The sequence below is a fragment of the Castor canadensis genome, chromosome 13, assembly GCF_047511655.1.
Source record: "Castor canadensis chromosome 13, mCasCan1.hap1v2, whole genome shotgun sequence".
In the NCBI taxonomy this organism is placed as follows: domain Eukaryota; kingdom Metazoa; phylum Chordata; class Mammalia; order Rodentia; family Castoridae; genus Castor; species Castor canadensis.
This window is the reverse complement of record NC_133398.1, coordinates 47,519,106-47,591,194: the sequence shown is the minus strand read 5'-3', so window position 1 is coordinate 47,591,194 and position 72,089 is coordinate 47,519,106. Positions and strand designations below refer to the sequence as shown.

Sequence of the window (72,089 nt, the reverse complement as noted above, 5' to 3'; positions counted from 1 at the left end):
CCCTGATAGTATTTATTGTTGAAGTATTTTTACATGGATTTGCATGCCTCATCATCTCAAATATCCACTATATTTATTTTACCCTTTCTTCTTGAATTTAGTTTTTCTCTTGATTTGTGCACTTCCGAACCTTTTCTAATTTGTCTCCCTTCTCTGTTATCATCTTCTAAATGTAGGGTTTCCCCAGATTTCTGTCCTTAATTTCCTTTATTTTCTATTTGTTCACAGCTGGATAATTTCTACTTCTGCTTGACATACGCTCCTTAACGCAGCTATCAAATTGCCTTCCAGACATCTTCCCTTAGATATATCTGCAAATTGTAGTCAACATATAAAATATCATATTTTCCTTAAGTACCAGAATTTGTGTTTGATAATCTGGTCCTTGCCAATGGTACCATATAATCCCAAGTACTAAAAAAGACATTTTATTGCTACATGTAATAACTACGATTTAATCCCACATTGAATCTGATCCTTTGACCTATGGGATTCATCTATGATCTCCAACTTTATATTTCCCTGCCATCACTCTAAGTCAGACCATGATACTTACAACCCAAATTAGCACAATGGCTTTCAAATTGGACTCTATCTGTAGCTTCTTTTCATCCTAACTACTGTGACTTTAGATTAAGATATTGGTCATAATCTCTTCAGGTTGCCTTGTGATTAATTCCTTAATGGATACTCATGAATTTTTCAGTTATGACACTTATTTATTTGATCTACACATACCCTATGTTGGAATCTGGGATTTGGTAAATTTTCTATGACCAAATTTATGCTGCCATCCATTTTTTTATAACGTTGGGAAAAATTAAGTCTGTAATTTTAAGAGAATAGCAAATAGGCTATATATTCAAAACAATATATTCACTAATGATTTATATTTTTCAGTTCTGTTGAATTATAATTGACAAATAAAATTTGTATGTGTACTGTGTATAACTTAATGTTTTGATATACATGTATACTGCAATCATCACAATCAAGCAAATTAACATATCCATAACTTCACAGTTATTTTCTTTTTTGTGTGTGGTGAGAACACTTAACATCTAGGAAATCTTTATACTATATAAGTAAATAATAAAAAGCAAAATGAAGATATATGTCCACATTTATGATAAGTACAAAAAAGGCACATGCAAAAACTAGAGAGAAATGTAGTGTAATGTTAATCAGGAATATATAATGAGAAATATATATCATTTAAAGAATCCTTAAAACTTTCCTTTCATTTCATTTAAATTTTAGCATCTTTCATGCCATCCATTTTTTATTAATAAAATTTTATTGATACCAAGCCAGGTCAGTTCACTTACACATTGACTGTAGTCGATCCAATAAAATGGCAGAGTTGGATAATTGTGACAGAAACTAATCTATGAAGCCACAAATTTATATATGACCCTCTTTAGAAAAACTTATGGACTCTGGCTCTAGACCGGTGCTTTTTGTATGTCTTGTTTTTTCTCACTTTCAGGTTTTTGTACATTTCTTACTTGGAATACTCTTCCCTTTGCTTAAATTATCTTATTTCTTTCCTCAACCATTTGCTTTTATCCTTGATAGTGTTTTTCTTGAGAAAAGTTGTTTGTTTATAATTTTATTCTTGTACTGGGGGTAAATTGTGACATTTACAAAAGGTCTTGCCATATTTCATAGTTGAACTCACCCTTTCCATCATTCTCCTTTCTCTGACAACTTAGTTTAGAATTCTTCTTCCTATCTGTACCCAAAATCATGTATGATCAACCCTATTATGGAAAATGCCTGGTATATTGAGAATTCCCTTATGTATCTGTTTCCTTCAGGAGGCTAGAATTGAGCCACGAATGACAACTGCCTTACTCACCATGTGTTCTGAGGTTTTAGCAAAGCACACAGCATAGGCTAGATATTTAATAATCATTTGCTTAGTGGACTGAATTCTTTGGAGTTAAAGTGAATTTGGTAGAGATAGTTTATTCTAACCCAAGTTTCGTTCTCTAGGTTTAGTTGTATTTTAGGACCTGGATCCTGGTAATGGTGGTAATGGTAATGGTTGTATCTGGATCTAGATCTGGGGCTCCTAAATGTGATAAATAATGTTCTGCATTAGAAGTGACCTGTGAGGTATATTCTCTCAATATCCAGACATCAAGACAGGCTACTATAGTTTCTGGATCCTTATGATTGCTAAACATTGGAATTCAGAGAAGAGGCCAGGGATAGCTCTTGTTCTCCAGATTGGCATTCACTTGACATGTAGAAAAATGCAATTAATTGTTATAAACCTATCTTTGGGTAAACAGTTGAGGGTATGGAGACTTTATACAATGAAAAGAAAATGGTGGCTACCAAACTCTATCTTGGATGTCCTTATCATTAGCATCACATAATCATTTAAGGGTTATCGAGGATTACAAAGTTATCTGTTTCCACTTTTTGCCAATAAATACAGTAAAAACCTACATTAGTGTATCTGTGTCTATCACAGGCATGCTATTTATTTCCTGTTGTGTCAATTCTACCCATTTTGATTACTAATCATACTGTTCTTTTTATTCTTATACACCTCACACATTTCAACAGCTCCTCCTATACACACATCATCACTAAACATAGAGGGTATTTGTTATCTGTAGTCAGAAACATTTTTCTGATGTAGACATACTAGGTAACTGAGCCATCTTTCCCTTTTTGTTTCTTGTACTAATTCTATAGAGGAGATTAAGTAGTCAACATTTCTTTTATTGCACAGATTTGGATCCCACATATCATTGTGGTGGATATAACCATTTGTCTTTGCAATAAAATCCCTACAAATATTTTATGGTCTGAATTCAATAGTGTTAAGAGCTTTCAATTTCTGAATTCTTGCTTTGTGCTTTCTGAAACACAATAATCAATAGACTTTGTGTCATAAAGTCATCTTTTTTTTTAAAAAAATAGAATTCGTCGATGACTGTTGCCAAAGTCTTCCTTTAAAACCTAAAATTCTGTAAAAAACTTATTGGTGACAGTAATAGTCACATTCTTTTCTTGGCTGTTTACATTACATTGCCACCTTTGAAATTTATTTTATCTAGAGTTTCAAAGGTAAAACTTTTATATCTTTTTAAAAATTCTTACTTAACTATTTCATTTTGTTTCCCAACAAATCAGAGGAAATTTTTTTATTTACATTTGTTTTTGAGACTCAGTCCTGTTCCCCTCCCAAAAAATATTTGATGAAAAAGTTCCCCTTTGTGCTCCTCTTCCTCTTAATCCTCTTTTCTCCCTTTCTTTTGTTTTGCAAACATTTAAATAGTTATGCATGCTTAACTAAATAAATGCTCCCCTAATGTTCTTTTACATAACATTTATATGCAACTCTCTGATTTCTACTTCTTGGTTGTTTATTTGAGTAGATTAACACATTGTCATCATATTAGGATGTTTCTCTGTGACAATTTTGAAATATAGACTAGTTGTGGGAGAGAGGTTTTAAATATAATACAAATTCAAATAATACCTATAATTTCCTGAGTGCTTATCATATTCTGGCAACTGTGTTAAATGCCTTTTCTATATTGTCTATTTTAATCCTCACATCTAATTTTTTCTTCTCCACTTTATAGATGAGGAACTAGTGTTCAGAGGACTTAAATTGACTGCTTTAGTCAACAATAAGAAAACAGATTAACTCTATATTTGGGATCCTGAGGAATCCCAAATTCTCTCTTCTTTATTATGCTCCAACATTTATCTATATTCTTTTGTCCTTGTCCTTTCTTGCCTTTCTTTTGGCCTCAAACTGAAATACTCTCCTTTCCTTGTTCTTGTGTATCTGGTAAGCTCTTACTGAGGTCTTAACTCAAAAGTGGAGTTTTGTTAGGCAGGACTCTTTTTATCTTCCTGTGTAGTCCCTACTCATCTCTAACCTCTTTATTCTTATCTCATCATCTTAGATACTTATGTTTCTACTTGTCAAGGTTTGAATGTTTTGATAATCATTTGTATATATGCTTTCTTGAATTAAACTTTCATGAAGGCAGAGAGGTTTCTCCACTGTATCCTCAGTTAAAAGCAGACTGCTTAGGAAAGTAGTCAGAAGGAAAATAGTCAACGAATGAACGAAATCTATTGTGATGTTTGCAAAGATGTGGTAGGCAGGGAGCTGCCATTCTATGATAATGAGATAGTTCAGGCTATTTTGATAAGCTGTTTTAGGTTTTTGTTTTGTTTTGACTGGTGTATACTCTGAGAAATTTCTGAAGTGAGACTTAAAGGATTCTTGACACTATTTCTACATTGTTTTTGTCTCTTACTAAAAAGAATGCTAAACATTTATTGCTTAATCCCACTCTCTTTTCTACATTTTTTCATTAATTTCTCCTTTTATTGTTTGGCTCAGGAAAGTCTATTTTCCTTATAGTCTATGGTATTTGTTACTTTTTTATGAATTCAAAGTGTATACGTTGTTCTGATCTCCTTTTGTCACAAACTAACCGCCACCCTAGTTTATATAAGAAAACTTATTATTGCAGCTCTTTAGTCATAATGGATAGCAGGTGGTAGAAGTACTTTCTACCTAAGACAGTAGTAACACTCTACTGAATAATTTACATTCTTACATATTTACAAAGAAGAAAAATGGAGATTACATTGCTTGAAAGGAAAAAACTGGAACTCAAGCACACAGGAACAAAATGATGTCAGTATTATAACCTAATCACTTCCTTTCTGTGTCTCCTCTCCACAAGTACCTCACACATGACATTGCAGTGGGAAGTGGAAGAATGATGTGAAAACACTTCCTTCTTTATAATTGTGATCGAATACTCCCATGATTCCTCAACATAGCAATCTGATCCTATAGACTATTATTTGCTTTATCTACAAATTGAAACTCCATGTTAGCAAGACCAAAACTTGGAATTCAATTCATTCTTAAGCCATTTTATTTGGCTTAGTTATAATTTTGGTACAGTTTGTAAGATGGTGAAGAGGAACACCAAAATATTTTCCCCCCGCTTTTAGGCAGTTTTAAAAGTTAGTCCTCAGAGCTCCCTGCTTGCAGAACAAATTCTCACACTGCTTTGCATCCCAACTGCAGCAAAATTTCTCATCTAATTAATTGTGACTGCCAATGCCTTCAACCTACCAATTCGGAATTTCTTCTTTTTTTTTTCCAGTACTGGGGTTTGAACTCATGGCTTTGCTTTTGCAAGGCAGATGCAATACTGCTTGAGCCCAGTATTCCTTTCTTAATAAGTGAAAGAATGCTTTTATTTTGAATTATTTATTAAGATGATGAGAGAATTTATTGAAAATAAGGGATCCCATACCAAGGAACAATTACATTACTTTAATATTGTCTGTGTAAACTATGCATGAGGGAACTAGAAATTATTTGGATTTAATATTAGCCCCCAGGTTATGATGAAAACAATTTGGAGAAAGCTTGCTATATTGGTACTATAAAATACTTTATGTTTTTGGATTTGCATGATCCCTTCTTTAATCCCTAGTGGTCTACACAAATATCTATTGAATTGGTATTTAATTTGTTCATTCATTCACATATAAAATACTTGGTCTAGTCCTTCGCTGGGTTGGGTGCTAGTCATTTTTTTGTTAGTCATTTTGTTTTGGATCAGAGATGATGTGCTGATTATACAGTCACTTTATTTGCAGTTGCCAGGTATTCTATTTTTGATGCCAAGCTTTTTGATCAATTGCATCTCCTGAGTTTGTTTTTCTCTGGCTATTTCTCTTTCAATTTGCTATTGTGTAAATTTGTGTCCGCATTAGAACTACTAAAGTCATGACTTCTCAAAAGCAAAGAATTTTTTTTCAATTTGCATTTTGAAAATGTTTGCAACTAATTTTCCAAAGAATACTTCCATATCCACTGCCAGCTATAACTGTTATAAGGAATTTTATAGCAATATCTGATTTTTACATGAAAGAAATATTATATTCAAAGTTGTGTAATTATTTGAAGATAACTACTCATTTTATAGAGTAGTTAGAGTCTTACTTTTGTGCTTTTCTTCTTCTTATCAAAATAATGGTGAGTTCTTCTAAAATGTTTTTGTTAATGTTTCAATCCCCAAGGGTTTAACACAGAGTAGGTACTACTCTGTAGTTATATGATTGAATATGCAAATAAAACATTCCACAATCTGTAGCAAGACTACCTTTTATAACATAATTTTGCCTCTCCAAAGCATTATTAATTATTGCATGTGTATTGCCAAAGAAATGTACTAGATAAAATATTCTATGCTTCTTGATATAGTTTTTACAACTGAGCTTCTTTTGTTATTTAAAAGAAGAGAAAATATCATTGAAATTATCAGGTGGAACTCTTCCAAATATAGACCTTTGGCATACTGTCAAATCTCCTCTTGCTAGCTGTTTAGATTCTAGAATAAAAAATATCTTTTGACATTTCTCAAAAATTGAATGGATACTTCTCTAACCTTTGGACTTAAACGTAGTTAGGATTGATTGTTCTTAATCTTTATTGATGTTGTCTTTAGTTTTGTTTGTTTTTATGGTTTTTTTCCCTAGAATTCCAGTGCCCTTCCATAAGTATTCTTATAAACAATTTCTGTTCCTGAATCCTTCTTTTCTATTATTTTTCAGAATTTTCTTTGGTCAGATCATATGCTTCCTCTGCACCTGGATTATCCCTTGTTCTTGAACCTGGGGCTAAAGAGAACACTGTAAATGCTAATGCATTCAGAGTTGTTTCCCTGTCTTTCCTTGAATCTTTCACCTTGCTTTCTCCCTGCTGGCACTCTGCCTCTGTCTGAGTAGTTTACATTACTGGAGGTCAAACTTCTTTGACTTTGGCTGCTCCTTCCTCTGAGGTAGGACAACAGTGATCATTTTCATAGATTTCCCCCCTCTGCTCTGGTCTATACACACTACTCAAGCTTTTCTTACATATAAAGTTCTCTTATGTATGAGATTTAGAACTTAGTGTCTGAAAGATTTTAGCTAAATCTTTCTTCATTTTATAGTTGAAAAAAGAGTTGAAGTTTCTGGTTAAATTTGGTGCATTGAAAACGTGCCATTCCTCCTAAAACCCAACTAAAAGAAAAGGAATAAGAGAGGTAAAAGTTTACAGGGGCAACAGGAGTGAAGACAAGAGAAGCTGAGAGCTGAAGCAGATGGGTGTGTAATGAGTGAGTTGGCAGAGCAGAAGTGGAACCCTAGGTGCCTACAGAGAATACCTGAGAGGAGAAGGTCACTTTGTCCCCACTGGGCCTTGGAAATTCCCTTAGGCTATAAAGGATTCAAAATATAAGTTTCTGTGAAAGGCAAAATTTAGTAGAGAAAAATAATGAGGGAAGGTTGGTTTATTTTTGCAAAAAAGGAGCAGTTAGCACTGTCAGATACCATCTTCCACCTCTCAGTAACTTTTTTCATAATCATGAGAGAAATTAAACTCATTTTCCATGGAAATTGACCTGAAGTAATGGATTCTAGGTAAAGCTTCCTTTCTGAAAGTAGGGGGATTATTTGATAGTCTGCGTATCCGATCATGAGATTGACCTATCTCTTTACCTAATCTAACTTCTATAAAGGTAGATTATCATTGCCAGAATCACACATTTGAGGGATTCCTTATAACAACCTGCCTGAGGACTCCATTAACTTACATAGCAGCCCATGAATTCATGAGCCCAGCCTGTGCACAAAGTTTTAGACTGGTTCATAATCTCTCATTCTTTAATATGAGTGAACACAGACCACTAGGAATTTTGGTAAAAATATCAACATGAAAGAAAGAAACAAAAGAAAATAAATAAACTCAGCGAAAACATAGTTCATGAAGTAAATGGAAGAAAACATCATAAACGTATAGTTAATATTCTCAGAGAGATAAGAGTAAACGTATTAATGAAACAGAAATAGTATGCTTTTACTCAAAGAAACAGAATGAGGAAAATTTCTTTGAAATTAAAAATATAATAGTTTCAAAATCGGTGATTCTACATTCTAAAATGTAGAATAAAATGATAAAGAGATGAGGTTCAATAACCAACTAATAGGAGTTTCAGAATGAGAAGAAATAAGGAAAGAATCATGTGATTGTAATATCTAATAAATGAGAAAACATTTTAGGAAAGTGGGGGTTATGGGTTCTTAAAATGAAAGGCTCCACCACACACATAACAAACTGATTAAGAGAAGACTCTCCTCAAGTTAATACCTCTCCAGATGTTGAAAACAGAGAGAACCTAGATGTTTTTAGAGAGAAAGATGAGTTACACACGAGATGCCATGATCAGACTGGCATGGAACTTTCCCATAGCAATACTGGAAACTAGAAGATGGCTCATTCATCACAATTAGGAATAAAACATCTACCATAAATCTTCTATGTGTAGTGAAAGTTTCAGTCAATGAGGATAGAATAAGACACTTGTAAACATAAATGTTTATAAGTTTTTATAAACTTATTTTCTATCTACCCTTTCTTAGCTGCTGTGAATAGGCTTTACCACAATTGGAGAGTTAATAAGAACAGATTAGACTGAGAAAACAGTAGTTACAGTACATACCTGAGGAAGCTAAAAGGAAAACTCAGAGAGGAATTAGCAAGCATAAGGACAGAAGACTTTGGCAAGGAGGACTGCCAGAAAAGAAAAGAATTGACACATTTCCTAGGGAATGTACCCTTGTCAAATATATTATACCTTGCTTTACAGTTCTACAGAGTTGTTGGGGCATTAATAATAGGTTCCTAGAAAAATTAAAGACTAAGGAAGTGGGCATAGTACACGCCTGCAATCTCAGCTACTTGGGAGACAGAGGTAAGTGGATCATGGTCTAACTCTGGTCCAGGGAAAAGTATGAGACCCTAACTAACTAACTAAAAGCAAAAAGGACTGGGGCATGTCTCAAGTGGTAGAGCACATGCCTAGTAAGTATAAAGCCCTGAGTTAGTCTCAGTATTGGGGGAAAAAGGACTATACTGACATTGTGCAACCTCACTTATTCTCACACTCTCTGTTCATCCCTGCACTGACAAGTGTAATAATTCTCAGTTCATTGTTAAACCAAGTTTTGATTCATCTATTACATTACTGTGCTTAGTTCCTTATTCCTGAAGACTTCTTTTCTGTTTGGTATTTAGACCCAATCTTTGTACCTACTAATTTTTTTTTTATTATATAGAGAATTCATTCATTTTACTCAGTAGTCATTTGATTCAGAATACCACAAAACACTAAAATGTTCTAACACCATTTTAGCCCCATGTATTTGAAAGAATGCTTGCTCATTGAATGCAGTGACTTGGTCTCTAGATTTTAAACATGTAGGATACCTCATATTTAATAAATATTTAGTGTTCAGTGCTGAGTTGTTTGCCAGTTTTGCAAATATAAAGTGTGTTAATTATCTAGCAAGATCTTGAGAATTCAGCCTCTTACTTACTGCTGGCAGGATTGCACTTAAATGTTCTAGACAAATTAAAGCCTGCTTTTTACAAGAAAAATCATTCTTCCCTATGTGACCCATTCTAACACTTAACAATTCCCCACTGCTAAAGAATTTCTTCTTTATGTCTCAGTTAAATCTCTCAAATTGCTATTTAAGTTCATTTATTTTTTTCCTTTTTGGTGCTTTGTGATGGATACCAGCTGGCCATAACAGAGCATGCAGCACCCCTGTATGCTCTTTTTCTTTTTCTTTCCTCTCTATCTAGTATAACTTGTTTTGCATTGAGGGTGAAACTAAACTTTTGTTTTAACATAGGGACGTGTCTTTAGAGGAAAGTAAAGGACACTGTGGTTTGATGCAGACTTAATTTAAGGTAACTCATGGCTTCCCACAATTGTAGTCTTCTGAGGTAGAAATTCTGCAGTATAATATTCCCTTCTTTGAATCTTATAAAGGTAAAGAGAATTTGACCACTTACTGACTTTTGTATCTTACTAATTTAGGCTCCTGCCATTTGCAATACAGTACCTTTCTGGAAATTACTATTACAGTTCATTGCCATGTCTATAAGACTATTTTGCTAGCTATCCAATTAAACTGTAAGTTTAATGCTAAATACTTTTTAAACAAGTGGTATCCACTATTGATTTCTTTCCTGTCATATAAATATAGGCAGCATATATTGGGATACCTGTAAGGCCTGATTTATGGAAAACAAAATGGTTACATCTTGACAGGTTCTTTTAGAAGGTACAATTAATATGAATTTAGATATATAGTAATCTGCATACTTCTATTACACAAATATTAAATAGCTTTAGGAATACAAGCAATTTATGAAGCATAGCTAATTGTATGTATGTACCCTTTATATTAAATAATATCATGCTTTTTTTAAGGTGTTAGCATCAGGGATAATGTCCCTGCTCCCAGGAGCTGATACAAATAATGAGGCTGATGAGATGTTTTCCGAGAGAGATATATACTCCAAGAAGATCACAGACAAGCCAACACATAAAATGTAAATAGGCTTTATGTTGTATTATTGATGGTTTCTGCTTTTCCATAGACCACTTAGGTGACTACCCTCAAGTCCTTGGCAGTGTGTCGGTAGTCAAAGAATTTCTGAGCTACTCCCTTTGCCTTCAAATTATCGAACCAATTTAACTCTAGTTAATAACTCTATTAACTGGATAATGGTTACTGTCCTTTTATCAGCTCAGTAACATGACATCTCCATTATAAACAACTGGTCAGTGAAATAAATCTCTTTATACAGTAATGCACAAAATACTCTATCTCTTAAGGGCAGTCTCACAGAAATTGTAACTAGTGCTGCATTTTTCATTGGGAAAAGCTGCCTGAGGCCCTTATGGGATTACAACTGGGTAGCATCTTCTAAATCTCTTCTCTAGAGTTGAGCAGATGGCAGCTTTCTGATTGGAAACTTGATTCAATGCTGCATTTAGTGTGATTAAAACAAATGATGAGTCTGGAGCTGGGTCTATACAACTCCACAGACCAGGTGGCAAAATGGAAAATGAAGGTAACCAGTTTGTCTAAGTAACACTAAAGAAATGGCTTGATGAATTTTCCCCCTACTGGCATGACTTTTTTTCTCCTCATCCTCATCAAATGAATTGAATTGACCAGCTGTATTGACGTCCTGTAGACAGAGTCTGAAAAGTCTCCTGCTCTAACAGGCTTCAGACTAGTAGGGGTCTGTAGTGACACAGCAGGTGCAGAGAGATCTAAGTCCTTAAATGCAGTGTGTACACAGAGCTCTGCAGACAGCCCCGTGGAGTTACCACATAAGATGGTTTTTCATGTGTAAATGAGAAGGTCTTTCATTTTTCAAGCTGTTGCATTATATCCCCTTCTGTTGAAAGACAAACACAGGAAATCAACCAGCACTGAGTTAATTACAGAAGGGTGACCAGGACCATAGTCAGGACTTCAGGTTCAGTTAAGAAGCTTAAGTACACCTACCTGTTTTGCACTTTGGTGCTCAGAGTTCTCCCACACTGGAGATGCATGGTTTCCTGAGATTGCTTCTTGGGAAATCAGTGCAAATGGAAGCACATTAGTTTTGAATGCAATGCTTACCACTATGAGGATTGAGAGGGGAAAATGTCTTTAAGGTAAAGAATTATGAAAAGCTCAATGAACGATTTAGAAGTGAAAAACTATCTGGCATGGTGGTTTAGTAGAAACTTTCCCATCAAAACTTGTTGTTAGAAGGCAATTTTTAACTGTCCCAGAATTATTAGAAGAAAAGAAATGTAGCTAAAATACATACTTAATGATTTCTAATGTTTTTTTCTTAATTGTGGAAAACCAAATTTATTTCAAATTACTGTAAAAGCATTTAATTCTTAAATTTTCTATTTAGATTTTGAAAGACCAAATTAGATTTCTATACATATTTATGATTTTCTCATATTTGATATTCCAAGTCATCCATAAATGGAAACTTTACATATTTCAAAAATTGGTTTCTCAAACTACATGATTATGTATGTAAATGTTCAGGTGTACACACATACACACATATTTGTGTTGTGACTGTATTGTGAAAAAACTATGTACTAGTTTCTCTAAACACTCAGAAATTTATTCAATTGTAATGCCTTTAATAGAGACTAAATAATAATAAAGACTAAATAGAGACTAATAATTGTAATGCCTCTTCTGTGACAGGCATTAAAACATGAAATTTTAATATACTATTATCTTTATTTTACAAGTGTCAATGGTGACTCAGAGAGGTTAAGTAATTTTCTAAGGTCACAAAGCTTATAAATTACAGACCCAAGAATTTAAACCTACGTCTTAAAATATCTTTTATATTGCTACATACATTCTCTTATTGAATATTTATTTTAAGATAATTGCTTGAAATATATTTCAACTCTGCTACAAAATGAATATTACATATACATATGCTCAAAGTTTGGATGTTTAATATTTCTCAAATGAACAAGTTTTTTCTGATAGAACTGTATTTAAGGATTGTGAGTTAAACCCAGTTTTCCTATACAAGGTAGAGATCTTTGTTTTTATATATCTTTATTTTCTTTAGTGGTATACATGTCCTAGACTTGCTCTCTTATACGTAGTTCACATCCAAGTTTTAATTTCTTGTATACTTCTCAAAAGATTGATATTAGAAACATAATTTCAAGGTCATGTTTTGTTTTCTTTACTATTGTTCTTAGCTACTGAAAACAGGATTTAATTTTTTTTTTCATGTAGCACCTTCACACAAGGTAGCCCTCCTGAATGACAGGTGGCATTTTTGTTATTGTTGATGTTTATTTGAAAACAACTGAGACAAATTCTGCAATATAAATCTTTAACTTTTATAAAAGTGAAGAGTGCATCAAGGATAAGCCTGGGTCTTAGAGACTCCTTTGAAAAAGCCCACTACAAGCTCATTGCAGCTGAATGATCATATGATTTGAGAATGTACTGTTTGTAGAAGTACTAACAGAGATCTGTCAGATGTTCTCAGAATCACCAGAGCGGGAAGATGGGCTCAGACCCCAATGTTAGTTGCAAGAAAACTATTACAGATATTTACTCTCTGAACACAAATGGTAACAGCAAGAGCATGTCAGTCATGCTGCAGAGGACCCCTTTGGTACAATCCTCTCAGCTGATCAACAAATGTGTGCTGTTGGGGCTACTCTGCCATTGACAGCCATGGGATTGATGTGTCTACAGCCATTAATGCTAATGGAACTACACAGGTGAAATACTACTATACCAGCAAAGGACAAATTGCAGCATTGAGTGTCAAACTTTTCTGAAAAGCAGGTTGGGATGATCTCATTAAAATAACTTTTCCCTCTTATAAATTCATAGTCTTTCACAAGAAAAATTGTCCCTTTTCCCTTATTGTGTTTTTTTGGAAAGAAAAAATATAGGTGTTCTTGTTGGTAGTTTAGTAGTGTGACTAATTTTAGAAAAATGATTTTTTCAAAATCCAAAATATTATTGGGATGGTCCTAGATGTTATTGTCTCTGTATGATTTTATTTATTCTGGAAAAAAATGAAAGATTCCATAAGCTCCAGATGTTTCTAATGTCTCTTTGTGTGGTATAGTCTATAAGAATGCAAACAGAATGAACAGATTTTTTTCAATCTTTTATCTTGAAATTTTAAGTTCATTTCATCCATGGATAACTTGAGTGAAGGTTCTGGTAAGAAGCCATGCATTTGAGTTTTGAATTTTTGATTATTTAAAAATTTTCCTAAGTATTCTTATTACTCTTGGTCTTATTTTATTTTCTATTATGACAATTCCTCAGTAGAATTTTCTAGCTTTACACAAAACAGTGAGACAATATAAAGAGTATTTCTTTACAGAGACAAAGATTGGGGATATTTTCTCCCATTTCATGAAAGTGCTAATTTACCTACTTTTCCTGTACCAGATACATTTTCTGGAATTGGGAGGAAAAGAGTGAACAAAACAAACCAACTTATACTGTTTATGAGACCTAATATTTAATGTGAAAAGACAGAAAATAAATGTGACCAAATTAATATTGCAATAGTACCAATGATGAGAAGTGCCACAAGGAACGTCAAGAAGGGTAATAAGGATAGGGTTGTGCGTAAGAGCGGTGCTATTTTGTATGTACTGTTGAGAGCTCAGGTGACATCAGAAATAAAGGATTTGATGATAAATATTTACTATGGCTTCTGTGAAGAAACAAACCTTGAAGAACACAAAATAGGTATCTTCTACTATTTTTAAAGAACAGAATGATATTGTACAAAGTGACATAATTTGACATCTTTTCTCTAACCTCACCATTATGATGTGACTTTGAGAGATGGGTCCTTGAACAGGGAAATCTGTCACCAGTTCTTTGTTGTATTATACAAAGACAACAACTGGGAAGATTGAGGTTCAGAATAATTCACAGTAGTAAAGACAGGCTGGAAGGATTCTGCTACCACACCATTAGCTCAGTAACAATATTATCTCAGCATTGTTTGAGAAATCTTAATTTCTGCTCGTTTGCCCACGTCCCACACTTTCTTCTTTACCTCTTTCTTACCAAGGTGTATTCAGTGATCCTTACCTGTAGAGTACAGTATGGCAGGCCTCTCCTCAGTTAAGTCTACCCTAACCATGCCTACGCCTCCCTGGTCTTCTCTGGCTCTACCCTCTTCCCTCTCTTCATACTTGAAGGGGAGGAAGAAGAAAAGGATATCATTTGTATGTGGAAGTTTCAAGAAAATGCATCAAAACTAAACCGAAGATACCTTCAACTTATAGCCAAGTTAATATTAGTATATACTACATTATAAATCACAGCCTAGCTAGCCAAGATTATCAGAAAGTTGGTAGCAATCATAACTGGATGGCTAATACAGACACTTATCACAACATTCTTCTCATTGTTTACTGAGCCATAAAAATGAATTATTGCCATTTAGATGTTTCAAATTTGATCTAATAATATCTAATATTTATTGAGAACAAATAATTGCCAATCATAATGCTAAAAGGATCACACACTTTACTTCTTTTATGTTAATGGTGCTGCGAAAAGGAGATGTCTATCTATGAATATTGTACATATCCATGTTATTCAGGTAGTCTGTGTTCTTCAAAATGATTTGATTTCACAAAAGGGTTGCCAAGAGCCTAGTGATTGATCTGCCAGGCACAGGTACACACTCTGTCACCTTAGTGGGATAGATGCATTCATGCTATGACCAGAGAATATGACCTTGAACTGTCATTTGCCTGATGTTTATCACAGGCAAAAGATATTTCTGGACAGTAATTAGAAGAATCTGCTGTTGTCTGATCACCCAGTTTTTGTCCCTTGCCCTCGCTGCACTCTAAGGAGCTGTGCACTTACACTGGGTGGAATTTCTTTTAGAGATGTGTCCTTGTCATCTTTTGAAGGATACTGGTGCTATATGGAACAGTGCTGCAACAGGGCACTGTCCTCTTATGTGGCTTCCCCTCTGGAAAACTCTCAGAGGAAATTAAGTAATATACTTCATATGTAAGAACAAGAAAGAATTTCATTCTTCTTTATGTCCAAATAATACTCCATTGTGTATATATACCACCACACTTTCTGTAACCATTCAGTGTTCTTTTTAAATGGAAGTTTTACTTTTACATCTCTTTAAAATCCTAGACCTACATATTTTGAAGCCTTTCTCAGAATACTTTATCAAATAAATTTATCTGGATTTAAAACAAAAAGAAATAAGGTGTTGTTACTATGCTCATTTTAGAGTTAAGAGAACTAACACTGAAAAATATTAAGTAATGCGCCTAAAGTTGAAAGGCTAGCAAGTGGCAGATCTAGGATGAAGACTGAGGCTGCCCAAATATGAGTCTCACATGAAGGCACATAAATAAACTTCCACTGCCAGAGATCAGAGAAGTCAAAAACAGCATCCCAAGTCCAAGGCCTATAATCAGCAATGGAGTGAAACCACTAGACCCAGAGCTTAGCGGCTTTAAGTATGTGTACCCTTATGAATATTTTTAGAAAGAATAAAAAGTTATTGAAAAGCCAATTTGGTGCTAAACCAGTACACTGTGGAAGTTCCAACAGTGCATCTTGCAGACAACACTCAGAAGTAGATTAGTTGGGGAACTCTTACCCTAAATTCAAGATTTGCCTAGAAAAAGAGGGCTGGACAAAATTACCCTTCAAGAGTAAAAGGGAGCCTGGTGACAGTGGGTCATACCTATAATCCCAGCTACTTGAGAGGTTGAGATCCTGAGGATCACAGTTTGAAACTAGCACAGTCAAATAGTTCCTGAGACTCCCATCTCCAAAATAACCTGAGCAAAATGGATCGGAGATGTGGCTCAAGAAGTAGAATACCTGCTTTGCAATCTTGAAGCCCTGAGTTCAAACCCCAGTTCCACCCTGCAAAAAAAAATCTTTAAGTAGGACAAAATGGCTCAGAAACTCAAAATGGCATATGGGTAAGTGGAATGAATGAGCAATGTTATAAGGGAGGGAAGGAGGAATTGGAAACACTGTTACAAGTTAGTTGCACTATACATAAAGTGGTATTATATCATTTGAAGTGAATTTATATTAGTTAGAAATGTATTCCTCTGTACTACCTCTCAAACTTTTTTGTAAATCTAAAATTGCTCTAAAATAAAGTCTACTGATTGAAAAATTAAAAAAAAAAGAAAAAGAGGGCTGGAGTGAGGATTAATATGCATGGTTCTCAATCTAGGAGCAAGTGAATATTTCTCTTGGCACTATCATGCAAAAGACTAGCTTTGTTCAGAGTGTCAGAACTTCATGTTTCTTCTTAAATGAGAAGCTAGACACATTGTTCCTCCTTCAGTTCCCATCAGCTTCACCTTAGGTATCATGATTCATCACTGCCTTCAAAGACACTTAGTAGCTTTCACTTATCACACATTGTTGTAGGTAGTAGGAAAACAACAGAGAAAAAAGCATGAAGATCCATGCTTCGGTAAGGTCACCTTTTGGTAGGGGTAGATAGAAAATGACCTAAATGAGTAAAATCAATAATGATAAGGATGTACATGTGTCGGGGAGGAAGAGAAGTGTAATTTCAGGTAGGGTGTCAGAGATAGCCTCATTGAGAAGGTGTCTTCTAAGATGATTTTTGTGTTAGGAAGTGTTAACCTGAGAGAGTAAAATGAGACAGAGGTTTTGCCCTCACTCAGTCATCACTTCCACTCTCAGAGTCTTCTGATTAACTCACCCACAATCTCAGCAAGATCCGTCAGCCAGGGGTGATACATGTACCTGTAATCCCACTTACTCTGGAGGTAGAGGCAGAAGGGTCATGAGTTCAAGGCAGACTGGTCAAAGTTAGTTTAGCGAGACCCTATCTCAAAAACAAAGTCAAGGCAAAAGGGCTAGGGGTGTGGTTCCAGTGGTGGCATACTTGCAAAGCAAACATGAGGCTCTGGGTTCAATCTTCCTGTAGTTATGAAAAAAAAAAAACCTGTCATCAGATGTGGCTTATTGTTTTGAATTGTATGACCAGCTGTAGAGTTACCAGATTAATTTTCTGCACAATTTTTCTTCTAAGAGTTTTGTTTACTTACCTTATCATCAAACTTTAGGACACTTTCTTTACTCACTTGCATAAGAACCATATAATCAGCACAAATGGTTACATGTATTGTAGGATTTAGATCTTTAGTCAGCAATATGCTAGGCAGTTGTACCACTTGCTCTCACTTGCCCAGCAGGCAGAAATGGGGCTGGAGTTTTTAATCAGGTGGGGATGAGGACTCTAGGGACAAGTGCTATGTGCTAACAAAAACCATTTTCTAAATATGACACAAAACCCGGAAGGAGGTAATATTTTCCTTATTTCTGTGGTGAAGCAATTGAAGTTGATTTGTCCAGTCTGCTTCCCAATGCAGCATTCTGAAGGATTATCAAGTTATTCAATTTGAAACATCAAGCACATAAGTTGGCTTTCATTTACTTTCAATGATTTCATTGTGTATGAAGGGGGAAGTGTATCTGTATGTCTGTATGTCATAATTATATGAGAGATTGCACAGGCTTTCAGGGCCACAATGATAGCCTCTCTTATTCTACTAAAATATCCTCCAACTTTTATTTCTAAATTTCTCATTGAAATGGTGGAATTTTGCTATTCAAATGATGTATTCTGTTATCAGTGGAATGCTGAATAACTTATCAAAGAAAATAACAAGCTTTGTGTGACATAAAATAAAATTCTATTTCATACTATTAATCTTTATCCTGTGGCAAATTTATTGTACTTTCAAATTATCCAATTTGATCACCAGAAAAAAATACACCATAATCATAACCAGACAGCTAATGAATGCATTTATCTTGCATTCCTCTTATCTTTTACTCAGGACTTACAAAATAATTATTACCATCTATACATTTAAAAAATGATAGTAAAGTATCTGATAATTACTCAGCACACACCATGTTCCAGACTTTAAGCTATGAGCCAATGTGCATAACCTCATTTTATCTTCATGACACTCCTATGAGGAAGACAATATTATAAGGTCTATTTTGGAGTTGGTAAAATATGGCTTGATAAGGTTAGAAAATGTGCCAAAAGTTATGTAGCCAGATGAGGTTTAAGATTAGGCAGTCAGCCAGGTGCCAATGGCACCTACCTATAATCCTAGCTACTTGGGAGACTGATATTGGAAGGATCATGATTGGAGGCCAGCCCAAGTAAATAAAAAACTTTGGGACACCCCTGCTGAAACAAATCGTTGGACATGGTGGCATATGCCTGTCACCCCTGCTTCATGGCAGGAGTGCAAAATAGGAAGATTGTGGTCCAAGTCATTCTGGGTAAAAAGTAAGACCATATCTCCAAAATAACCAGAACAGAAAGGGTTGGAGGTGAGGTTCAACTGGTAGAGTGCCTGCCTAGCAAGAGTAAAGCTCTGAGTTCAAACCCCAGCATCACTGCCCCCTCAAAAAAAAAAAAAAAAACAAAAGTTCAGGCAGCCAAACTCCAGGGCATACGTCATAGTACTGCTACCATTCCAAGAGATCAGCAGAGAGAACAGTAACTTCAGAATTAGACAATTAGATGTTGTCACCTTTGACTCACTGAACAAGGATATTATATACAAATATTAGATATTGTGTGAAAATTCTTTGGAAATTTTGATACTAGCTAAAGAAAAATAGTTTATTATTTCCTCATAAACAATCTCTAACAGAACTTTTTGTTTGTCAAAGTGACTATAATTTAAAAAATGAAAAATGAAAAAATTATTTTTTGTTTTAAGCTTCTGTTAAGAACCAAAATTAAAAAAAACATTCCTTCTTAAAAATAGCATTGCAAATTTCACAACTTTTTTGTAAGGGAGACATTTATGTTATAATTTTCATGTAGCACACAGGTACATATAGGGAAACAAGAGACTTGGTCATATATAAAAAACAGAGCAGAAGAGAACAATATTTCTCACATGGGAAAAATACATTTCCTTCTTACAGCTTTTCTATAAGAATGTAAATATGATGTTAAGACAGCAAAGGATATTTCACTGGACCTTGGCAGCAAAGCAATGACTGGAACATCCCTTTCCATCTTTCAGTGAGAATACAAATCAAGCTATATTAGAAGGTAAAAATTTCAAAAGATTATCCTGAAAATCAACTGAACAGCTGACAAATGTAGGCAATGTTTCATCAAAATGGCAAATTTCAAAATAATTCCAAAATTTTAATGGTATTTATATACCATGCATAAATCAGGTAAAAAAATTTTAAGAAAAATATAGTCAGATTAACAAAACATATATAAAAATACTTAGAAATAAGCTGAATAAGAAATAAGTCCAACCTTTTATGCAATATGAAGCTTGAATGTCTGGATTCATGGAGAAACAGAACAAGTTCCTGATATTAAATGTAAATATAAAAATTATATGCCAACCTGAGAATATGCCAACAAAAGCACAGTAGTATTTTGGTATCTTGTAGTGGGTGCCTCACTCTTTCATGTTGTTATTGTTTAAAATTACTTATGGTACTCAGAGTTTTAACTCAGGGCCTTGCCATTTACAACAACAGGTGTTGGCGAGGATGCGGGGAAAAAGGAACCCTCTTACACTGTTGGTGGGAATGTAGACTAGTACAACCACTCTGGAAAAAAATTTGGAGGCTACTTAAAAAGCTGGACATCGATCTACCATTTGATCCAGCAATACCACTCTTGGGGATATACCCAAAAGACTGTTACTCCAGAGGCACCTGCACATCCATGTTTATTGCGGCACTATTCACAATAGCCAAGTTATGGAAACAGCCAAGATGCCCCAGCACTGACGAATGGATTAAGAAACTGTGGTATCTATACACAGTGGAATTTTATGCAGCCATGAAGAAGAACGAAATGTTATCATTCGCTGGTAAATGGATGGAATTGGAGAACATCATTCTGAGTGAGGTTAGCCTGGCTCAAAAAACCAAAAATCGTATGTTCTCCCTCATATGTGGACATTAGATCAAGGGCAAACACAACAAGGGGATTGGACTATGAGCACATGATAAAAGCGAGAGCACACAAGGGAGGGGTGAGGATAGGTAAGACACCTAAAAAACTAGCTAGCATTTGTTGCCCTTAACGCAGAGAAACTAAAGCAGATACCTTAAAGCAACTGAGGCCAATAGGAAAAGGGGAATAGGTACTAGAGAAAAGGTTAGATCAAAAAGAATTAACCTAGAAGGTATCACCCACGCACAGGAAATCAATGTGAGTCAATGCCCTGTATACCTATCCTTATCTCAATCAGCAAAACCCCTTGTTCCTTCCTATTATTGTTTATACTCTCTCTACAACAAAATTAGAAATAAGGGCAAAATAGTTTCTGCTGGGTATTGAGGTGGGGGGAGAGGGAGGGGGCGGAGTGGGTGGTAAGGGAGGGGGTGGGGGCAGGGGGGAGAAATGAACCAAGCCTTGTATGCACATATGAATAATAAAAGAAAAATGAAAAAAAAATTATTTTTTGGATAACATCTTGTGTTTTTGCCTGCACCAGTGTGGACCATGATCCTTTATTTGCATCCCTTGCAAAATTGGGATGAGAGGTATGCACCACTATGCCCAGCTTTATTGGTTAAGATGGGGATCTCACTAACTTTTTGCCTGGGTTGGCCTTGAACTGTGATCCTCCCAATCTATGCCTCCAAAGTAATTTTTTGAACTTTTAAAAAAACAGCCTAATTCTAATTGAAATGTTACTGACATGAAGTCCACCGAACACTTAAAATGTACAATTTTATTTTCTAATATGTACGCATACACCAATAAAACCTTCCTCACAGTGAAGATAAACACATTTGTCCTCCTCATGTCTCCCTGTGTCTTTTGTGTCACTTTGTACTGTACCTTTTCTCCCAAGCAGCTTCCCATTTTCCAGTCAGCTAACCATATTTTCTCTCATCACAGATTAGTTTGCATCTACCAGAATTTTATGTAAGTGACATCATATACTATGAACTCTTTTAAATTATTTTGCGGCCTCATCTATTTTATTACATATATTAGTATTGACTTTTTATTGCCAAATAGTATTCTATTGTAAGAATGTGCCATAACTTGGTAGTATTTGAATATTTTTTCAGTTTGTGAGTATTACAAATAAGGCTTTCTATGCATTCACATGTAGGTGAGCAGTTAAGACTTAGTGCATAGGCTATATTATTCCCTAGATGTTATGCATTTTGTTGGTGTTATTGGCAGCTGACATTAAGTAACTACATGCTATGTGTCAGACACTGTATAGCATCCTATAGTTCAGATGTATTTTACATGTGTAATTGTAACAAGATAATTTTTCAACTCAGGCATGAAGACAACAAAACTGTTAGCTCCTTAAGTGAGTGTGAGACTGTATTAGAGAAATTATCCAGTTAGATACCTGGGAATTGTTTCCTGGGCTCTTGTGTAGAGATTTCTTCTTTGAACAAGGGGTGGAGAACATACCATCTCTACAACTTATAAGAAAGTTTCAGCTGGACTTCTTAGAGAGCTTGATATACATTCCCTGCAGAAGATGAACTACTTAATGATGCTTGACTGTAAGTAGGAAAGCTAAGGCTCGATTTGGCTGGCAAAGGTTGAAAGTAGGAGGCTGCGCTCAAGAAGTGACCACACATATGCTGACCACAATAGAAAGCGATCTTAACAGGAGTTCTTTTTTGCCCAGGGGGCTCTTCCAGAAGCAGCAGAGGACTCCAACAAAAAGTAGAAGTTGCAGATATCTGGAGAGCCAGAACCAAAGACGGGGGAATGGACAAGAGGCTGCAGTGAGAGAGGCTGGAAGAGATCATCATGGAGCTCCCTGAAAGCAGATCCATGCTGTAACACCTGCTTAGCCCAAAGGACAAGGAAAGGCTTCCTTGTACAGCCTTCTCTCTCTTCCTCACCCTCTGTGTCCTTATTGAGGTTTTATTTGTTTATTTATTTGCAGTACTAGAGTTTGAATTCAAGGTCTTGCACTTGTTAGGTAGGAGTTCCCCCACCTGAGCCATACCTCCAGGCCCTTTTTACTTTATTTTTCAAATAGGGTCTCATGTTTATTGCCGGGGGCCAGTCTAGGATCTTGACCATCTTATCTATGCTTCCCACAAAGCTAGTATTGGAGACATGAAGCAACATGTTCCATTCTTATTGAGAATTTTGAAACAGGAAAACTAAGGAGAAAAGAGATCAGGAGTCAAACTGTACCTTCTCTTTGAAGACCAATAGGTTACCAGGTACAGATGTTAATTCTAGAGAAAGTAAACAGTTGAAAAAAAAAGATTGAAATGTTTATTGACTATATCTAATTACTGAATCAGGAAGGGGTTTGTAATATAAAATTATTGTAGAACTATTATCAAAACATAAAAGGAATTGGTTTCCCCACTGGATAAATTTTAAATGGGCATTAGGAGACAAGTTGGGAGTTGATTTCTTCCCAAACATTATTCCTATGCAATATTCTAATTATACATGAGTTATTAGCTCATATAATGCATTGATTTTGAAATTTTATGTGCTAAGAATAAAATTCTTAAGAGTGAGTGTTCACGTTCTGCTATTAGGTGAGAAATTCAGAAGGGAATAATTGTTGCCCACTCATATTGTCTTTTAAACCAGTATCACAAATAGCTTAGTGTCAACCTGCCTTGGGAGATAAAAACTAGTTCATGTCTCAAAGAACAAGATATTTTAGAAAGCTCTTTGCAGATAAAAATTTAAGATGTTAATCCTTGGAGGATTGTTGATTTCATTTCTGAAAATGCCACTGTTCTAGTCCAGGTTCATATCAGCTAACTGCAAGTCTTTCTCTGGAACTTGCTGTTTGTTTTTAAGCAGGAGACATGAAAAATGAGCGTTCTGTATTGAGATGTAACTTGGTCACAGCAGAATGATCTCCATCTAGTTATATCACAGAGCCAGCAGAGCCTTAAGAAACTAGAGACAGGGCTTTGAAATGACAATTGCAAGTATAATGAAATAGCCGCTCTCTTTACCCAAAGCTTATGAGTAAAGACATTCTCTGGCAGATTTATCTTTTCTTTTATCAACCAGAAGTCAGACAACCTCCCCCAACGCATACACACACATAGAGACATACACACACGCACACAAATACTCCCCCCACAAATACATACACACATATCCACATGCACATACATACACATGTACACAAACACACCCACAACTACACACACACGTGCACACACACATGCACACACATATACATGTGTATATATATACATGCACTTACATACACAAGTACACACATAATCACACATACACAACACACACATATACACGCATGCACATGTACACATGCACTCACATATACAAGTTCACTCATAGTCACACATATGCAATACATACATACACACCTAAGCATATATAGAAATGCATGCACATACACACACACTTATGCACATGTGCTCCTACTCACAATTTTGTCCTGTATGTGTGCATTTGACTGGTAGTTTTAGTAGTGTGCAGGGGTGTGGTTTAAATAGAAGTCGGTACTGTCAGATATATTCTTAGCTTTGCACTAGGATTTGTATTCATCTTTTCTAAAAAGGAATTGTGAGCGCTAAAAGAGAAATTCTAGCATGTCTTTTATCTAAATTGTAGTAAATTTAGACTTTTTTTGTCAAATTAGAAATGAAAATGTTTTTCTTTTTTTTTCATTATTGTGCTGGGTGGGGGTACATTCAGCCTTTTTAATCTTGCATATGTTCTACTCAGAAGATTCCCTTTTCCCTTCTATCTACCAGTGTCAGGGAATCATGAAGTGAATTTCATACTAAGCAATTACAATTATAACCTTTTAAAAATATTCTATTACACTTGGATAGGAAATATCTCAACATATTTAAATTAAGTATTTTACTGGAAAAATATTATGTTGCCTTGGATCCCAGTTTTAATTGTTCTCTTTGTATTTTTAATGAGGTTTCATTAATTTTATAATAAAACTTGATATGTGATTATTCTTACAAAAAAACATTTTCTATTTCAAAACATTACCACCAGTCAACATATTTGATTGAGATATTCTAATATTTAGCTAAGAAAGAGCTATCAAATTTGCATTTTAATTGGAGAAATAGTTGAAAATTAGGGAAAAACAATTAAATTTATCCATAAAAATGAGAATATAAATTGAATATTCCAGCATCATTTTCCAAACGATGAACAACAGTATAAAAATGCTAACAATAGTATAAAATGATAGATCCTAGAACTTTTTTGTGTCAAGATTGTTTTCAGTCCCCTCAACCAAATTGATTATTCTATTTATTGCTTCTTTATTGAAGCAATGCATGGAGATCTATATGGAGGGGCTTATGTCATGAATTTTGATAAACTTTTCTTCATATGTGTAACCTTTTAATATTAATGATGTGAAAAAGAAGCATGAGGATGTAAAATGTTTGAAGCAGGGAATTTGTAGTGGGGAGTGTTTTTTAAGTTTTTCTCCATTCTTCAGCATTTTGTAATGTCACAAGTAATGTTAATTTCAAATTTATATGTATTGAATCAAATTGAATTGAATTTCAGATAAATTTTTGGATGGTAGAAGATGGATGAAATCAGTATTATGAATGTGTAGGTTGAAGATAAGGAACCAAACTTGACCAAATTTTCTACTGCATATAGTGTTTAGTGACAAGGAATGGATGCAGTAATTTTTTTCAGCCCACTCTTTGACTTAAGTTTAATGATTTAGGATTTTGTTAAATAAATTCATTTGGAATTTGTGGGCGTAAGAATATTTTATGTGATGTTTATCAAGGACATACACCCAAGGGAAGTAGTTTAATGTATATTTTAGTTCCCACTGATTACATGATAAAATATTTTATGTATTAGAAAGGTAATATACAATACTTATCAAGTATTAAACACTTTACGTACATTGTCTCTCTTAGCTAGCCATAATACTGTGAGGGAGAGCATATTATCTGTGTGTTACCATAGAGGAAACTGAGGCCGAATCATTAAGACTAAGCAATTTGCATGATTTCATACAATTATTAGGATCTAGGATTTTAACTGAAGTCTACACATATCCAAAGCTCCATGCTGTTTTTTCATCGACTCTCTGCTTAAGAAATCAAGCAGTATAGAGGAGTTCTAGGACATTAACAACCATCGGAAAATTTTGAGAGTTTCAAGATATAAATGAGCTTAATCTCTTGATTTAGAAAATCCTGGTCAGCCTTGGTCCATGTTAGAACTTGAGCTATAAACAAGAACCAGTTTGTGTACAGTAGCAAGTTGACAGGAAGAAGGTATCATAAATGATAATCTGCTTAAAAGAATTATCAGAGTATGGTGAGTTTTGATAAGGGTTTTTATAGCTGCTAATTGTCATATTCAAATCAATAGTTCCTGCTTGGTAACTATGAAATACACGAAAATTACAACATTCTGTGTATTAATTTTGGTTAGCAAATGGCCAAGGACACATTTTCTTAGGATACAATGTTTTCCTGTACACAAACAATATCCTCCTCTATTTGAATGGGAACAGATGGATGAATCCTCAGTATAAATACTTATTGCCCATAGTAATGGAGGCTTTTATGAGACATACAAATTAGGCTTAAACAAGGGTTATGAGTTGGTAGATCTGCTTAACTTGATATTTTTATTCTGACAAATAATGTCCAAAGAAAGGACGAAGCTGAAAGGGCAACTGAAACCCCTTTGAGTGAATTAGTATTCTTCTTACATTACTTGTGTGGATAATATTCTTTACCTCTGATGTGACCCTTACAAATTTAATTAAGTATGATAGCTGGCCAGCATGTAGATTTTTCCTGCTATAGGCAAAAATTTGAATGCTTTCTGACTACAGACAAAATATTTGTTAAGTTCCTGCAAATTTATGTCAATCACCCAACTTTTCTAACTTTGTTAGAGTTGGAGAATAAATTATGTTTGTTGCTTTGCTAGTATGTGGTTCATATCTATTAACAGCAAATCAGAAAGGCATAGTAATACTACCCGGTCAAGCTTACTGGAGAGTTTGTATAAAATGAACTATTACAGGTGTTTCATTTGAAGAAAATCTGCCATATAAAAAGTAGAGGAGGGGTTTATTTATTTTTTGATTGAATTTCTATTTTTTCTTTCTATTTGTGTGTCTCTGTGTGTATACAATTAGTAATTATATTCCCCAACATAAATTTAAGAGTCATATCTAAGCCATATTATGAGGTAGATTTTTTGTTAAGATATTAACACCTGAATATTTTCTATTGAAAGCCCAGCTTTAGAAAAGTTGTTTTCTTCTCTGAGAAAATCTTCTTACTTTCAGTATCATGATATATAGTGCTTCACATATTATTTTTAACTGTGTTTGGTGACCTTGGGAAGTGACATCTGTGTGAACCTAGCCTACTCTCTGTCACAGAAGATTCTAAGTAGAGCTTTTATTTGATGAGTATATTGAGTAGGAGGCTGGTGGAGTAGAGGCTACAGAGTGAAATGGGATTGAATTTCAGAATGAACTGTGTGCTTTCTGATATCGCTATGCTGGATAAACCAGCCAGGCCTTCAGTATCTCCATTTCTTTGTCTAAGACATGTTATTGGTAACACCCTTGCTGTGATAATGGATAAGTAAAATATCATTGACTTCAGATTTTACATCATTATTTTTGGAGCACTGATTGAGCCTGCTAACTAATGGTAGGGTGGAAAAGAATATTAGAGAAGAGTCTCTGTAACATTAGGTAAAAACTACATTGACTCTCTGAGTAGTATGTCAGCTATGTAAGAATAAGGCACTAGGAGACACTTCAGGATCTGATCCTCAACCTCTCCTCCATCCTGATCTCATCTTCCTACTTCCCTGTAACCAGACCCCTCGCCTTTGTGCTGTCTCTAGAATACACCAAAAATGCTTGATATGAAATTGCAGATACCAGCATGCCTTACTCCTTACTTCCTTAAGATCTGTCCTCAAATATGACTTCATAATAGTTCCTCTGGTTCTACATAAAATACCCCCTACTCTCATCCACATAATTGTCACAGTTTAGCCTGCTTTATTTTGATTTATTACCATATGGTGTATTGGATTGCTTATTTTCTTAACATTAAAACAATCCACATGAGACAAAAACTTCGACTCTTTTGTCTATTACTACTTCCCCAGAAGTTAGAGCAATGGATAGATATATTGGGCTAGGAGCAGGATATGTAGATTCCAGTCTTTTTCACTATACTAACAAGGACAAGTCTGTCAATTATTTGTGCATTTTACTTTTCCCAGTAGGAGATGATGACAATTTTATTTTTCTCTCATTAATTATGAAGATTAACAGTACAAGGATAGAACCATTATTTATGAACCACCTACTACTGGGGATGCATTGATGAAAATAATTTGCATGCATTATCTCAGCACCATATCAACCTAACAAATGGATATTAGTACTCCCATTTTACAGATTAGGAAGCTGGGGTTAAAAGTTTGTGACTCTTGTAAAATACATCTTTATGAAAGTGTGTGAAATAAATGTTTAAGATATAGTATTTTTGTAATAATCATTAATTAATGAATAGCTATTTTTATTAAAACATTATTTGCCACATGGATATTATATATAGCTAGGTCAAGTTCTTTATTTTATGGTAACATTAGGTTTTGAAAAGGAATTAGAAAAAATAATTGATGTAGACGTATTACAATTGTTGCTACCTGATTGCTGAAAGTTTGTTTTCCATTTTCATAGAGATCTGTTTTAACTTGAGAGTAATAATTCTCTAAATATTTCACACCTTTTACAACAGAAATTATTGAAGATTCATTCTTTTTTTTTTTTTTTTTGGGCAAGAGAGAAATTAGGAAGAATTACCACTATTTTGACTCTGCTTTCAAATGAATTTCTGCTTTCTGCACTTGGTAAGCATATTGACTCGTAAGACTGTTGCAATAACTTAAAGGGCTAATGTTTGTAGTCTAAAGTTTAACAAATGTTCACAAAACTAGATAGAGTTTGCTTCTTATTCCTGAGTCTTTCATCAATTAAGGAACATAAATAAGATGTATCAAAATTCTTTTGGCTAAGGGAGAGGTCACTGAAAATCCTTTTGAAGAGAATTTTCAAGTGTTAAGTGGGAGAGAAAATATGTAAAAATATTATCCACAGAAATCTATTTAAAAGACGAGATGCCCATTCACATTCTCAACAGGGACAGGGGAAATTGTAGTGGTATTGTACAGAGCAAAAATGGGACTATTTTTCATTGTAAGTGCAATATGCCTCATATTGTTTTATACAATTTGGGAGAAATAATCTTAACTGGGCCTAAAGCCATTTAGAAAAACCAAATAATTAATTACTATTGATACTTGCTTTTCTACAAGGCCAAAATATTTTATTTACCTAAATGATTTTAGGCCAAACACGCAATATGCCAAATGAAAAGTTTGTCATATGGAAAGATCTTTAAAAATTAAGCAATTTTTATATTTCTTAATAATTAATTTTAAAATACTCAGAAAATTTCATTTTAGGTACATTTATTAAATCCCTTTTTAGTTTTGATTATTCAGTCTCACAATGTGTGAAAAACTTCGTAGGAAATGTATGTGTGATTTCCTTTGGTCAAATACAGGAAGCTATTGAGATGCTTTTCAGTTTCTGTGTTACTGATAGTAGGTCTGTTGTCCTGGACAAGCTGTTTCAAATCCTCCTGGGGCAATTTAAATGAAGTTGGCCAAGTGAAAATGACAAGAAGAAATGCTTTTTATTCTCCTCTAAAGTTAAAAAAAAAAGTGGTGGAGACACAAGACAAATGAGGAAGATGAGTATCAGATATCAGCCAAAAGGTTGGTACAAATAGGTTGTTTGATTATTCTGAGGGAGCTAATCAGTCATACAAGGAACTTTTGACACCAGTCTATTATTTTACTTAATTATTCACTTGATAAATGTAGCATGAAATAATATTTAATGAAAAAAATTTTGAAAATTATTTTATTGTATGAAATGAAAAGTTAGGATTTGCCATATTACCTTGTATTTTTTTTTTTGATGTTCTTTAGAAATACCCAGTTTCAGGTATTACTGACGTTAAAGAGGAGAAATGAAGTATAGAATGATGGCAAGATGGGGTGCTGTGTGTGCGTGTGTGTGTGTGTGTGTGTGTGTGTGTGTGTCTGTGTGTGTGTGTGTCTGTGTGTGTGTGGAGGAATGAGTTTTAAACAGGAAATGTAGAAGGTAGAAGAAGGGAGCAATGTCCAGGTTTGTGTGTACTGTACCTGTTTCCTTTATAATAATAATATGTTAGATGCCTAAATGGATGAAACGCATATTATGGGAAGAATAGGTTAATGTAAACCCATCAGTTGAACCTAGTCTGTGCAATAATTAAGATGTTACCATTTTGATTTAAAAAAATATTCATGTTCAGCAAGGGTCCTTTAGAGAAACAAACCAAAACAAAAATGTAAGGAGCATTCAGAATTCTTTTCTTGTCATGCATTGCTTTCTTCCATCAGCAGCAGTAGCCTAGCAGTTTTTATCTGAAACATTAGCCTGGCCCAGTAGGTGTCAGATTAGATATACATTACTCCATTATCTTGGTATACTACTCTGCATCAAAGGATCTATGGACTTGAGAACTGAAAGGGAAAGAGAATAAATAAAGGATATCTCTTTTCAGTTTTAGAGTAGCACTTTTAACATTAAGAAAAATCAATAACTGGATTGACTGCATTCAGTAGGGAGCATTATTGTTTCCCATACGTATCTAATGCATATCATTACCAGAGTAATCACATTATCTGCCTCTGCCTTGCTGCTTGCTTGACTAGATATGAAGCCAGGGCTATTTGTAAAATAAGGGTTTTTTTTTTTCTCCTTTGCAAAATTGCTGCAAATTATGTTCTTCCCATTTTCTTTATTAGTTGTTTGAACTAGGCAGAACCTCTGAATTCAGATTAAGTGGCTTGGTTTGTTGTGGTGGTTATTATTTTTTCCCCTTTAGGATTCCTCTTTTCCCTACTCAAGCTAATCTCACCTGTAGGAAAAAGGACAAATCATTTGTTTTTCCTTGTGTTATCTGACATAGCAGATGGGGAAGCATTAACTGTGTGCATGGTGGGTTTTTGGGTTTTGTGAGTCTGAGGTGTCTTTTGAAGTCACCAATTGCAGAGTAACTCTGAAATATGTCTCAAATAGTGTGTCATTCCAATACTCCCATGGAGAGGCTCAGTCTCAAAGGACGAAGAGTATCAAGAGGCTGGAACATTCAATTCCTTTTCTGTCCCTGATTATGAAGAGTAGATGATGTACCACTATTAACATTCAGTGGCACATCAAACTTGAGTGTAACTCATTCGCATATGTGCTTCATGATGTTCAACTAGTTAAACTATGAGCTTTACTTCTCCCTTGAATATTGGAACCATAATAAATCCCACAGTACAAATTTTTGGTGGAGATTCAAGACAATGTATGTAAGGTATCTAACCAAAAGCATCACACAGGTTCTCTCCCACTCATAGTGCAATAAAAAGCCATGGCTATTCCAAGCAGCAGTAGAATAAAAGAGGGTCAGTGGAGCAGAAAAACTTCCCAGAACATGGCTCAAATGAGTCTATATTAAATATGTTTCTCCAAAGTTTTCTTTACAGTTCAACATACTAAGAAGTAGCTGATGATGTCTGCTTAAAGGATGAAGTTGTGAAGAAGAAAGGAATGTACAGGAAACAATTAGGGTTTCTCAAGTGCTTAGCAATGCAGTCAAACAGAGATCACCTTGCCTTAATAGGAAATAAAGGGCTTATGCTGCTGGACTTATTCATGGGCCTGACTGAAAGACTTCTAAGAAGGAGAAGATGACATTTTTGTGAAAAAATAGTTATGCTCAGGAAGCATTGGTGTTCTCCTGGGCTTTCCATCCTTCATCTTTCATTTCTCTTACATACTAAAGACATCATTATTTATGGAGAGAGCTCTGATTTTCCATTCAGAAATAGAAATCATGCAGGTCTCTCTTGTTCTTTCTTTTTATTTTACAGGCCTAATCAAGAGAATGAGTAATACGGACTGAGGGTGTAGCTCAGTGGTAAAATGCTTACCTAGCATGCAGAATCACCACCAAAATAGAAAAAAAAAAGTGTGAGGGATAATTGTTATAAGAGCTCATTTGACAGAAATTTGAACTTGGCAAGCAAGTCATTTCATGCTCCCAACAACTTGTCCATTCTACTTCTGAGCAGATAATGCCAGAGAACTGCTAATATGCTTCCACAGTTAATTCTCACTCTACATTATGGAAAAGAAACCAAAGTTCTTGAGAACAAAAACTTCTTTGAATACAGAATTCAAGTGCCCTGCTCAGTTTGGAATTGGCAAGGGATATAGGAAAGAGAAAGCAGGAAATGGATGTGGAAAATTGATGTTTAGATTTTCCTTCTGTTCTAGATGAAGACAGTTAAAAGAATCATGCTTTTAGGATCCCTAGAATATACCAGTGGAGTTTGTACTAGGAACACCACACATAACCGCATGATATGTAGGGAATGCTTTTGCTGTGATCCTTAACTTTTAATCTTTTTTCTGACATAGTTTTTGTGGTGTTCAGGAAATGCAAATTTTATGCAGAATGCACATGCTCACACACAATTATAGATAAAGGAAAGCATTTGCAATTTCAGAGAAACAATTCAAGAAATATGTCAAAAGGAAAGCATAGGAGAATTACTTGGTTTGCTGTTTCCCTCAGGAATGTATTTCAACCGATATTGTGGCAGGTTCATAATAAATGGTCTTTCAGCACAGAACAAAAATGAATGCAAGTTAACTCTAATCAAATAAACTCTTAATAGCCTCTGGTCAGTGAGAAAATTCAATTGTCTAGTCAAATTTGAAAATCAATAGTGGCTTCTCCAAATTTGACTATAGTTAAAAACCAACAAACTTGAACACATTCTCAATGATCAGAAATTATTTCAGTCCAGAGTAAATATGTCAGGATTAGGAAAAAAATAAGTGAATCAAAACTTAAAAGAAAACTATGATGTTTCACAATCAGTATATAAAGCCTTCTCAGATCAAAATGATGCTATCAGACACCAATAATAAAGTCCTTGAGGAATATAAAATTTCAGTGATTTGGTATTATCATTCTTATACTTATGAATGATGTATTTTAGTTGTTATTTACCTAATTGTCTAATGCATATTATTCAGTGGAAGTATCTCTAGAATTAAGAAACTTGCTGCTTAACGGTCTTCTTATCTAAGATTCTACAAAACAGGGAAATATTGTATTGTAGTAAAGGACTCCAATTTTGGTACCACACTTGTATGTTTGAACCCTGACTTACTGCTCTTTGCTCTGAGATAAATAATTCCACTTTCAGAAACTCAGTTTTTTAATTTATTCAATAGAGCTAGTCACAGTGCCTACCTCATATCATTTAGTTCTCTGTATAGGAAAATTAAATACTGTAGCTAATGTATATTTCATCTAGAACAGGGTACTCATTGCATATTCCTATCATAGTGTAATCTATAATAGCTAATATAGCTATTATGACTCTGTGTTGGTTCAGACTGCTGAACTCATTTGTTAGACTAGTAATGAAGTCATGGTTTTACAGTGATTCATAATACATAGAGAGTCTACATATTTTTATGAACCAGTTACAGTATGTCAGTTAGTTGCTAGTTTTATAAAATGTGAACTTGAACATAGTATCATCCCTTTTTATTAAGCAGTTTATGGTCAAGGAGGTGATACAAGACTCTGCAAGTGACTCTAAGGTAAAATTGTGATAGATCAAATCAAGAGGGAAAATACCCTCTAGTGATAAAAAAAGAGAGAGAGAGAGAGAGAGATTTGGTATGTGTGTGTACTGAGGGCTGAACTCAGAACCTTTAGCTTACTAGGGAAGTACTCAACCCACCACTTGACCTATAGCCCCAGCCTAAGAGGTCCCTTTTGACTTAATAGTCAGTGAGCAATAAAGTATAGTTAGAATTTTTACAATTTCTATTGCAAACTCCAAATCTAGAGCACTCTTGCAGAGCTAAACAAATAAGTCTTTTAAAATATAGAGGTATCATAGAATGATTAATTAAACCTATTAAGAGTATTCACATGAAATCTCTTTTGTTGAAAATAAATAGAAACTAGACAAAAGCTATTGTAAAAAGTTAAGACTATGATTCTATTGTGCTTAAGGCAAGAATACTCATTGAGAAGTCCAGGTCTGATTAAAATATGAGCTATCCCATTAATCACACAATATATTAGATACTTAACTGTGGTTGTTAACTTGATATGCACCATTGAACATAGAGAAAAATATCACATAGGCAGACAAGTGCACCAGTGTATGACAATGTAATAGCTTGTGGATATATTCTTTTTGTAAATATGACTGCAGTATATTCAGTGTCTTTCTTAACTATACTGCAAAATAAGGTTATTCTTTAAGTCACAGAGATTAATGCTGAAGATTTTTCAACACTGCAAAAACATCATACATTTGAATAGAAGAAAGTGTGAAATAGAAATCAACATTTTTCACTCAAAATGTGTTGTTCTAAAAATCCATTCCATATTCTAAGAGAACTCTGAAGATGTTAGATTTTTAAAAAATGTTTTGAAAAAAGAGATACAGATGACATATTCCACTGACAGGTAAATATATGAACTAATTTGAAGCCCTAGTTTAAACTATAATCAAGGATATTTAACTGTCTGTTCTGCATGGATCTAGTGAGCCTGTCCTGAAAATTTGCTGATAGCACAAATAAGAAAGAATAGAAAAGTGCCAAATTTTATAGACCAGGAAATACTGTTTCCAGAAAAGATTATAGATTTTTCTTAAAGTAAACCACTGATAAAGGAAATAACATTCTGAGCAAAAGAATCTTGATCTCCTCAGAACCATATAAAAATGACTCACATTTTGATCATAAAACTTGTTTGTTTTATGCTGTGTATAAATGGTTATATGTAAACCATATAATCCAAAATACATTATTCATTCAAAGGGTCAAAAAATAGGATACAATTGCATATGTATTTGGAAAGATATATTTGCAGAATCTAACCTAAATTTGGTTGCATATTTCTCATCTGAAAAGCGTGTCCCACCTATGGTTCCTGTGACATCATTAATAGAAATACTGTTATTACAAAGGCAACTCCTCTACAGAGTCTGAAAGTCCATGAAAATTTACTTTTTCATTGAAGACTTCTAAATACAGAAATTAATACAAATCTATTATACAAGAATCTTTGTCCACTCCCCTCTTATCAATCATTGCAAAAACCAAAACAGAAAATACCACCATCCCCTAAAAGACTATAAGAAAACTGTCATTTTCCTTTCCTTTTTAGGGTATATATTTGTCAACCATGGGATCAATTAAGGGGGGGGAGAGTCCTAAATCTGTCTTAAGCAAGAATAGCACAATAGGTGACTCAGGATTTATTCCTTTAGGATATTGCAATTGGCTGGATTTAGGCTGATAATTTAATAAATAAATATTTGTCTAGTAGTACAAATATATCTCAAAGTGAACCACTTATGCTTTTACTTGTATTTGCTAAGATTAATCCTTATTTTTATTTGTAAAATACTGTGCATCTTTCATGAATTATCTCCATATAAATTCAGAGTGAAATGGTTGTTCCTTGAGGTACAGAGCTGCCCTGTAATGTGGAAAGTTCTGAAGTGGTCTTTATATATGTGTAGATATTAGTGTGGTTATTCACTCAATATGTCCTTTACAGAAGTTGTCTGTAAATTTTGAAAGACCATTTTTGGGCTTGGGTAAGTGCCCAAGAGGGTTAATCCCTACCATCTTGGCAAAAGTAATTACAGACAGCTTGTGGCTTTGAATGCTTTGCTGTCCAATGCAATAAGCCACTGGCCACATATGGCCATGCAGCACTTGAAGTATAGGTAATGTGTCAGATAAAGAGAATTTTTATTTAAAACTTCAGTAAGTTTAAATAAATTTAATTGGTTTTAAATTAAAAGGTAATTTTAAACTTTTTTTGTGGTGCTAAGAATTGAACCCAGGACCTTCCTTGCTCATGCTAGGTAATCATTCTACCACTGAACCTCACACCCTAAAAGACACTTCATTTCAAAACCCCAAGCTGGGTTCACTGTTTGGAAAACTTTTAAGGTCAGGTACCTGTGGCTCCTGTGTGTAATCCTAGTTACTCAGGAGGCAGAGATCAGTAGGATGTGGGTTTGAAGGCAGCCCCTGGCAATTAGTTCAAAAAATCCTATCTTGGAAATATCCAACAAATGAAAGGCTGGTGCAATGGCTCAAGTGGCAGAGTGCTTGCCTAACAAACATGAGTCCATGAATTCAAACCTCAGTGCCGCAAATAAAAAACTCAAAACCCTTGAAGTATGGATCAACTTCAGATTTAGTTTCTGAACTGTAAATTTCATGAGATCTCAGATCAAGTATTTCCAATCAAGACACCACATTGAGATGTGCTGAAAGTATGAGAAAATACAAAGCAGATTTCAAAAACTTACTACTCAAATAGATAAATAAAATAAATAGCTCAATAGTAATTTCACAGATTGCACATTGAAAGGATACTAGTTCGTTTATTTGAGTAATACATATTATTAAATTGATTTTACCTGTTTTTATTTTCCTTAGTGAAGATATTCTAGTAAAAAATTTAGAATTACATGTGTTGTTTACAGTATATTCCTATTGGACAGTGTTATTTAGCCAGAGAGGAAAATGCATGGGAACATCATTGAGGTACCAATATCATAAATAGGATGTGGTGAAAAGAATGAGGAATTGGTAACAAAGAGTGGGAGTGTTTGACAAGGTGACCAAAAGAGAAGCAAGCCATAGCTTGCTGTGCTGTCAGTTCAGGACCTTGTGATAACTGAATGACTCCAGGATTCAAACCAAGAACATGACACTTCAGATTGTTATGGTAAGTTGCAAATTTACAGTTGCCTTAAATATTATTATTACTAGTTTAGTTTTCTAAAAGTATTAGTGTAGTTCATTCCCATTCAGCCTTCCACATGGTGTTGAATGAGGAATAAAAAATATATTCACCAGAATTGGATGTTAGAAAAAAGAATGTTAAACCCAATTTCATTCCTTGGGGTAAAAAATCTAATGGAATGTTAACTTGGGGGCACTTTGGTAAATAAAATATTCTCTATAGCTAAATACTGGATTAAAGTAATCTGTTAGACAGTTTGGAACAAATTGTGTTACATTGTGTTTATCATGGAAGTATTATTGCCCTCATATTGAATTAAAATAGCCATTCTTCTGACACAAGTAAAATACAAGATCACTGTAGAAAAACCAGAAATACTAACAAGCAAAAATAAGAAAATAATCACTTGCAACTCATAGCACTCAGAGATAATGACTGTAACTTTTTCTTGCATTTCTTTTATGAAAATACAGTTGGATTTTAGGTAGTATTTGATATGTTTTAATAAGCACTGCATCACAAACCCTGTGTTTCATACTTTTCACCCTTTTTTGAACTCTCTTCAGACTGTTTTCATAACCCAGAAAGAGGTTATCAGTTATAGAAATAACAATTTAATAAATGGTGTCTTGTTGGCTTGAAAACATTATTCACACAGATTTCCAAAGTGGCAAGCATAAAACCAGGAAGTGTTTTATTCACAAGAAAATCTTGTTGAACATTTTCTGACACCATTAGTGATACAGAGTATGGATGAAAGAGGAAACATGATTTCTATATCCTGAAAAGCATGTGCTTATTAGTACTTTCAGCAGAAATCATGAAGGGCCATCTCATCAGGAGATTGATGAAGCCTCATTAGGTAAAGGCTTCAAGTGTTTTGAGAGTAATCCTTCACAGAAAGCCCTATAGTGGTGTAACATGGGGGTTGCTAGACAAACATGCCTACCTGCCAGTGCGACACTTTGATTGGAGGGAGTTAGTATTTGTTTCTTCTTTAAAAGGAAGATGTGCACCCAAGTGTAAAATTGCAAATTTTGCAGTATTAGATATAGACACAATCCCAAGGACCAGAATTTAGGAAGACTCCTTGAGAGGAAGGGAAGTTCAAAGTGTCATCAGTTCTTTCTTCAAATATTTGCTTTTATTAGTTACTCTAGCTGTTGTACTTTTGTTCAGTCTTGCTATTACATCTATTTTTAGGACAGGTAAAAAAGTAAACATTTGTGTTTTGAAGTTAGGACAAACAAAGGCTCAGTGTGATGAATGTTCCAGAAACTCCTGTATTTATTGACTTTAGTACCATTTAGTACCTAAATACCAGCATCTTTATTTCCCTTTACCCAATTCCTATAACTAGAGTAACATGGGGGAGTATGGTACAGATTCTTGATCTCTGAGATAATTTCTAGATTTAGATCAATGCCAAAAGTCCTTAGAACTCTCAGGAAGTTTGAGATTTCTTTGGGTTTCTGTTCAATTCTATATTGGTGGGAAAAGTCTGCCACACTCAACAGAGGTACAAGTGCAGTGGCAGAGGACTTCCCATGAGTGTTCTTGAACTAGATTAAACACTAACAACCTGTGTTATTCTGATCTAAACTTCATCAAGTGTGTTAGCTTCAAACAGTGTTAAGGTGGCCCTAATTTCATAGGGTACTGGCCATCAGGTTTCCAAGGATTTTAAATATCAAGTTACTTTGGATATTACAGTGGGTAATAATTTTAAACAAAGCATATGCAGTGGGATTAAGAAAATCTGGAGTGTTTTCTGTTCTAAATGACAGCATCCATCGGTGCTTTCATTTACATAGTCACACATTCATTCATTTTTTTCTGTGTCAGACAGTGTAATGAGCTCTGGGAAGAGGTACATTTATGAATAAACAATAGACATGGTTTCTGACCTCTTTTAGTTAGACATTGGTTCATAGTTATATAATAGCCTTCAAGTTGTTTTGTGTGTGTGTGTGTGTGTGTGTGTGTGTGTGTGTGTGTATGTGTGTGTATGTGTGGTACTGGGGTTTTAATTTAGGGCCTTAAACTTGCTAGGCAAATGGCTTGAGCCACTTCACCAGCCCCTCTCATTCTTAGAAAGAAAAGAAAAACGTGGGCAGTGCCATAGTTTTATTAGAAGGGCTGGCATAATAGGGGGATTCAGGAAAATCTTAAGTGAAATTTAAGTGGATGCAGTGTTGTATGATATTAGAACATAGTTACTCTATGCTGTGAAAATGAAGATAAACATGGAATAGTCTCCATCTGAGGGGTCTTGCCTTGGGATGTATTATGAAAACCTGTAATATTAGTAGTCTATTAAAAGGACTCTGAAGAAGAGAATTATAGTGGATCATGAAGAATGTGGATAATCAATTTTATTTAAATATCTCAAAGGATTTATGAGAAGTAATAACTTTAGTTGTCAGTTTTGAAGAATAGTAGTTTTGAAGACTGAATTATATTTCTAGGCAATGAGACAGGGGAGAACACAGCAAGCAATGTCTTGGGTTAGGAAAAAGGCTTCCTATGTTTAGCAAACTGTAAGTAGAGGGGAACAACTGGGAAGTCAATAGGTTTAAGATGATATTATATAGAAAGAATGCTGGTAAAATTTAAGGCATATAAGAATGTTGCATGAAAGAGTTTCCACTTCTCTTTTCTGAGTAAAGGAGGCAATAGAGTATTCTAATCAAAGGTATGATATGGACTTGTGTTTTAGGACTGATCCTTCTGAAGGAAGCATGAATTTGGCTGCTGGAAAGTCCAGACTCCCAGAGCCTGATTAGCTAGACATTGTAATAGCCCCTGTGAGAAAAGAGAAAGATCACAATGGTGGCAGTGGCCAGGGAGGTTTAAGAGATATTTAGGAGTGAAAATCAATGTTAATTGAAGAGTGACTTGTCAGGATAAGTGGAGAGAAAACTTCAGAATACATTGATATTTCTAACTTCTGGGTAATTTATGGTATCCGTGGAGCTGGTGCCAGCTGGGGAAAGACTTAAGATTTGGGGATTGTATCCTGACTCTGCCTTTTACAACTTAACTCACTAAGGGGAAGTTATCTAAACACACCAAGACACAGTTTTCTCATCTATACAAAAATGTCTTAAAATAAATTTGTGGGATAATTGAGAAGATTAAGAAAATGTTTAGCAGAGTATTTAGTAAAAAAATCCATATAAAACATTTGGTTTTTTTTTTCCCCCTGAGGAGAACTGAAAGACACTCTAAATTAGGGTGTGGGATAAGAAATGGTATAAGATAGAGATTTCAGTCTTAGGCATGAAGAATTAGAAGTTGACATTGTCTCTGTAGATGGATATATCAAATAGGTTCTGAGAGATAGAGATTGAGGATTTGGAAGGTGGAAATCCAAGTTTAAGAGGAAAGATTGAAGCAAGTTCTTTTGCACCAGAATCTAAAAGGTTAGCTGAAGAAGAGGGAGACCTTCATAAACAACTAAGTAATAAGTAATAAAAGAATAAAAAATTATAAGTAATGAAAAATTGCAAAACTTAGGATAAAACCTACCTTGTATACCTCAAGAAGGGTACTTTAAGAAGGAAACCATTAGCACTCTGGAAAAATCTTAGAATTGACAAAGAACTTGAATGAAGAGAATTCTTTGAATATATAAACTAACAAATCTCTGGCAGCCTGAGAGACAGCAATTTCTATATGGTGGTAATGAAAAGACTGCAAATTGAGGGAAGCAAAATGAAAAATATCCTGTGAAATAAAATGCTCTTTTAAGAAGTTTGGCATAGGGAGCTGGGGTTGTAGAAGAGGACACAGGATGAAGAGTAATAGACAATGAGAGTACAAGCTTGGTATTTAGGCAGAAGAGGGAAAGAAATGATGCAACAAGGTTCTAGAAGAAGTTTTGGTCAGGTCAAATCACAAAACAAAGCACTGATCTAAAACAGAAGAAGATACAACCTCCATTCTAGTCAAAATGCAAGAGAGAAGGTTAGAAAAAGTAGTAATACTTGAAATTAATAAGTGCTTAGTGTTAATGAGATGTTTTATCCTATAAGTTATGATAAAACAAAACCTAATTAATTAGGTTTTGTTTTTATGTACTAATAATTTGTTTTGACTATCTTAATTAGCTAGAAATGTTTAATATTATATCTAGATAAAATGAATTAATTTTTCATTCTCTAAAAGTTAAGTGAAAATTCAACTCTGTCTACTGTCTCCTGAAAACAAACTCCTAAGAACATTCATTCTTAATAAGGTACCTCTTCAAAGAGGGTCTCAAAATTGTATTATCAGAGCTAAGATGCTATTTTTCCCTAGTGACTAGTGTAATTGTAACAAGATAAAGTTTCAACTCAGGCATGAAAACAAAAAAGATTGTTACATCCTTAAGTGAATGAGTGTGAGACTGTATTGGAGAAATTATCCAATTAGATATTTGAGAATTGTTTCAGAGAAATGTTTTTAACTAAGCATCCTGCAGGTTTGACATCAGAACACTGGAGTATGTGTTAGTTCTTGAAATATAATTGCTCCAGTAATGAACTGTTTTGTAATTTTTTTATTGCTATAAATGAGATTTTGGTTGGGCATTTGCTTGTTGGGAGGATATTTTTACATATCTTTGTTTTGTTATGTTAACCATTAGTTCAAACTTAAATTAGTATTGTTAGCAATTAATTTTGTATCATGTTTATTTTGAAAAACAGAAGTACCATGAAACCTTTCCTAGGAGATGAACACAGTCTAATTAGATCATCTTCATCTTATTGTATTATAAACACACAAACAGGAAAAAATAATGATCCTCTTTTCCTACTAATGATTCTAGAAATGATAAGGATCAATTTATAGATTTGTAGTACAAATCAATCACAGAAATTTGAGTAGATAGAAAAAAATCACTCGTTTGTAAAACACTGTCCAAAGTGATGGGAATTCAATCTGAAGTCAGCATCTCAAATAAAGCCTTTCAAATAAGTGAGTTTATATAGAGCAGGTTGCCTTTCTAGATACCTTAATATTATAAGTATCTTCATAGTGCATTGCATTGCTCCTCTCCAGCCAACCTGAGTTCTATTTTACTTTGATTTTACTTTGTATCATAACAGGATCTTTGTGATCTGTCCTTGGTCTTCATCATTTTTCTACCCTCTGCCTGGGTGATCTCAGTCCAATTTTGAACTTTGTCTCTCATTTTGTTCAGGTACCTTTGAAATTTGTTTCTCTCTTATTTTTTAAAATATGTTTTTATTAGTATCTGATAATTCTAAAGGGGATTTCCTTGTGACATTTCCCTGTTTACATATATGGGAATGTTCTTCAATTTAGCTTGGATCTCATTGCTTTGTTCATATATATAAATCCAAATACTGAAAGCATATATATTTGCACCCTTTGTATTAAATGTATTTGTCCTGTATTTTCTACTAAAGTATTTAAACAAAACCAACAACTGAAGACAAGCTGGAAGGAAACCATACTTTCACCTGTCAGGTAAAATCAAAGTCACCATGTTGAATTACATTTTAGACTTTTTCTTAGGCATGTATTTATTTTCAATAGTCATGTTAAAGCTATTTTAAACTTCTTAAGAGAGTATTGGCATTTTTGGTTTCTTTTTTCTTTCTATGTCAATATTAGTAATGTATACTTTTATTGAAAGAATCTCTTTCATTCAGGTTTTAAAATGTAGCCATAGTTATTTAAAATAGTTCTTTTAAGATATAAGGGGGAAAACCTACATAGTTTTGTTCTTTATTCTTTTTTTTTTTCATTTATTCACATGTAGGTACATTGTTTGGGCCCTTTCTACCCCCCTGCCCCCTGCCACCTCCCTCTCCCCCCAACCCCCTCGCTTCAGGAAGAACCTGTTCTGTCCTTTTCTCCAATTTTATTGAAGGGAAGACAAGCAATAATAAGAAAGATAAGGCATTTTTGCTAGTTGAGATAAGGATAGCTATACAGAGAGATTCGTAGCATTGCTTCCATGCACAAGTGTATTACAACCCAAATTGACTCATCTCTACCTGACCTTTACACTAGTTCCTGATCCCCTTCCCATAGTGACCTCTGTCACTTTAAAGTTTCTGTATTAGCTCCTCTGCCATGGGGACCTTACTTTTTTGTGTGTTACTAAGGATCAAACTACAAGGGCTCATTCAAATGCTGTGACAATTGAGCCACACTGCCAAGACTTCTGCTTTTGATTTGTTATACTAACTTTATGTGGATTGGGCTCTGTCCTACTATCGCCACCTCTTGAGTAGCTGGGATTACAGGCTTGAAGCACCATTTCTGGCTCTCTTTTTTATTCCTACTTTTTAAAGTGTTTTTTTTTGTTTGTTTTTTTAAAGAACTGGATGAAAACTTTTTAATTAGCATTTGATTTTAGTTATCTCTATATTTTCTGGTTTATATTTTATTTATGATGTAATATAATTTTCCCTCTTTATATGTTCTTTGAGCTTACTTTGTTCTTTTCCTAGATGCTTAGTTTGATGCTTTTCAATATTCTTAATATTTTTTCTTTTGATACATGATTTGAAATTTATATCCTTAAACAGGATATATATCAGTCATACTTCAGAAGATATGATAGGTAATATTTTCATTGATGTTTAGTTTTAAGCATTTAATAATTGACTTTGTAATTTCATATTTAATTCATGAATAATTTAGAAATAAGCTTTTTAATTTCCCAATATATGAAAGAATTTTAATTATTTGTCATTAATTTTTAATTTTATTGCCATACTCTGAATAATTGTTCTTTATAGTAATTCTTCAGAATTTGTCAAGATTTTCTTTTTGTCCTGTGTATTCGATAAGTTAATATTAGTTCTAAAAATCTCAAAAGTTATAAAAGTTTACTTTTCCCTCATAGGAAATCCAAAACAGGTGCTCCGGTTAAGAAGTATCTTCAAAATCCTAAGATATTTCTGTGTATTAAAAATTGTCCTTAGACAGGGAAGAGGCTGGAGAAGTCATCCTTAAATTATATGGACCAAGCCTAGAGAGAGTTTCATCACATGTGTCACATACCATTGATCAGGAATCAGCTATATGCCCATCTAACTGTAGAGAAGACTACAAAGGGTGCAAACATGCATCCGGAGGATAGAACTTTAGTTTGGGGAAAGTCTAGTTAGTGTTGACAAAGCCATGTCCTTTATTAACTTTTACAAATGCCCCATTTGAATTAGAAGGAAGAAAAATATATTAGTTACATTTAAGCTTTAATACATCATGTTTGCTGTGTTCTACACACCTGTAACCTCATAACATCTTTGTTTTAGAGTGAGCACATTCTGAGAGAGTTGTGATCTTTTTTATAAGATTATTGACATTGTATTGTCATTTGTTCTAGTCAGTTTATTACTTTTATCAAACTATTATGTCCTATGTTGTTTTTAGTTTATATTATCTTTTAATTTATACCAATAATGTAATACCTGGTTTCTTTTGGCTAGGTTTTGATGCATATTCAATCATTTCATATTTACAGTAGGTTTTCCATGTTGTTTAATGTTTGTCCTTAATAGCTTGTAATTAGATTAAAAATATCCATTCTAATATTTAATATTCTAACTGATGCACATTAATTTCTTTTATATCTATTTTGTTATTGTGGTTTCTTTTTGTACTGTACTTTATGTTACCTTTTTTTCCCTGGCTCAATCAATGGAATTTTATCTATATCTTCTGTCTCCTTTAGAAAATATGAATACTATATATACTATTTTTGTTCCTTAAGACATACACTCCAGTATCTCATTAAAAAGTATAAACTTATCTTATGAATGTATACAATAAAGACCTTGTTGACCATTGTTTTTATTGAAATACTCTTACACATCCTTTACTTTTAGCTTTCTCTTTTTAAACACAACTGTTTAATTTCCCCCCCTGTCCCCTAAAAAAGCTTACTGGGGTTTGAACTCAGGCCTTCGTGCTTGCCAGGCAGGGACTCTACTGCTTGGGTCACACCTCCAACCATTTTTGCTGGAGCCTTTTTTTAGACCTATGGTCTTATTTTATGTTCAGACTGTCCTGGGCTACGATCCTCCTATTTTATGCTTCTTGTGGTACCCAGGATGATAGGCATGTGTCATAATGACCTGCATTTTTTCTGTAGAGATGGGGTCTTGCAAGGTTTGTGCCTGAGCTGGCCTTGATCTTACATCCTATGGATCTCAGCCGTGCAAGTAGCTAAAATTACAGACATGAGCTCCTCACGAGCACCCAGCTCCTCCTTCATCTTTGACACAAAATTTGTTTTATGTTTAATATTTAATTATTTCAAAAATGTTTATTTCATTTTTGTAATTTTACTTCTAATATTCTTTTCCTCCCTGTTACATAAAATCTCATTCCAGAGAGATATGATGAAGTCATTAATAGAGGCAAGCAACTTCAACTCAGGAGGTGTAGTTTTTGTTTCACATGATGTTTTCCTAAGTATTTCTTCTTTATTTTCCAAGGCATTTTGTTTCCTCTTTCATGGACAATCTTTTATATTTTTCTAGGACCAAGAGGAGAAATAGAACAGATTAGTGATGAAGATTCACCAAACTTATTGAGATATATTATAATCAATTCATTTGGAATTCTGAGATTTGACCTTCCTAAGACTGTGCTGTTATCTGAAATCCCTTCAGAGTTCTGAACATCAGAATTCTGTCTAGATGGCCAAAGTTTTAAACTCTACAAAGTATTTCAGTGTATAAATCAACATGTAGAAAAGTGAGCATAATTTTAATACTCCTCAAATCATCTGTAAATGTATTTGTGTGTGCCTCTTCACTTACAAGTTTTTAGGCTTAAAACATAATGAAAGGTACACTCTAAATTTTTAATTAAGGATTCCTCAATTAGAGTGATGAGAGTAGATAGCAGAGGCAGAAGAAGGGAAGAAAAGGCCAGCATGTTAACTAACTTGGCTACAGTAATCACTTCAATTCTTATATAGATACCAAGCACCATATTTTACACTTTAAATATATAAAATAAAGTATATATTGAAAACAAAGTAATAAACTATATTAAAACAGAGAAACTCAATGCCTCTCCCAATTTTTACATGTTCATTATCCCATTTATATAATTATCTACTGTGAAAATTATACAGCAGTAGTTAATTGAGACCACAAAGGAAGTGAACATTTCACAATAAGATCTTTTGAATTGTTTTATCATGCATTTCAAATTTATCACTTCAGAAATATCAGTGTTCTGGTTCTCCCTAAGTACATTCTTGCCGTTCTGTACCTCACTAATACAGCAACAACATCAAGCAAGCACACAGAAGCTTATAGTATATGAAAGATTTGCATCCACCATGAATCAGGACTGCTGAAACTCTTTCTTGTTGGTAAACTGTGGTTCTAATCTCTGCAATAGGCTTTCAGAATAAAAGGAAACAATATAGAGTAGGCAGTTCATGGATTTAAGAGTTTAGTAGGCTTTGCCATGTACCAGCTGTGTAATGTAGTATGGGTAATTGCTAAGACAGAAACCCACTTTTATCATCTCTTCTTCAATCTATTGTTAACTGTATACTTATGGCTGTCAATACCAATTAGATGGTTTTGATAAGCATAGATCACCAACCAGAGTAGTTTGTCACAGCCTATATCAGTAGTGGTATGTCCCTGAGTTAGAAATATTTCTGTATACACATCACCATAGGGATGGTGATGACAGCAATATTAGTCACAAGATTGTTGGGAGAATTCAATAAGATAATATGTGTAAGCTCTAATTAAGATAATATATATATAAAAAGTATTCAATAGAAACAGCTAAAAAAATAACATCTCACTTGGTTTTGGACCACAAATTTAGAAGGAAATGATTAGTACAAAGCTACTCAGGCCTAATATTTTGTACTTTTTTCTGTGTATGTATATGTGTATGTTGTGACATTATGATAAAGATTAGGTATTATGTACTACCAAGGAAAATTGTTCACATTGAACCTGATGACAAGCATGGGAACAGTAAGAAGATAGAGAAAGAAAACAGCCTCAGAAGCATAAAAGCTGTCCTAATTATAGTCATTGAGGAGAGTTACAATGCATTTTTTATTATCATGCATCTTCTGTGTATATTGCAACTACCACTGTTACTTTCCACACACTCTGGGTAAATCATTTGCTTTCTCATTGTATCCATTGCTCAGGGTATCAATGAGGATCTTCAGTAAAGAAACTCCAAGTTCTCTTTGTTTTAAAATGCTGTGGCTTTATGACCACAAAACAGCACAAGTCCCAGTTTTCAACTCTTAGTCAACACTTAAGAGAAAGACCTCCTCTCTGAGTCTGTGTATTTATTTTCAGGGTCCAAAGTTTTTTGCTCTTCTTCCTTATCTGCCATCCCCACTAATTCTTCAAGTTTTTTCTCCAAATATTTCTTTAATGTTCTTCGGATTGTCTTCATTTTCCTCCGATGAGTGACACAAAAATAGATTCTAGAGAAAGAAGATAATACCAACTTCAATGTCAGCAGCTCATTCAATAAAAACAATTACATGTTTCCTTCTTTTCTGGATACCTGTCCTCTATTTCCTTTTGTTCCTACCCTTATTCCATTTATTTAACTCTCATCCTTTTCATTCCTATAAATATTATATCCTGTATGTTGAAATCACTTTTTTCAAAGGGGGATGAGGAAGTTTGGGCAATCTCTTTGGCAAAGAAATGCTTAAACCAGTGTTTATTTGGAGGGAAGAAAACTCACAATAACACAGCACTTGCCAATATTACAGCTTCTGCCAGGAGTATCAGAAATAGTGCAATCTCTCTATTCTCTGCCTTTTGGGGATCATCCTCTGGAATGAGAAAAGAGGAAAAGGAAAGTTTTAAAGAAGAGAAATAAACACTAGGAATCTGTACCCAGAATATCCTCATAACTTCAGTTTTGCCCTGCTTACTACTTGTTCATTATTCCTTGGTTCTTTGGCCTTGTACTTTTCAAACGGTTAGGTTCTGCACAACTTTTACTCTTTCTGCCCATAGTCTAACAATTTCTCCATCTTTCATCCAATCTTTGCATTTTTAAGCCCTTCAATTGGCCCAGTGCCATGTTATTCATACTGGTACAAAATTGGCCCAATATTTTAGCTATTACTTTGTAACATTACCGTGGGCTGCATAGAAGGTACTCAACAAATACTTGGTGATTAAATCAATAAACAACCCAATTCTTTGATCCACGGGCCCTCAAAATGTCACACCAAAATGTATGTCACCTCCGCAATATTCTCCTTTGAAACAGCGGGTGTTGATGCGAAGACAAGTCCAGCAATCAAGGACGGGACCCTCAGTCACGACTGTTAAAAAAAGAAAAAAATAAATGTCTGATGGGGGTATATAAAAAGGGTTATTTCTTTTTAACTCATTCAAAGTATAGATTAGATCTCAGACTTTGCTATAACTCTTGGGTGACATTGTTCTAAATTCCTTCTTTTCCTAGTAATCAAGTTTTTTGAATGGGCAAAATCTGCAAATGAAATTAGATCTATGAAGAAGAAGTGGGAAAAATGATGCCTTAGATTATATTGGGCCAAGGGGTTGGGAAGTATACTTTAAAAGATACATTCTAAATCTGTGGGGTGTGCAAGAGTTCATAAACTAGATTTTCTAATCAGATATTGTTGACATTCCCCCTTGTAATTTGGTTTTGAATGTAATGGGTGGGAAAGACAAGTTTTATAGAGCAAAGGAGATGGGAAAATAGGTGCTGAAACCTCAAGGCGTCACATGTACTGTACTCACTGCAATCTTCAGAACAAGCTAAAAGAGAATCAGAAAGTTCTAATGAGATCAAAATCAATTTAGGGCTTCCCATATTTATACCCAAGTAATCTTTGGTTATCTATTCAAAGGGTTAGTTCCATCTATCCCTCCACTCATTCTATATGACTTTACTTTGAACCCTCACCTCATTCCTCCTTTCACCCCTCACTCTCTATTCCCTCCACATAATTTTAGTGTTGTTAGATAGAAATATTTCATTACCAACTTCAGAGAAGCTTTTTAATGTTTCTTTCAATTTAGATTCCAGGTTTTGGTGGACCATGAGAAGCTTGCCTTGAATGATGAAGGCACCTAAGAGGAAATAGAAGGGTTGTTGGAAATCAAGGTGTCCCTTCCTTTCAGAATTTAATTCTACTTCTTTTGCTTTGTTCTCCCCAGCCAAATGTCCTCAGATTTGCATGGGCAATACAAACTTTTGACAATAAAATAATACCTCACCTTTCCATGTTTCATTTCCCAGTCTATAAAGTTCATCCTTCAGCCATATTCTCAACTTGACAACCTTTTGAACAGCTAAAGAAGCAGTGGAAAGGCACATGTGGGGCAATAATCATCTGTGGAGGAAATTGTGCGGACCCAGGTGTTCTCTTCCCTGCCTCCCTTCTCCCAAAACCTCTCAGGGACTCAAGCTTCCCTCACCCAATACCCGAAGCATCTTGTCACTGTGGGAGACCTTGAAGATCAAATGGACCATCTCTTTAAGCTGCCGTTCAAGCAGTTGATTTCGACCAGGGACTTCTGAGGGCATCAGCCTTGCCAGCAAGGTCCTAATATCCTCTATGAATTTTGGGTCACAGTCCAAACAGCCTTTGACACCATGGAGGGCTGCCAGGGATAGGGGCAGGAGGAGGAGTACCCATATCTCACCCATTTCCTGGCTCCAATCCCCCTTCCCCCCAACAGCAGGTTGTCCTGGCAACTAGTTCACTTAGTTCCTTTTCCTTCAAAAATCCAGGAATGAGAGGCTTGTCCTAGATATTCTGAGTCCATTTTTCTCTCCTTTTCCATCTCAATTTTAGGGAATCTTATTTCCCTAAGGATCTTCAGTTGTTTTCTGACATTTATCCTTCACTTGAGAGAAATGGAACTGCTAGCTAGGGAGCAGTTACCAGAGTTCTGAGTGCAGAACATGCAGAAAGAGAAGCGTTGAGCTCACACAGGTGGAGTTCTGTGCTGGGAGATACCTCAGGAAACATTTCCTTAACTCTCTTCTGGATTATGTCCTTAGCAGATTCCCACACCCATTCTGTCCACTGTATCAATAAAAATGGAAAGTGGAAGAGATCTCATAGGATCTTGGAATTTGACCCAAATTCTCTACTTCTAGGAGGTAAGAAAAGTTGTTGGGATCTCACTCTCTTGATAATTGCATTGTTGTGAATAAAGTAATTATACATAGTAAGGATAATTTTTATATAGTTGATGATTTTTCGAATAAATATTTTATACTGTAATTGTCTGTGACATGATTCCCTTAGCCATGCTTTTTAGCATTTTACTGTCATCCTTCCTAAAGACGCTGGAGCCAGAGATGTTAAGAAATAAGCAGTGAGGAGCAGGAATCTGGCAGCTTCCTGAGTCCTTTAGCGGATGTGCCCTGAAATATTCATTATGGATAATCACAACCACAGTCGTCATGGGCCGTGCTCTCAGGCCACTACGTGAAAGGGTCAAACACAAGCTGGTTTTTCTTTCAGGTTATGGATCTTTGAATAAGAATGTTTTTTGTTTGAAGAAATTAAGGCTATTTACAGACTTTCAAGAGAACTAGTTACCTCTTTTCTAATATACTGTTAGTAGGATTGTTACCTTTTGGAAACCAGGAAAGTCTTCCAGTGGTAGTAGAATTTAGACCTAAGATATGATATTGTGAAGGAGTGGGAAGTTGTGAGAAAAAGTCAAAAGAGCTACCATGAATTATATATCTACCATGTGGATTGTGTCACACTATTTAGATGCACTATTGCAAGTCCTCATGGAATAACAGTGCTTTGAGAGACTGTCATCTCTCATTTTCAGATAAGAAACTATGGCTCAGAAATGCAAATAAATACCATTCCTGGAAATATATTTTAGTAGTTATGGACTCAGGCATCAGGATCCTATCTGTCTAGCTCCAAACTGTATACTTCACTGTCTCTTTATAAGCACTTTCTAGGATAATACAGAAAATAATCTCTTGGAACTTGACAAATTAGGAGATGGAGCCCAGCTGAACTCTTTTAATAATAAATGACTTATAGCTCAAAATTGGCATTTTCCTGCTTTGATTTTTATCTTCTTTAGACTAGCTGTTCTCACTTTTAGAGAATCCTCCAAAGGATTTTCCCATGCTAAAGTCTGAAGTCAGGAGAGCTAATGGAATTCAATGATGTCTACGAACCAAAGTTGGGACTAAGAGTGTTAAAGAAAACTTGGTAGGACATTAGATATAAGAACAAACTGCTCTTCAACAGAGCTACATGCTATAGGTAGTTTTATTATGATAGATACTTTTTGTTTTTGTTTTGTTTATGAGACGGCCTCCCCTTGTAAACCTGGTTGATATTGAACTTCAGACTCTTCTGCTTCGGCTTCCTGAGTGCTAGTATTACAGGTATGTGCCACCATGCCTCACAACAACACATACTTTTACTTTTGGACACTTTAAAGATAATTCTCTGTCCCATTACTACATCAATTTTATTCTGTTGAAATTGTTTTGACTCAGACTCAGTGTCCCATCTAACATTTTTATCTTTGCTTCAGCATTCCAGCTTAGTTTGCAATTCAGGACTTTAGGATGAGAGTAAATGTTATAACTTGGTTTTTGGATGACTTGGAAAGGCTGAAAAAGGACAAGTCACTTCCTCATAAGACAAACAGGGGTTATAGTAAAAGGGAATGTATAAAAGAGATAACAATGGAGGAAATCTTGCTCCCATGGAATAAACATTGTGCTAAAGGCAGAGGCAAACACAGAGGTCTATGGAAAGGCAGAACAACACTAACCAATTCTGGGGGAATTTCTTATAGAGATATTGGACCCATGGGAATAGAAATGAGAATTAATGAATATATGTTGAAGAATGAGAATCCAGTAATAATCAGGAATCCATAGGGGAGCACTCTGAACATACTGATGACAGGTACATAATATAGATAAAAATAGCTACAATTATCATAGATGGTCTTTAGAGTTTCATAAGTGAAAAATGTTTAAAATTTGGGAAAGAAGAGATGCCTGGAAATTGATTAGTAATATAGTGATCCCATTACTTAATTAAAACAATAATACTTGTGTGTGGGAGGCATAAGGCTAATACCCAAAACCTGGATTAATTATACTACTATTGATTTGGATTGACATGAAATTTGAAGAATAGCTAGTTGAACTCCTCATTTGTTTAGAGTAAATACAGCCCTCCATATTGTGCCAAATATATATTAATTATTTGATAAGATATTCATAGGCAGTTATTTTGTTTGTTTTACTAAAGCTAACAGTTACAGAGCCTCTCTTTCCCATGAAAAAGTTAGTTGTTTGTGATATTTGGCTTTTTTTTGGTACAAATCACATAATGTAATGAGGTTTAAAATTTGGAGAACAAGTTTCATAAAGAAAAGCAAGCAGCTTCTTAAAAAATCTTTTCCTTCATCCCAAGGCAAATCTGATAACTAGATCCATAAATTAAAAAAATTAAATTTTTGCAGCTCAAGCTTCTTATAGTCTCTTTTCTGATTAATTATTTGCCCTTGTTGAAACTTACTGTATTATTTCCCTCCTATCATGGTATGATTCTTTAAATGTCTAAGAAATAATCCAGATAGCTTTTGTAGTTAAGGGAGTTTAATGTATTTCTGACTATAATCTGGTAGTAAGAAACCATAATTAGGCCATGTTGTAAACTATCCTTCTAGACAGCATTGCAATTATAAGTGATGAAATAATTACTATATGCCAGACATTGCACATGTAAGTTTAGTCTTTTCTATATGCCTCTCATTTATCTATTGTCATAAAGCCAGTTTCTCTCCTCATGTTCTATTTATCCTTTAGGAAAGGTCATAAGCTTGTCTAAATTATTTGGTACCATGGAAGATTGAGGAGTATATTTTTAACAAGATATGAACTAAAATTCAGTCCCACCACCAAGGATTGTGGGGAGCATGAGGAGAGGGAGATAATAGAAACAAAAGATTTGAGCCAAAATTTCTTCTCTTTATGGAGGGCCCCAAATGGGAAGATACATTAGATAGGTGACAGGAAATATCAAAGGAATATGAGATATTTCCCTGTTTCCTTTTGTACTTTGAAGACCAGATGGGTACCCTCATGTGGATAGTTATACCTGAGGTAAATGGTAAGTGTGGCAGCATTTGTTGATAGAAAGTGCTCCTGAGACAGTATTAAGTCCCATATGGTGTCAAAGAATCAAGATAATTTTACTGGTTGATTGGGAAAGATGTGCCAGTGAACTTCAGGAGATGACTGGGAAATGTGCCAGTGTTAATCATCAAAGTTTTAGGTAAAGGTACCTTGTATGAGTGCTGGAGAACATATACCAAGTCAGGAAAGGAAATGGACTTTGCAGAAGCCCGAGGGGCTACATGAAGCCAAATTATCAGGAAAGACCACCAGACCCTGGAAGCATTGAGACAATAGTCCCAGACTGACTCATGTGTGGTTTCCCAACAAACACAACTGGACAATTCAGAGATGGGATGGTATCAACCTCAATTTAGAAGGTTGCCAAATAATTAAACAGATCATTAACATTAATAAATATCTTTTATTAGACAAGGGAGCATGCATCAATGAAGAAATTCACTATACAGTTTGCTGGGGAGGTAAAGTCATGAGTTTAAGTCCTCTCTATTACAGGAGAGATTTCCTAGCTACCATTTTGGCATGTTAGATAAGATGGATTGAGTCTGTGGGTGGCATCATAGTTGGGTTCTTTCTTAAAAGAGTTCTAGCATCCCAGAGTTACTCAAAGTTCATAGTTATCATGTTCAGCAGGGTACAGCTATTTGGGATGAAACACAGTTTTCATATCTCCTAGACAAACACTGGTAAACTTCCTCTACCTGCTGCACACTCATGGATTCCCTCAACCACCTGGTGTCATGAGGGAACATAATTCTCCCACCCTCATTCCTACATCCTATTTTGAAAGAAGTAAAGAAGGGTAAGGAATTATCAAAGAAAGATTCGTTCAAAGAAATCTAGCTAAATAATTTGCTTAAATTATAGGGTGCAATTGAGTCTATCAGAATACTTTTATTTTCTCCCCAGTGAGATGAGGAATGAAGTGTTCTGAGAATACCCAGACTAATTATAGAATATGAAGATGTAATGTTTCATTTGTATATCTGAGCCAGTATAAATAAATGTATGACCCTGCAACTTAAACATGTTATTATTTAATTCTCAGGTCTGCTTTACTATTTCTGTTTTATAAAATAGGAGCCTGGTGTTTAGATGTTTAGAAGAGCTTAAATATTTAGAAGAGCTAAGGGACTTGTGGAAGGTCACATAGTTAAGTGAAGGAAAGATGTGGGGATACAACACAAATCTGTCTAATTTTAAATCTATATTCTTTTTTAACTACCAAAATGTTTCCAGAAGAGAGTTAATCCAAAGAATCCAAAGTGCCATGATCACCACCTCAAAATGGCAGGAATAGAGATCTTCAAGGAAATCACTTTTGTAAGAAAAGAAAGGCACTTTGTCTAATTTCTTTCTAGTTTTTTTTAAATAAACGAAGTCTGTAATTCCTAACATCTTTTAATATTTTCTCCACACTGAATTCTTTTCTCCCTTCCTCACAATTAATAGTAGTCGTGATTTGAAGGATATTTATATTCAATTTTAACTTGTTTCTCTTATGATTAAAGCACAAGGTTTTCTTCAATATTTTGTATAAATACATAGATGTTCAGCTAATTTACTTAAAATAAATAGCAGGAAAATGCAGTATTTCTACTTTCTTCCTCTCAGAAGAAGTCAAAGTATAATAATAAAAACTGTAAATAGCCAATAATAACACATAGTCTGTGTCACTTAGTGTTGTGCATTCCTTACATATGTAATCTTATGAAATCCTCATGCCATGAGGTTGGTGACTAGACTAGTATTCCCACTTAGAAGCAAGACAATTAGGCTGAGCAGTTAAGTATGTTTTACTAGACCATAGAGCTCTCCAGGAGCAGAGCTTCCATTTATTACCCACTTTTACTGATTCCTCACTTATTTTAACTACCAACTTCTCATTTTTTTTTATTGGACAAATGAAAACAAAACAAAAGTATCCTGCCCCATGCCAGAGAAATTCACAATTAGTGGATGAAACACTATGGCCTAATTCAGTGGCACCAAATTTAGTTCTAATTCTGAACCACATAGTGACAAATTTCTCTGAAAAGGGCCAGAGAGGGAATCAGTTTAAATTGAACTTCATGATTACTACCAACCAAAGACTAATTTTCGTTTTTTGGTGGGAATGGAGATTGAATTAGAGTTTTCACACTTGCAATGCAGGGAGTCTACCACTTGAATGACACTGCCTGTCCATTTTGCTCTGGTTATTTTGAAGATGGGGTCTTGCAAACTATTTGCCCAGGCTGGTCTCAATCTGTGATTCTTCTGATCTCAGCTTCCCAAGTAGCTAGGATTACAGGTGTGAGCTATTGACCAGTGCAGGCTAAAACTAGCTTTCTCATTATAATTCTTTTGCATTATACTACCTTTGTTAGTATAAAATTTTACATTTGAACCTTCTCTAGGTACAGATTTCTATTTGTCATCTTGTCTTGAAATATGGATCAGATAATTTCCTTTGATTTTTTTAATATGCTAAGTAAAATTTTCTGTATAATCAGGCTATGGGAAATTTAACCAAATTCAGTTATCTTTTTCAGAGTCTTCTGAAAAAGGATATCAACAGAATTTGTCATTACCCATTTATCACCATAAAAGGACATGAGCAAGCTGAGTAGGCCAATGGTGAGGCAGGACGATTTCAGTTCAGAGGATGGATCATTACATTTAATCATTACATTTAATTATTAGAGTGAGCTTTTAAAAATCAGGTATAGTATTTCCATTGCTCCATCAGGGTTGGGCAATCCTACCTGGGGCTCGGGTTTAGCTGAATTGGGGTCTTCCAGATTGATGTGCCAGCTGTAATACTCGAAGAATGATAACTTGAAAGTGTCTGCTTTATATGAACTGTTTCTTAAATTTACTGCAAATGTAACAACAGGTATATATAAATTTATTTTTTGAAGAATGATAATTTTAGTATTAGATGACCTAGATGGGAAAGAACTTTCTTAAGTTCCATATTCTCCAAATTATTATTCACCAAGGAGAATTTTAGAAACTACTCATCAATTCTCTAAATGGTAAGGGGAATATTTTAGAGAAAAACATAAAATGGTTTTCAATTGCAAATTTCACCATAAATATACTATAAAATTCTTCTCTCATGCTTTAAAAAAAGACCTTGACAAAGTGTGCATTGAGCACTTTTTATTTCTGCCAAGTTTAGTTCTATGTCCGAAGGGCATATGTAATAAATTGGTCATACATTATCTCATTTGCCATCTGAGTTTTATGGGCTCCTGTAAAACAATTACCATATATACATTTACAATAAATGGGCAAACAAAGTGGCTGCAAACAATATGGAAAAGTCAATAATTAATTTCAGATTTCCTAATGTAACATAGACCCTGGAGCTTTCTCTTCTTTTCAGAAGAGATGGTTTCTTTGTTAGGAATATGCAAGGATGTTAATTCATTACTGTGTGGTTTCTCTTTTTCCAAAGCTTGTGGAAAGCTTAATTTATGTGCAAGACTGAAAGCTGTTTAAACGGATAATATGCCTCCTTCATGAGAAATACCACCCATTTATGCTCCATTAAATTCAGCCATTGACTCTATAAGCTACGTACCAATTATTTCTTTCCAGAAACAGCAGCATAGTTTTTTTCCCCCCACAAAGGACAACAGATTTTGCAGGCCGCTATTAATCTCCACATTGTCCAAAAAAACAAAACAAAACAAAACAGGACACTAGGGAGAAAACAACTGAATTGCTATTTTAACATTTTCAAAATGCTCTATAAAGAGGAAATAAAAATAAGACACTTGTCTGATTGCAATACTCTTATATATTTTTTAAAATGCCCAAAGATAAAAAATTTTTAAAAAATATCCCTTAAGTTAATTGAGAATGACTTGCTGATGTTGAAGCAGTGCCCGTGGATGAATACAGAGATGGATTTCTACCTGGTTCACTTTTGTTTTCCCCAACATCATATATGGCTAGCCACTGCACAACCCAACTGCACAAAACATCATTTGGATAGAGCAGTGAATAAAAATACTTATTAAGGTGTTAAAGCAGATTCTTTTATAACAGCATCTTTATTGAGTACAATGATAATGGGCTGATTTAAATAGTAAAACCAGAAGAATATACTCATATTTCAGAATAACATAGCAGAATAAATTTTACTCAGCCATGAAGAAGAATGAGATCTTAACATTCACAAGTAAATGGATGGAACTGGAGAAAATCATTCTGAGCGAGGTTAGCAAAATCGTATGTTCGTCCTCATATGTGCACTTTAGATCTAAGGCAAATACACCAATGTTGTTGGACTTGGGTCACATGACAAGGGGAGAGCACAAATGGAAGGTATGGGGATAGGTAGTAAACCCAAAATATGAAAACGATTGATGTCCCCAATCCAGAGGAACTAATACAGAAACCTTAAAGCGACAGAGGTGAACATGAGAAGGGGATCAGGAACCAGTGTAAAGCTCAGTTAGAGATGAAACAACTTGGATTGTAACACATTTGTACATGGAAGCAATACTAGGAATCTCTCTGTGTAGCTATCCTTAACTAGCAAAAACACTTTGTCTTTCTTATTATGCTTATGTCTTCTCTTCAACAAAATTAGAGATAAGGGCAGAACAGGTTCTGCCTGGAAGCAAGGAGGGAAGGAGGAGAGAGGGTGGGGGCGGGGCAGGGGGGAGAAATGACCCAAATGATGTATGCACATGTGAATAAATGAATAAAAAAAGTAAATTAAAAAATACAATAAAAACCCCCAAAACAACAACAGCCAAAAACATAGCATAGGTTAGAATTTAACATAATGGCACTGAACTATTTGGGGAGATGAATTACTCTAAATAGTAGAACAGTTTAGGAAATTATTCTCAAGAATATTGGTACTTGTATCAAAATTCAAGGAGAATTTTTTTAATAAGAAGTTAGTAATTTAGTTATTCATTTAAAATTTTGGCTTCATTTATACATATAGTCAAAAATATTTCAGTGCCTATTATTTAACTTATGTTTAACATGTATTTGTTTAGCACTTATCGTTAGGAAGTATCAATTAGAGGCAAGTCTAGACAAAGCATGTCTCTGCTAGAGAATGCAATCCCATGGAGAATGATATTGTAATCTAAATGGCTTTTAGATGCTCTAGTGGCATTTTTGTGTGTACTCTCTAGCATTTATTCTAATTATGCCACACACATATACACATTCATATTATATAAATATAGCTATATATGTGCTTATACATTTATATGCATCTGTTTATTTTACTGTTTTGAAATTGACAGGCTTCCTGTTTCTAAATGGATATTTTCTCTACTGCAAAAAAAGTGGGGAAACTTTGGATTGACTTTGTCCACAGATCAAAGGGTAAGCCCTGAACTGGTTTAGGCTAATTAGTACATTTCATTCTTTCAGAAATTGTATCAAGAATGGGTATGAAAACAAAATCAGAGCCTATGAGATACTAGCAAACACTAATGGAGGAAGTTTTTGGAAAAGACATTTCCTTCTCCTACCTTAGGAGCAATCAGAGGACACTCTTTCTGCTCCCCCCAGGGCTTGGTATGTTGAACACTGGGGCAGAAGAGTCAGGGTTGTGTTAGAACCGGCACATAACTGTGGCTCATGAGAGACGATTGTGTCTCAGCTCTGCAATTAGTTACATTATGCTGGTAACCTAAAATTGGCCATGATGGGGGTATTTACAACACAGATATCACAAGCATCATAAATTGTGGTTATTAAAAATTTTTTTTTGTTTATTCATATGTGCACACAATGTTTGGGTCATTTCTGCCCCCTACCCTCTACCCCCTCCCTCTCCCCACCCTTGCTCCCTCCTTCTCTCCCCCTACCCCCTCGCTTCCAGGCAGAAACTGTTCTAATTTTGTTGAAAAGCAAGTATAAACAATAATAAGAAGGACAAAGCATTTTTGCTAGTTGAGCTAAGGATAGCTATACAGGGAGATTCCTAGCATTGTTTCTATGTACATATGTATTACATTCTAAGTTGATTCTTCTCGAACTGACCTTTTCTCTATTTCTTGATGCCCTTGTCCTATTGGCCTCTTTCCAGCTCAACCCTGTTACAATAGCCATCATTAGAAACACCATCAACAACAGGTGTTGGCGAGGATGTGGGGAAAAAGGAACCCTTGTACACTGCTCGTGGGAATGCAAACTAGTACAACCACACTGAAAAAAAATTTGGAGGCTTCTTAAAAATCTAAACATAGATCTGCCATATGATCCAGCAATCCCATTCCTGGGGATATACCCAAAGGAATGTGACTCAGGTTACTCCAGAGGCACCTGCACACCCATGTTTATTGCAGTGCTATTCACAATAGTCAAGTTATGGAAACAGCCAAGATGCCCCACTACTGATAATGGATTAAGAAAATGTGGTATTTATACACAATGGAATTCTACTCAGCTGTAAGGAAGGATGAAATCTTATCATTCGTAAATAAATGAATGAAACTGGAGAACATCATTCTGAGTGAGGTTAGCCAGGCTCAGAAGACGAAAAATCATATGTTCTCCCTCATATGTGGACTTTAGATCAAGGGCAAATACAGCAAGGTCATTGGACTTTGGTCACATGATAAGGCGAGAGCACACAGGGAGACATGAAGATAGGTAGGAAACCCAAAAAACATGATAGTATTTGATGTCCTCATGGCTTCTTAAAAATCTCTTTTTCTTCCCCTCTCTACCTTTGCCTTCCTTTACTTTTGCATTCCTTCCATTGCCTTCACTTTCCTCTCTTTCTTTTGTTTCGTTTCTGGAGAACCACTTTACCAATATTATCATTGCCATGAAGTCAGTGGAAAGTCATCACTTAGATTTGAGGTTGTAATTTGAACTATAAGTTCAGCTCTACTAGAAACCCAAACCCCCTCTGGATTTGTCACATATGTGATCCTACAATTGTACCACAAAGTAAGTTTCATGGCCACTGTATGTTATTCCTTGATGGTAGAATATTCTAAATTAGCTCTAAATGCATTTGCTAATTGAGGTTACAGAAAAAGGGAACATGTTTACTGGGAATCTTAATAGAGGGACTGAGAGATTTGAATATGCAACTCTGCTTTTCAAGGTACATCTGGAGGCATGCTCAGGGGGTTGATAATTTGGAAAAGGCAGTTTAATTGTTGAAGACATGTGTTTCCTGCAGAGGTAAAAGTTGTGGGGTTAAAACAAAATGTGATATTGACCTATGCAGAGATTCCAATTACAAGATCTTTTCCAGAAACATTTGCAATGGATACTCCAGGAAAATTAGCTTAAGTATTGTCAGAGTAAAATTTATAAAGGCATATCTATCAATCTGTAGCAATGACTAGCTAACTAGGCAGTAAACTACAGAGATGAGTCAGACATGTAGAAAGATACAAAAAATAACAATGTGGTCAAACAAAAACTTCTATTTTAGCATGACTGGGAAGCAGTGGAAAGACACAATGGTATTAAGAAAGAAGGAAATTTTCTGGTGCCTCTTAACCACAAGCAGATATATTCTATCATTTTAATTAATATACTCAATGTAAAAAGTGAAAAAAATCTACTTAAATTATGATACAACATATAAATTATTTACAGAGAAACATTGGTTCACTTTTTAATCCAAAATGTTTATAGAAACAACTTTCTTGCGAAATTATTGAAAATTAGAAAAGGAATTAGTCCTCATCTGAGTTGGGCACTCTTTTTATTATTTTTATTATCATCATCATCATCCCATGGTCAAAGATGTTATGTATTTCACTTATTAAGTAAAGAAAACGTCCCCCCCAAAAAGTTATTTCTCGAAGTTTATGTGTCCTCTGAATGCAAGATTTGGGTTTAACTCCAATGTTTGTAGTTCTCATTAACTAAATATCTTGATATACATTTTACCCTATCCAAAACAAAAAGAGAAATGGAATTAAGAGAAATGATAAATGAAAAGAAAACATATTTATAATTTTGCTTAGATAACAGAGAATAGGACATGAAACAGGAAAGCCACTAATTTTCATAAGTATTGAAGTTGAGTTATAAAACACTTGATGGTGATTAACAAGAATCTGGAAGCACTAATATGCTTCAAAACATTAGTAGGCCAGAAGAAAAGCCCAAACATGTTCAGAGCACATGATCTTTAACATATTGCATAAATATCAAGGTTTTTGCAGATTGAAATAATCAGAGCTCTTCTCTCACTGTATCAGACAGGTGACTCACAGACAGAGGGATTTGGAAAGGCAACTTTTTCTGTCTTATTGAAATAGTTTTCATGTGTCTGCTTGGGCTGGTGCTGGATCATGAGCCTCCTGTCTCCACCTCTCACATGTAACTGGAATTACAGGCATGTACCACCATACCTAGGAGTTTCTTCATTTTAAAATATGGTTCTAGTATGCTATTATGTTACTCTTAAAGGGTTGTTTTGAGGAATAAACTGGAAAATATGTATAAAAGTGGTTTTAAAATATGAAGTAAAAATGTGTAATAGCTTGATAATATCTTTACTATAAAACCCAATGGATCTTCACAGTTCACATGTTACTGGCCTCTTCAGCATTTGGCACAAAGGGTCAAAACCTTTTTCGCAAAATAGCATAATTCATTTTTTCCATTTTCTGTACTCCTCTTTGTTTGCCCACTTTTTTCCTTTTCCCCTGCAGAATGTGCTTTCTGTTTTGACCTCATAATTGTGAGTATTCCATAGGACTCCTCTTCATCCTCTTCTAGTCTCATTCTACTTATCTCATACCTATGACTTTGACATCTAACTCTCTCTCAATACAGTCTACCCATAGAGCTGCAACTATCCTCTTAGATGAAATTTCTAAAATGGAGCAAGACAGTGAGTAAATAATTACTGATCTTCAAAGTATACTGAATAAACTTACAAAGCTATGTATAACCCCTGTATCTTCTGGATATTAGTATAGGAATAATTCAGCTACACTCTCAGATGCCATCAAAATGAAATATTTATCATAATTCTTGGATATAGGATCTGGGAAGAAATAATTAGTTTCTGAGTACAAACTAAGCAAATTTAAACTCATCCAGTTATGGTACAGAATATTATGGTATTTAATTTACACCATCCTCTTCCTTATCCACTTGCTTCTTCATGAAATACTTATTTAGCACTAATTGTGTACAGAGTGCTAAGTTTTCTAAAAGAATAGAGATAGGTGATTGTGGAGCATGAAGAAGATTATTTCTAGTTGCAAGTTCACACATTGTAAGTCTAATGTTTACTCTTTCTACTAGCTTTAGATTTTGGTGGATAACCATAGTGTGAATTACACTGGAGAAATAAAGAGTACCTTTGTAAATATTCCATTTGGCAATCTGGTTTCTAATTTTAATTCAGTTTGAAAGAGGAAAAAAAACTCCTTCAAGTGAAAATTGATATATGTCTGCATTGAAGAAGTAATTTTTTAAAATTAGAATACATTGCTTCTTTGAGAAATATTTACCTACCACCTAGAAACTTATGACAATGTAAGATGATAAATATAAACATCAAAAAGTTACAATTATATACAAATAACAGTCCATCCCAATTCACTAGTATATTCATTAGTATATTTAAGGAATTGAAATGTACCTTTTTATATTTAAGAAGTTGAAATGTAGTCTACAAGTAGTTCCTCTTATTCCAGGTTGCAAAACCATCCATACAGAAGAGTGTTAAATAAACCAAACCACTTAAATTGCAAGTGAGTGAGAATGACCACTGATGTTAAACTTGTGGTATTCATATGCTCTTTTTGTTTGATTTCATGTAGAGACTCCTTATAATTTTTGTTAGGAATGGGTAATATAGCATGAAAAATTAGTTAAAGAAAAGAATGTGGATAATAGATCTTTGGAATTTTTAGAAAAAAAAACTAAAGGAGTAACTGGAAAATTATTAGTGTGGGGAAAGACTTGAGGGTTTGAGATAAGACCAAGGTCACAGCTAATCATTGGTTCGTTCAGAATTAATAAAACTGTGTATATAATTTCTTGTTTGTCAGGAACATTAATTATAAAACTAGGTCTTGTGTTTAATCTAATCATCTGCACAACTTTATGAAGAAAGTATATGCAATTCCCATATTGTGAATAATAACTTAGGCTTGTGAATATTATGATGTTTGCCCATATCATAAAGTGGTCCATGGCAAAGCTAAGATTCAAATACAGCAGTGTCTGAGCCCCAGGCACTTTTCATTCTACTAACCTATCCACAGAAAAGCAAATTATTATAATATTGTATCTGGTGTGATGTGATTTAATACTAACCAGTGATTTCTATGTGCTAATATATTCAAAGTGACTCGCTCTGTCTTCCTTATGTCCCAGGCTACATGTGTGTGGGACAGATGGTGTGATCTGAGGTCATGGAAGAACAATATTGATTGATCCATGTGGGAAATATTAAAATAATGTGAACTGAAAGAAAAAAATCAGTCCATCATTAACAAAGTTTGTAAACTTAATAAAATGTAACTTCTGTACTCATATATTTTTCTTAAATATATCTGTGGAAATGTGCAATGTTTTCCATTATTTTAATTAATACTGTGATCATTGTAAGCACAGATTTTTTAAATAAGTAGAATATTGGAATACTAATATAGTTTATAGAAAAGAGCATATCACTACAGTTATTTCACTCAGTGAACTAAAATTCCATTAGTGTCTATGATATGCTAGGCATTGAACTTGGTGCTGGGGTTAAATCAGTGTGTGAAATAGCCCCCTTTTCTTCTGGGTCTCAAAGACTAAAATGAATGATTAAAACAAAGAAAGGTCCTAAAGCACAAGAAACTGGTTTTAGAAAAGCAAAGGAACCTGCATGACTGGAGGGTCTTAAGAGAGGAAATACAGTATGGATTACACTGAAGATTTTTCCAAAAGCAAAGAAAGAACCTTATTTGGCTGGCTGTCAAATGGGATAAAGCATAAAATTATTTCTCATTGTACTCTAAGATAGTTTACCAAAAAAGGGTAACACTGAAATAACAGGTTTAGGCACAAGAACTATAATATAGTATTTAAGAAACTGATCTTTGGGAACCAAGCATGGTTGTGCACACCTGTCATTCTGGTACTTGGAAGACTGAGGCAGGAGGATAATGAGTTAGAGGACAGCCTGAGCTACATAGTAAGACCCTGTTTCAAGGAGGAAAAAATAAGAAGGAAAAGAAAAGAAAAAAACCTCTGGATTCTTGGACTTGGACCCAAGGTACCTGGGTTCAACTCTTGGGGCTGAGATGTGTTAGCAGTATAGAGTTGGACAATTTATTTATACCATTTGTGCATGAATGTGATGGAAATATTAGGTACTCATGCATGAAAATGGAAAAATGAGACATGTTAATACTATTCCAGGAATGGAGGGAGGGGAAATAAAGGAGAATGAGAGAGGAGGTGAATCCAACTATGATATATGACAAGAACTTCTGTAAATATCACAGTGTATCTTTACAAAAATAATGAATTGAAAAGCCAAAAAAAGTAAAATAAAATAAAACGAGGAAAATTGTGATATGGAACATTGCAAGAGCTTAAGACATTGCTATCATTGTTAAGAATCATTTTGGCTATGTTGAATTTTGGGTTCTTAAATCTTGTAAACAAACATGTCTGATATTCAGAAGAAAGTTCTAGACTACACAAAAATTTAGAGGTTGTTAGTGTTCTGAAGGTAACTGAAATAATGACCCCCCTGAGAAAATATAGATTGAAAAAAGGAAGAGTTAACTATGTGGAACATTACCATTTAAATGCAAGGTGGGAAAGGATGAATCTTTTCTACATAGAGTGGATGGATAGGAAGAAAAGTAAAGTCTTATATCATGTATTTCCAAAGAGAAATAAGTATGTGAATAAAGGGAATGGTTAACATTGCCCAATTAAAGGTCATGTAAGACAAAAATGGAAATATGGCTATTGAATTTAATTACATAAGGATAATCATATAAGGTCAATAGTGATCTGGGGAGGGATAGTGCCTATGGAATTATAAGGTCAGACTCAGAGTGTAGGGAATTGAAAACAATTTGGGGACAAATAAATGAAAATAATAAGAGATAACACAAAGTTCAATTAAGGGGAGAAAAATAGAATTGTTATTTAAATGGAATTGAGGGAAAGATTTATTAATAAAGAAAACAGGATTTTTAAAAAGAAAATGGGAAAAACCTCAAAATTATCCTATTAAGACACCACATTTTGTAATTCATATTAACCTAGTTTGAAATTGACAGTTACAAAAAGAGTTAAGTAAATTATCAGAGTGTCCATACTGAAAAGATGGAATCCAAATATCGGCCTTAAATTATCAATAAATCAAATGCTGGGCATTTAAGATAGCCAGCAGTATGTCCAGACATGCATATGTCTGTCATGTTCCAATAGTCACATCAAGATGCTATTGACCAGAAATATGTTAGATTATCCCTCATCCTCTGCACAGAAAAATATGTGACAATCCTGATTCCTCGACTTCTCAAGTTCTAACTTTCTTCTCTCCCTTTTCTATTGATGGTTTTTGACCTCACACTCCTTCATTAACACTGACTTTGACCTTTACTTCTTTAACCCTTAGTATCTTCAGTCCTTTAGCTGGTAATTTATTTCTATTTCATACCTTGGTATTTCTCAAAAAAATAGGTGTGCTATGGTCACATATTTATGCAGTGCTTATTAGTGAGCAAAAACATCCAGCAAAATCCATATCCCTAAACCCTCAGGAAGCTTGCTTCCCAGTGAGGCAGAAAAATAAATGTGTGCACACATACGTGAATGTTCATACATGCTTGAATGAACAAAGTAACTTATCTAAGATCTCATAATAGGCTGAATTTTTACACTCTTACAAGTGATTCTACTTCATTCTATTTAGTAACTTCAGATGAATTTCCCAGAAGCAATTATACCAATATTTTGAATATTAGCTTATGAGATTCTCAGTTTTTCATAGAAAATGATAATGTTTTTTATATGAAGTGACAATATTATAATTTTATGGTGGGATCAGAACATATCATATGATGGTTGGAATACAATTATGACTGCATTATTTCAGTTGCCTCTATTTTCAGGGTTATATACTATAAGTGCCATTTGGGTAGTCTGGCCCTCTACCAGTCTTGTGCTAATCAATTTCAATAATGTCACAAAATAATAGTAAATTGTGGAAAATGTTCTTTTACTAGGGATATTTTCCTGCTGTTACTCCAGAAATAGTTCTATGTGAGTTATTATTTTAGGTCATGTCCTATCTTGGGGCTATAATGGAGTCCATTGCATCCCACTTGTTCTGATCGTGTATTTTGAGATCTTTTTCAAAACTACACAGCTGTGAATGGATAATTGGGAGGAGACACGGGTGTGCAGGCATAAGTCCATGTTGCAACTGCTTGAGTGCACCAGTGTGCCAACATGCAATTATAGAGCGATGGGCACAAAGGAAGTGCTAAATGCTAGTCTTCCATATATGAGTCTAGATAATGGATGTTGCTGCCTTTACCTGTTATTTCTCGCTTCTCCTCACCACTTTCCTTTGGCACTTAGTAATAGAATAGTTGAAGCAGTAGGTATCTCAAGAAATAATGTATAAATAATTCATCTGTTCTTTCACTTCACACATTTTAATGATCACCTGTTGGGGAAGGCAATTTTCAAGATGTTGGGAATTCAAATATTAAAGACACAGTTCATGCATTGAAGTTCATTGTAATTCAATGGAGACAAGACAAAAACAGAAAATTACATTTCTATATAGACAAAAATATAGCATAGTTACTAGCAATGTAAGCTCTGTATTCCAATACAACTGGGCTGGGAGTATAAATTCCATCACTTTTGGATGAATAGCTAGGGGAATCATTCAACATCTGTGGGAATATCAACAATAATTCAGACATAAAAATGTTTTAAAGATTATATGATTAAATGGACAGTTTATCACAGTCTTGAAATGTAAACATTTAGCCTACATTATTCTTGATATTAACATCTATTATAAAATAAAAGCATTACATGTAGTGATATTGGACAAGGAAAAGCATATTGGAGGTGTAGTATCACTTTCCGAAAGAGTAATGCAATCTATATCATGATGCTTGAAATTTGAATAGGAATTAGGAAAGGTAGAAAAATAGATGCGGAAAGGCCAAGCATTGATGCAATGGCTGGAAGTATATAATGAAGATTCAAAGTGCTACAAGAAACTCCCTATATTTGCAGAAAATAATGTTAAGCTGTGAAAATGGGAGAATAACACCTTAAAGGATCTGTGTGGTTAATTAGAGTACTAAGAAGTTAACTAAGTTCCTTCTTTTCATGGATCTTGGATATTAGTAAAATCCATGTACCCATCCCATGAATTAAAAAAAATTAAAAAAAAAATCTCAGCAATCTAGTGATTAGGGTACTTTGTTCTAAAAATAAAATAAATCCAAAATATTTAGCTAAAATAAGTATGAAATAATTTGGTGTGCCATTGTGCTAATGAAGTTTAAGTTCCCATAAGGAGATATTATTTTTGTATTTTTTTAATGAAGATGAAGGTATGCAGTCACTGTTTTATACAAATGGCAGTAAGTATCCTCTCTCTTAATGTTCTTCTTGCTTCTGTGATTGTGGAGAGTTGAGTAACAGATTGTTTCTAGATAGAATCTCTCCTCTCTTTGTTTTGTTTTCATGCCTTTCTAAAATATGTAGGTTGGGGGTGTGACACAGCACAGAAAACCTGGGGAGCACAAAGGTAGTTATGATCCAGGCTTACAGAGGTGTCCTTCAAGCTTGTTCTTTCTCTGTATCTACTGTAGGAATATTCCTATGTGAGTTCACTTTAGCTCACCCTAAGGAATAACCTGGAATGTAGAGTTGGAGCTCAGCTGGAAAGAAAACATGCTTTTATTGTCTTCTCTAATACATGATTATGGTTCCCCTGTGGTAGAAACAGGAGTATGCATGTGGTCCAAACTCTCTTTCAGGGCTCCTAGGTCTCTGCTAGTTCCTTCCTATAAAATATATCAATAGACATTACCATGTTAATGATCTCTATTTGACTACCACACATGTTTTTTGTGAGGATTCTGAAACTGCTTAGGAAGTTGCCTTCAACATGGTAATATCCATTAACTCTAACCCAGTCTATTGAGCAAGTGAAGAACACAGTGCCCCTCAATTCCTGCAAAAATCACTTCCTTTTCTCTTTACTGCTGTGAATGAGAGAAAGGGAACATTCAGATTTACTTTATTCCTCAGTTCTCCTGAGTTTATATGATAAACACAAACTTGTCAATAATGACAAAACTTACATAGTTCCATATTTCTCGGAAAAGTTCTTGTATTTTCAGCACAAGATATTTATTTATTGAAGTTGAAAAGGTCCAATGCTGTTTTTTTGAGGTATTTTTTCTGTTCAGATAGAAACTGGTAATATTTTACTAAAATGAAACAGGCAATAATAAAAACATAGTGTAAGGACAATAAAGTGGAATTTTTTTAGTAGAGGAGGATTTTTTCTGTGAGGCATATACAATATTGATGCATATATGGGAAGTGAAGGACAGGAGAGACTGTTCTATAGATTATTTTATATTGATGGGAAATTTGGGGGCTTTTTGACTTTTTTCAGGAAACAAAGTTATGTCACAAGTGAGTATTAGCAATCTCACTGAGGCTAAAGAAAATTCCAGACTACTTGTAAACAGGATCTTACCACTTTGCACATGAGGTCAATTTGGTAGCAGCAGAGATGCTGCTGGAATGTCTTTTCTCCAGAGTTCACTGGAAACAAGTACTTCTATGGATCTCTGCACTTTCTCTTTCACTTTTAAATGTTTCCTGCAGTGAATCACTTGTTAACTTTTTTTTCTTATCAGTGCATACTTTATATGTCTTCTCTTTTAATTAACCAAGGTTAAAAAAAACTGGGCTGATGTGCTTATGCCTATTCCAAAGATCTCTTGAAGGGAAGAAGGACAAATATAATTATAATGAAGAAAAAATTAGCCCAAATCTCTTTGTAGTCAGCAACTATGTCCTATGCTGCAAGCTTTGAGTCATCTCTGGGAATTCCCTAGAAAGTCCAGCCAATAGACTCAACTGTCTGTGTGTATATCTGCCAGGACCTATCTTAGTTATATGTCAAAGTCAGCAGTGTCAAAATTGAATTTTTTATCAAGGTCCCCATTTTTCCTCCTGTCATAGCTAACTCATTGGATGCAGAACAATTACAACATCTTCCTTTCATAAAATATTTTTTTCTCACCTCCTCAAGTGTTTCACTGTTTTAGTGTATTTGATATGGCCTAGGAACTGGTGTTAGTGAGTAAGTCTGACATGATTGTTGTCTGCATTCTAATGGGGTGACAGATGAACAAATATATGCTTATATATATGTTTGTGTGTACATCATTGATTATTTATATAATCTATCTATCTATCATCTATCTATCTTATCTATCATCTATTATAGGGGCTATAAAAATGACCAAAATAAGTTCTATTGGTCTTGCAGTTAATACAGTTTCAGAATGCTTATTTTATTCTTCCAGTGTACTTTTTAGTATTGTGAAATTTATCTTTATTGAATCATCAGAGATATGCTAGTGAGTTGAGTGAGACAATAATTAGCAATGGTCATTTAACTGGAATATCTTTTTACCCTTTTTCCAGTATACTATCCTTCTCCAGATAGTGTTTGATATCTTGTTCAGTCTCTTGTCTTCAGGTCTCATTCATTCAATATATTTTTTATTCCTCTTCTCTCATATACTCCAGACAGAATTCTTTTCTGCTTAGCCTATGATTGCTGGATTCCAATCGCTTCATTAATCACCTTGAGAAACAAGAATTTGGGTAGTGTGCTGATAAAAAGAAGTCCTAATTTGTGTCATTTTCATTGTACAAATACTTCAAATGCAGCCAAATTCAAGCTATCAAAACAACATCACTGAACACAAAGCTACACACAGAGTGTGCACTTGTAAGCTAGTATCAACCACCTTGAGCTAGTTCAGCACAACATTGGACACTGGGTAAGATATAAACTGGTCAAGCTTCAGTGAAATTTCTTCTCCTACAACAAAATTGTTTGGTAAGGAGATCTTTTTATTCAGAAGAGAAGCTTGCTTTTGGAGGAAACTAATGTGCTAATTTCAGAACTGGGTTGTTGGTGGTCAAGGCTAGGAAAGGGAATAAAAGTTGATGTACATTTCAATATGATTACCTCCCCAAGTCCTGTGATTTATCTATTCTTTACTCATCACCTGGAATTTCTTGACTCTTTTTCTATCCATTCCTTTAGTACTTGGGTTTTACAAAAGAAACATGGCCAAAGATAATCTGAAGTACTTTATTAGGAGGTAGATTCTGCCTTAGAAGTAAGATGTGCTTGCATATGGTTTTGTGTTTTAGTGCTTTGTCTTTTAAAAATTAAGAAAAATTTACATGGAAGATACATTAAGTGTACAATTCCATGATTTTAAACAAATGTTTAGAGACATGTAGCAGTACCTCAATTTATAGAAACGTAGAGTATTTTCATTTTTCACAAAGTTCCTTTGAGCCCCTTTCATGCCTTGTTCCCACACCAAGTACACCACTGGTCTACTTATCAACACCACAGGCAAATTTGCCTGCTACTGAACTTTATTTAAATGTAGTTATGAATTGCATGCTTTTTAAAATTTATTTTGCTGATCACAATGTTTTTGCGATTCATGCATGTTGTTGTATATGCCAATAGTTCCTTGTTGTGGTCTGAGTAGTAGTTAATTGTGTAAGTACCCAGGTTGAGTATCCATGCTATATCCTGGACATTTAGATGTTTTCTACTTTGTGGCTAATGAGAATACATATTACTGGATTGTATTTTGGTGGACATATGTTTTCACTTCTTTTGGATAAATACCAAAAAGAACAAATTGCTGGCTCATGAGATAGATATATGGAATAGCTGCAAATTGTTTTCTAAAGCTTTTGTATAATTTTACACTCCTATCAGAAATGCATGCTGTTTTCACCAGATCATTAACAGCTCTGGCATTGAGAATGAATTTCATCCTTTCCAGTGAAGTAGTATTTCATCGTGTTTTTTTTTTAATTGTTATTTTCCCCAGAACTAATAATGTTTGGCATGTCTTTCAACATTCACTGGCTTTTTATACATCTTCTTTTGTGAAGTCTCTGCAAGTCTGTTTCCTCCTTTTCTTCTGTTCTTCATCTTCATTTGCTTTCATATGGTATTGTATTTTTACTATTGAATTATTAAGATTCTTTGGACAAAAACACTTTGTCAGATGCATATATTAAAAATATGTTCTCTGATTTTGTGCACCTCTTTTCTATTTTATTAATACTCATATTTTTAATTGAACCTGTTAATTTTGATGGAAACCAATTCATCATTTTCCAGATAATTTTCATCACCTCTAAGAAATATCTAAACCTTTAAGGTTGCAAAAATACTTTTTTAAGTTTTAGAAGCTATAGACAGCTTTATTTTTGGTTTTCTAATTTATTTTTCATAAATTTTGAGGTTTGTTATGGGTTTGGGATCAAAGTTGATTTCTATCAATATTTATCCTGATGTCCCACCAATATTTATTGAAAAGACTTTCCCAGTTTGTTGACTTTGTCACTGAGTAATATCACTGGAAGTTCATGTATTAGTTTCTAAATTTGCTGTTATACTCCATTGTCTATTGTCTGTTGTTATTTTATTTGTCTATTTAAAAATCAATATGTTTTGGGTAAGTATGACTTTATATTGAATCTTGAAATATGATAGTATTCTTTAACATTGTGCAATTTCAAGAGTGGTTTTGTTATTTTAGTTTCTTTGCTTTTTCATATTTATAGAATCAGCTTTTTATTTCTAAATGACATACTTCATACTTTAATTTGGGCTGTGCTAAATATATAAAGAGATTTGGGGAGAGTTGACATCTTAATAATGCTGGCTGTTCTAATCAATGAATAGGCTTTGTCATTTTATTTACTTAGTTTTTAAAGTTTCTGTCTGAATTACTTTGTACATTTTAGATAGAAGTCTCTTAAGCAATGAAATTAAAGATATGACTAAAAACTTGAATAAAAATTCAAATAAAATACAAAGAGTTGACAGAAATGAGGAAAACTATGTGAAAGAGTAATTCAATAAAAATATAGAAATCCTGAAAAAAATCTAATTAAAATTTTGGAAATAAAAAGCTCAGTAAGTCAAACAAAGAACTCAATTGAAAGTCTCACCAAAGACTGGGTTAAGCCATCACTAAATGGTTTATTGTCTTGATACTATTGGACATGGCATTTAAAATTTTAAATTGTTTGCTGATAACATGTAAACTGTATTTTAGAAATTTTGTATTTATATAGTGTAGCCTTGACAAGTTTACTTTGACAGTTGTTCTGTAGATTCCTTAGGATATTCTATGTAGACAATTATGTCATCTGTGCAGAGAGACTCTTTT

At 34.4% G+C, this 72,089-nt stretch overlaps 1 protein-coding gene across 1 annotated transcript; it reads right to left on the bottom strand.

Annotated features, from left to right (window-relative positions):
• Positions 1–46,728: 46,728 nt before the first annotated feature.
• Izumo3 (IZUMO family member 3) lies at positions 46,729–49,122 on the bottom strand. Its single transcript, XM_020151680.2, has 7 exons — positions 48,891–49,122; positions 48,690–48,764; positions 48,453–48,542; positions 48,210–48,227; positions 47,684–47,764; positions 47,173–47,263; positions 46,729–46,903 (listed from the first exon to the last, which is right to left on the bottom strand). Exons 1-7 carry the CDS (start codon positions 49,120–49,122, stop codon positions 46,729–46,731), a joined length of 762 nt encoding a protein of 253 aa, XP_020007269.2.
• Between the last annotated feature and the right edge of the window lie 22,967 nt (positions 49,123–72,089).

Excerpts from the sequence above, each read along its gene's own strand:
- Izumo3 (XM_020151680.2), bottom strand. The coding sequence starts at position 49,122 with ATGGGTGAGATATGGGTACTCCTCCTCCTGCCCCTATCCCTGGCAGCC. Across the intron at positions 48,765-48,890 it reads CAAGATGCTTCGGGTATTGG|CTGTTCAAAAGGTTGTCAAG; the intron begins GTGAGGGAAGCT and ends CTGCTTCTTTAG. Across the intron at positions 46,904-47,172 it reads TTGGCAAGTGCTGTGTTATT|AATCTATTTTTGTGTCACTC; the intron begins GTGAGTTTTCTT and ends TTCTTTCTCTAG.